Genomic DNA, 71,234 nt, shown 5'->3' on the forward strand with positions numbered 1-71,234 from the left:
TAAATTTTCCATGAGGAAAAGTGCCTGGATTTTCTATGGTCATATGGACCACGCAGTACTTTCCCCATTGGGAAAATTTGAAACAATATGCTCGAGGTGTCGACATTCCTTAGGGTCTAATCTGTCATTTAGTATTCGACAAAAATTTCAAATTGGACAAAATTATTCCCCAGTACAAACTAAGAATATCTAGAACTGCTTTCAAATATCAATCGACAGTTAAACTGTCCATTAATGCTCAAATGTGTGAGCTCTTTTAAGTTTAGTGCCTAGTGCATCGAGACTGTTCCATTTGTATGACTAATCCAAATTAAGCAATGTAGGGGCCTAAACCTATTTGAATGTGGACTCCACTAAATTGCTTGATTCCCACCGGCGAAGAACATGGGATCGCATCCAGGTGCCCCATATCACGTGATAGGCGTTGTGGGTTTCTCTTCGAGAAATTTCCTTTTCTTTCGATGCGCTTTCTGCAAAAGCAACATTCTCCTTAAATAAAACCTTATTGATTACTGTATTTCGATTGCCAGATGTTGACAATCGAAGTCATTATAACATGTCAAATTCAAAATGGAATGTTCCCAGATCCGCGTACCAAGGGCATAATAGTAAATTGGTCACATCAGGACAGGGGAAATTTATTATAGCACAAAAGACTATGGAAAAACCATGATCCTTAGGGTCATCACCCTCCATTGAGACGATGGGCAGTGATGGAAGAGATTGAGATCCACTATTAACATAATTTCTTGTTTTAAAATGCCCCCTATCTCTTTTGCACCGTCCATGGTTGTAATAAACAGTGATGACCCCAAGGACCATGGTTTTGTAGAGTACTCGAGCTTACAGTGCACTCAAATAGAAAACCGAACTTCTGAGGGGCATAATGGTCATTATAATAGATAGAACGGTCGTTGATCGGCCTTAAAGGATACGTTTGACATTTTATAAAAGTCAAGACAATATCGGGATTTTGAATATCTTCTGGGGGCAATATAGTAATTTATCTTTTATCGGTGTTTTCAGTCCCCTTGAAATTGGTGGCATTGCGCCTGTTTTCTCATTATTTTTCTTTTCATCTGAAGCACCAAACGAGTCTAGAGAGAGAGAGGGAGAGAGTTCAAACCCTCACCGCTTTGGCTCCTCCATTGCTTCAACCAAGAAGATTTGTGGAGAAAAAAATCCCTTGGAGAAGTTCGTGAGCTTCTCCATTTTCCGGCGTTTTCCTGGTTTTTCCGGCAGTTTTCTGGCGAGATTTGGTGGAGAGGTAACCAAGATTGGCCTCAAAGGAGCTTCTGCTTAGTATTTGTTGGAGGTAGTTTCTGGTTCTCTTATTTTTTGGTGCATTTATCTCTGATCGGTGAATAATTTACTTTTTTTGAACCGAAACCCTAGACATTATAGCAGGTGTCACTTTTATACCGTTTATATTTGTTCTTGGGTGCGATTTGGTGGAGAAATTACTGATAAAGGTTCCATAATAGGTTCTGGTAGGGGTGCTAGAACTAGGCTTTGGATAGGTTCTCGTTTGGTGTACTTTTCTTTGATCAAAGAAATTTTTTTCTACCGGATGCGATGAAAAATAAATGCAAAATGATGGATTTTGGGACAGATTTTGATAGATACATAGATTGTTGTATTGAAACGCTGGAACTTATTTTGAGGGATAACTTCATTTTTCTGACCAATTTTTAGCTGTATTTTTCACGTATAAACAGACATAAGCCGGATAGTTTCTTTATTAGGAAAAAAGTATTTAGCAGAAAACTTGTCTTCTAATTCTTCTGTTGCATTTATCCCGAAAGTTTTGGTGCAGGAAAGACTGATAAAGCCTCTTGCATGTCCTAAGAGGAACTTTGGAATATTTACATTGAAGTTTGTTCCGAAATCCGGCGAAATTGATCAGAGGGAACTGTGACAATCAGTGACCGTAAGGAAGTGAACAAAGCAGGTATAAATTTCATTGATTTGGCAAAAGCCCAGATTTAGACAGTGATTTATTGTTCTTTCCCTGATAAAGAATTAGTCTTGTGATCTTTTGGTAGAAGAATAACAAGTCTGATTATAAATGGTGGGAGAGAAGGGGCTGGTTTTGTGTGAGAGGGGTGGGGTTATGGAGATTTGTTTTAATGGGTGAAGGATGCCAGAACTGCGCAGTGGAGTGCGCAAGGGCCGAGCGCCTGTACATGTTGATCTGAACGTTAGGACCAGGAGAAAAAGGACTGTGAAAAATAGGCAGGAAAACAACAACAACAACAACGACAACAACAACAGTAATCAGAGAAATAATAAACAGGGAGTAGCTGTGAGGAAGAGAAATTTGCAGAGTGGTGAGAAGGACTTGGTACTGGAGACTGGTGTTGCTGAGGCTTTAGAGGGAAAGGGAGAAGAAGATCTTGGGCTTTCGAAGGAGCAAAAAGAGGAAGCGAAGATGGATGACTATGATAGTGGGGCAAAGAGTGCTGGCAAGGCTCCTGCTGGCGAAGAGGAGGGAAGCACTGCACCACTTCCTGAGAAGGTCAGTTTCCCCTCTCTCTCACTCTTTGTACCGCATTGTTGGTTTTGATTACTTTTGTACTTGTGCAGTAAACCAGCAGGTTTTCGGCTTTCTGTCAATGATTTTAATTGACTCTATCATACACACATTGATTTTTTATATTTATTTTCCTTATATAATGTTCTCATCCTCTCTTAAGATTTTTAGTATGGTAAAGAGTGGTCGAGGAAATGAAAAAGTAGTAATGCAATCCCAATTTGGCTTTTGTTAATATTCATGTGTTGACTTGGTCTTGTCTTTGTTCATGAGTCTCAGAAGATAGATTCGTATTTGTTTGTCACATGCAGAGAAATGATGTATATTGGGATCCTTATGAATGTGCATTCGGTCAGTGGTTTCAAATTGTGAATTTTCTTTTATGATCTAATTCTTGGTTCATGCATGTAACCACTACACTTTCTGAACAATCGTTTTATCCACTACACTTGCATAATGTTAATGTGTAGTGAATAGGATACCTCTGTCTATCCAATACAATATGCATGATTTTGGCTGACTTTAAACTGTTATTCTCATGCCAATCTCCCTATTGGTGGTTGTCCTCCCATCAGCTTTGGTAATTTCATCAAAATGTCATTCTGATGGCTACCTTTTATTTGATGGATAAGCTGGAACTTATGCCTAATGGCACAATGCTGCAGCACTTTCACAATAGCCATCAAGCTGCAACCAGTTGCCCTTTCTGTTGTATTTAGTTTCAAATGAACATTCTTTGGGTCTTAAATAGGGATTTTCTTGTGTGCTTTATTTGTTGAAGCTTCGTGGGTGGCATGATGCTTTGTTCATCTGCATGTCTTCAATTTCTGACTATCAAATGGACCTGAATATATTCTGTATTTTCTGTGAATAGGTTCAAGTTGGAGGTTCCCCAGTCTATAGAATTGAAAGGAAGCTGGGAAAGGGTGGATTTGGTCAAGTGTATGTCGGGCGTCGGGTATCTGGCTCAAGTACGAGTGATCGGACAACTGGTCCTGGTGCCATTGAGGTATAAGGATTATAGAAACTCATTCACACAAATGATGTGCATGTTTTCTATTTGAATGATGAAATTGAATTTTCTGTTTCTTTTTTATAGTGTTGGTGTCATGTTTTACGGGCAATCTGGGTTTAATTTTTCACTTTACTTTCCTGTTACTTATCAAATACTTTTGCATATTCAGGTTGCTTTGAAGTTTGAGCATAGGAGCAGTAAAGGATGTAATTATGGACCTCCATATGAGTGGCAAGTGTACAAGTATGTTCTCTCCATGTTGGTCTTTTTATGCATAATTACTTTGTTTAGATACTCTAGTATGGCTGCCTCACTCCATATAATTTTTTTTTTCTACAGCACCCTAGGTGGAAGTCATGGTGTTCCACGCGTACACTTCAAGGGGCGTCAGGGTGACTATTATGTCATGGTATTCTTCCATTGGCCTGGAACTCCTCCATTGTTTGAAATTGAACATTAAATCATATGATTGATGTTATGACAAAATAGTTATGATTGATGTTGTGACAAAATAGTTTTTTAACTTGCTACTTTGTAACTCGGGTTTATTTTATGGGGTTGTTTGATTGTCATCCAAAATCATTACCAGGTCATGGATATGCTGGGTCCAAGTCTATGGGACGTATGGAATAATAATGGCCAGGCGTAAGTTTCTCAGTTTGGACATGCTTTGTTTCTCAGTTTTCCTGTTCTATCATGGATTAATCTATACATATTTACTTTTCAGGATGTCCACAGAGATGGTTGCGTGCATTGCTATTGAAGCAATTTCCATCTTGGAAAAGATGCATTCACGAGGGTTGGTTCTCATCTCTGAGCTTGAATTTCATTTTTTTTTTTCAATAATTGTACTCTTAGCCTTCTTATTATTGTTTCTAGAGATTTTGTTTAGCTAGCCTTATAAAATATAGATTTTACTCGTGTGCCAAATTAAATGAACTGCAATGGCTTGCAGATATGTCCATGGGGATGTGAAGCCTGAAAACTTTTTGCTTGGGCCACCGGGGACCATTGAAGAGAAGAAGCTATTTCTAGTTGATCTGGGACTGGGTAAGTTATATTGTAGTATCTTGTGTAATGAATCCCATTTGTTTGGTGTACTTGATCTGATGTGAAAGTGTTTTTTGCATCCAAAGAGGATCTAATTTGGTGTATCTTGTAAATGGCGCATCAGCTACTAGATGGCGTGATAGTTCAACTGGTCAGCATGTTGAATATGATCAAAGGCCCGATGTTTTCAGGTAGCAACTTTTGTTTTCTCTAGGTACAAAGTTTTGTGGTTCTGTTGTATGAATTTATAGCTTTTCAAGAAGTTGGCTTAATACTTAAATTCCTTTATTGTTCAGGGGCACAGTACGTTATGCTAGCGTGCATGCCCACCTCGGAAGAACTGGAAGCAGGCGAGATGATTTGGAGTCTCTTGCTTATACTCTCATCTTCCTTTTACGTGGCCGTCTTCCTTGGCAAGGATATCAGGTGGAATATCAAAACCTTCCTGAAGATTCATGATGTTTCATTTAGGATTGATTCATGAGGGCTTTCGTTCCTGTGTATTAAGTACTTCCTCTCTCTTATAGGGAGACAACAAAGGCTTTCTGGTATGCAAGAAAAAAATGGCTACATCTCCAGAGGCACTGTGCTGCTTTTGTCCCCAACCATTTAAACAGTTCCTTGAGTATGTGGTGAATTTGAAATTTGACGAGGAACCTAACTATGCCAAGTACATCTCACTATTTGATGGGATTATTGGCCCAAACCCAGCTGTCAGGCCAATCAACACAGATGGCGCCCAAAAGGTATCCTCGATCCCACTCTCTGATGTTACCAGGCTACTGGCCAAATGCTTTTGTTTCATGGGCTTGGTGCAGAGTCCCATCTAATGCCTATTTACATAATTGTAAAGCTTGTCTATCAGGTTGGGCAAAAGAGAGGCCGGTTGACAATGGAGGAAGAAGAAGATGAGCAACCTAAGAAAAAGGTCAGAATGGGTATGCCCGCTACCCAATGGATTAGTGTTTATAATGCTCGTCGACCCATGAAACAAAGGTATGCAATGAACGATTTTTAAGTCGTGATGGAGTTCGTCGCATATGAAAGGCACTTACAGTCCTCATCAGAGGTTGATGAGTGTTACTATCCTCTTGTGTAGGTACCACTACAATGTTGCCGATGGAAGGCTTGCACAACACATTGAGAAAGGAAATGAAGATGGTTTATTTATTAGTAGTGTAGCATCTTGTACCAATCTCTGGGCCCTTATCATGGATGCTGGTACTGGGTTCACTGCTCAGGCCTATGAACTTTCAAACTGTTTCCTTCATAAGGTTAGTACTTCAAATATTTCTTTGATGATATGCTTTTGATTTGAGCAATTGACTTTGTGGCTGATATCTCTGTTTGTGGATCTGTTACAGGAGTGGATTATGGAACAGTGGGAGAAGAACTATTATATTAGTGCTATAGCTGGAGCAAACAATGGAAGTTCATTGGTAGTGATGTCTAAAGGTTATATTCGTGACTCCACTCATTTGTTAAATCTCTGTTGAAATTTAAATAATGGAGGGACTGACCTTTTTATTTTGTGCATCGTTACTTTAGGTACTCAATATGCTCAACAGTCGTACAAGGTCAGCGATACATTTCCATTCAAGTGGATCAACAAAAAGTGGAGGGAGGGCTTCTTTGTCACCTCTATGGCAACGGCAGGAAGTAGATGGGGTGTTGTCATGTCCCGGAATGCGGGCTTCACAGACCAGGTATAGTTTTGGTTTTACATTGTAAATTTGAACTGAACTTGGGGTATATAAGCTGAGATATTTTACAATATACTAACCAACATTCTTTTTGGGTGAATTTGTAGGTTGTTGAGCTTGACTTTCTTTACCCCAGTGAAGGCATCCACAGGCGGTGGGATAGCGGCTATCGTATTACTGCAACTGCAGCTACATGGGATCAGGCTGCTTTTGTTTTAAGTGTACCCAGAAAGAAGCCAGCAGATGAAACACAGGAAACTCTTCGAACATCTGCATTTCCTAGCACACATGTCAAGGTGATTGCTTTGTAATCTAATGTATACTTATTATTTTATGTCCTGAAGATGGAATTAACAATCAATTAGTATGTTGATAATGTGTTATTTTGGGAAAAAGCAACGAATGTATAATTCATTTTACTTTGTTTATCTTTTGCAATTGATATCTTACAGGTTCTAATTACTTGTTTTTTCAGGAGAAGTGGGCCAAAAACCTTTACATTGCATCAGTTTGCTATGGCCGAACAGTTTCGTGAGCCACTTAAGTTGCTCCTTAACGTAAGTGGTGTACTGCTGAATGGAGGCGTGCAGCCAATGTGGATCATAGTTGTCTGCTATATTTGTGCGCCTATAGTACTTGAACATTTTGAAAGATGCCTATCGCTTTCATCAAAGATAACAGTCTGAGGAAATTTTGATGTGCAAGTGTTTCATGGTTAATCTCTTCCAATCTTGTATGATTCATCATGCAGTTTTAAGTGTATGATGATGTTCTTGCACTTAGTGTCCCTCTTTAATATGAGTATGGTCAACACCCTTATTGTTAAGTGTGTATAGTGTTGAATAAATCTTTACAATACTGCAAACATTCTATATTTTCTCTGCTTTTTGGTGGTCCACTATTGAAGACCTCAAGATATATAGGACCTAAGCACATCTTTGACATTTATCTGGAGATCCCGCTGTTCATTGTATTGGTGACTATTGGCTCCCTCAACTGCATGTTTGAATTCCTAAGCAACTCGATTCTTGGCTATGTGATCAGATTATCTTGCAGCAGTTTACTGTTCTGATCAATTTCTCCTCAGGCCCAAAGCTGTTAGCTAGCTAAAGGTCTTTTTTTATCAAGTAATATTTGGTGATTACTCTCTGTGAAAGAGAGAAAATGGAAGCATTATTTTACTTTCTAGTGGTTCTATTAGATGAATATGTGCTTGTACTTGCCGGAGTGGCTCTTTTTCTTCTGTTGCTGCTGTACTGGTTTTGGACGCTTGGTGATACCTAATCCTAAGTCACTTCAACCAATTCTTTTGGATGTTTCTTTTTGTTGCTAGAGAATTTTCTGCATCTTGGTAAAACCTTTGTGACCAGTGTTTCAAAACTTGGCTGAGTCAACTTGGACTCTTCTGGGTAACTCAGCCTCTATGCCCTGCCGAGGCAAGTTTCTGAAACAAACTCGGGTTTGTTAAAGTTAATAATAAATGACTTAAAATGTATGCATCATCATTATCATCATCAACATCATCAAAGCCTTTTCCTAACTATTTTGGACACGAATCCTGGTTCGCCATTATGCTCTATCAAGGGCCATACCCTCTATATGAGGCTTTGAGTCCCCATATATAAAAATATGGTTCTATTCATTTTTAAGTTTTTTGATGATTTGTGATATTTATTCATTGTAATGCTCTACTTTCATATATATGTTTTTTTGGATTTCTGAATTGTTTTAAGTAATATAAATCAATATTTTAATTATTTTGAAAAACTTTTGAAATTTTTTTGGCGGTGGTTGGACCCCTTATGGCTGATGTAGGACTAGGCAGAGTCCACTCAAACTCGCTTGAGTTGCTCTGCTTGGTAGGGGCCAAGTCCTTGGCATGAACTGAGCTTTTTAAGATTGTTGTGGATGCATTTGAACATATTCATCGATTTTTTAACATTGTTGTGGATACATGTGAACATATTAATAAAAAAAAGTCCAACACATTTGTACTTGGAATCTATTTGGATTCCATATTTTTTAGGCAACCATTCTCTTTTTTTATTATTATTATTATTATAAAAAAATAGAGAACTGGTGATTGGTGTTGGACTTCATTCTCATTATCATCATCATCATCATTCGAGCTTTATCCCAATTACTTGGGGTCTGCTACATGACTCCTGTTTCGCCATTCTACTCTATCAAGGGCCATACACTAAGTCAAATCATAATTCACAATATCTCTTTTCACTACTATCGTCTATGTGTGCTCTTTTAGAGCCTTCCTACGTCTTCCATCCATGTGTGGTCCTTTAGATCCTTCCCAAGTCTTCCATCCATGTGTGCTCTCTTAGAGCCTTCCTAAGTCTACCTAAGTCGCCCCCCTAATTGGTGCTGTATTAGTTCTACGCTTCACATGGCAAGCTTGCCTAAGTCTACTTTTTCTTTATCTTATCATCTATTAGAGCCAGCCTAAGTTCCCTCATATGTATTCATTTTGAATTATATCCTTTCTTGTCTTGTCACTCATGCATCTCAATATTTCCATCTTAGCTACACTCGTCCTATGACTATGTTGTTTCTTGACCGCCCAACATTTCACCCCATAAAGCATGGATGGTCTTACAGGTGTCCTATAAAACTTCCCTTTTAGTTTCATTGGTATGGCGGTGATCATATAAAACTTCGGCTACACATCTCCACTTTGCCCACCCAGCTCTAATTCCATATGTGACGTCCTCAATCTCTCAATTTTCCTAGATTATAGAACCAAGTTTCATTGGTGTTGGACCTCATTATTTTTTTATATCATGAGGATATGGTTCATTTATCTCATATGGACACACTCACAGCCATGGTAATGGGTCTTGTTTGCCATTGAATTTGGGAACAACCCATACTTCAGCGTGTTACTCTCTTGGCCGTGTCCAACTGAGTCGATCAAGTGTCCTCGATGGTTTTTGGCACTTTCAAAAAATGAGTGGACATTATTAAAAATATTGGATGTAGCTGGTATGAAATTTTTTCTGCTATCATTTGTATTTCAAAATTATAGGGACTCATAATTTTTGAAAAATTGTTTCATGCAGGCTGGATCGTGTTTCTACAATATGCGGTCCAGAGGTATAAAGCATCCATCTTAAAGATGGATGCAAATAGGTGGTCCATTTGAAAACAAGTGTAACTACCAGTCCAAATGTTTTCTTAATATAATTATTATTTCTAGTTTCAAATTATTTTTTTATTTCATATTCATGATCTCGATGTTAAAGATTATACATTCTCTAAAAATTAGGATCAAATTGTATTTAAAAAATATATTTATTGCCAAGCCCACATTTCTACAATATGCGGGCTGGCCGCATAGAAATCGTGTCCATAAATTTTTGGGCTACAATTTTCTTTTCTTATTTTTACTTTGTTATTATAAAATGGAATACTAGTGACTGGTGTTGGACTTCAGTATTTTTTGTTTTCATGAAAATTTGGTTCCACATTATTCCACACCAAGACGAACATATTGATTTAAAAAGCGGACCACCTATACACAAAAAATGAGTGCCTTTTTATACCAAGACACACACAGCCATGGTAATGACTTTTTTTTATTATTTATTAGTGGATTTTTAAAGTTTCTAAATTGTTACCTATAATAAAAAAATAATTTGTTAAATAATTGAGTGTGTTTCACCAACGGGGGTTGACTTGATGAGGCAATCTGATTTGTGGTTAGCTTTAATAGATGTGGTAAAACACAGCATTAGAAAAGCTGTCACACATCATGCCTAGTTGGTCCATTGAGGCGGAGTGGGTGCCTAAGCGCTCCGCCTGGGCTGATGCCGCCCTCCTAGGCAGCCTGCACCAAGGCGGCTGATGTGGCCCTCCTAGGTATCCTGTCCCTTGGCAGGCGCGTTGTACCTTGAGGTGCCCTTTTTCGTACTGTGTTTTTGTGTATCTGTATGGCACTTTGAAAACCGGGGCGTTGCCATCAGGGGGCTGCATCCTACCTTGGTGGCGCTTCATTTTTTCAACAATGGTGATACATATGTCATGGCTTCTTTCTCGTTATGGGTTTTACTATTTATAGAAAAACAAATGTGTACTATATATAGAAAAACAGGTGGAAATGTGTGTTTTTAGCATGCATGCAGTAAAGTTACTGGATACTTCTGAGTGGCCAAAGATTTGCTGACTTGCCATGATCAGGTACATTGCACTTAAGAGTTTCATATATTCACTCACATGTAACTTGTTATATTCATTTTTTAGCAGTTCTTATGAAGACATTGTTTTTTAGAAAAACAAATGGGTACTATATATAGAAAACAGGTTGAAATGTGTGTTTTTTAGCATGCATGCAATAAAGTCACTGGATACTTCCGAGTGGCCAAAGATTTGCAGCCTTGCCATGATCAGGTACATTGCACTCAAGAGTTTTATATATTCACTCACATGTAACTTGTTATATTCATTTTTTAGCAGTTCTTATGAAGACATTATTTTTTAGTTTCTGTTCTGGATAACTCGAGTTTTATTTTTATGTGACTTATGTGTTGGAATTCTGAAACGTGCCATGTTATAGAAGCTGGAATGACCAAATGATAGCCTGACAAGATAAGTTCAGTTTTCTGGTTGGTTTCCTCACAGGTTGCAGAAAGATGAAGATTTGATGATTTTCCTGATTCAGCCGGTATTTCTAATTGCATCCTCTTCCCTTTTGCTAGATTTGATTTTGAGGATTGATTTGTGGTAAACAAACCATAGGGGTGGTCTTTTTCTGATGCATATGAAGCAGGAATCAGTTCATATTTGGTAATAAATTATGCTTTTACACTTCTCTTGTTGGTTTTGTTGTTGATGTGGATTTTGGCAATCGATTTTATTCTTCTCTGGAAATGATTCAATGAATAATAATTCAGAGAGTGCTTTTTTCTCTGTATTAGGATTTGGTTTGCCAAATGATTTCCTTGTTTCTTGGCTGGAGTAGATTTAATTCTTTGTTTCTTGAAATATTTCCTATGATTCTAGACCTTTCCCATATTCTCGATTGATTTCTTGTTGTGCCTTGGTTTGTGCAAACTGCTTGTTGATTGTCCTCTTTTCCTTGATTCTTGTGAGTAGGGTTTGTTTTCCATGTTCTTGGTTGATTCTTTTCTTGCTACTTGTTTTATGTCAACTGCTATTTGATCCTTTTGATGTGCTGTGAGCAGATTTCAGATGTGGTCAGTGGTCCTATTAGCAAATTTGTTTTTACACAATTGTAAGTAATTGTTAGGCTGTTCATTGTGCATGAACTTTCTGAATGTAATTGTTCTTATTTAAATTTAGTGGAGGATAGACATCCGTTTTTTAAATAAGGGTTGTTTCTTTTCATTAGGTCCTTCACGATTTGTCTTGCTATTGATTCTGTCATTTTCATGATTTGGTCATCCATATTCAACTTGGATAAGGGAGTAAAGCTCAAATTGGTTGGTCATCTGGTACATTTGAACACTTTGATTTATCCGAACCTTTTTTCCTGTATGGGCGACTAATGGTCATAGCGAGAACTTACTGGGGATATGTTAGAAGTGATCAGAAAAATTGATCGTGATAGATGGAATATGCTGGAAGTTGTAAATGATTTCGACTTGTTCTTTATGTTCAATAACAAGGACCTGGAAAATCCTTGGGATCTGGAAAACCTGGCTACAAGAAAACCAGCCCTTTCTTCGATAACCTGTCTGGATTCCATGGGATTGTGGTATCCCTTGTTTGATTGAACCTGGGATTATGGGTACCCAGTTTGTGGCCATCTGCTTGGAAAATCTGTGCATAGCTCGTGGCCATCTGTGAAGAAATCCCAAAGGAACTTGTGAACAAGCCAAAATTTTCTCCAATTGATGCAAACGAACAGCAATCCTCTTTGCTATTGTTACGAACCCCGAAAGAGAAATTGGTAGCAAAGAAAGTTAGGAATGAAGAGATTGTACCCAAGTCATCAGCAGTAAGACTGGCTATTCGAAAAGTCCTCTGCCTCGTACACATCAATCACCCGATCAAATGTGGCATGGCCCAGATTTATTAGCTGTAGCTTGAGCCCATGTCTTAGAATGAGCTTGAGACCGAGCCATGAAGTCAGGATCATTGATCGACCTTCTCACCTCAGATATTTCGAGTTTGCAATAGTCACTGGCGTAGGCACTGTGTTTGGGGATATTATCTGTTAATATTGTGCAAGTGTTGCTTAATATCGGGCTTGGTTCTTTCAGGAATTTATGTGTTCTCAAAGTTCTGTAGCATGGATAGGGTAGTTCTTTATTAACTTTTAGAGATCAGTTTAGTTTTCTATGACTGCAGTGGAAAAGTCAGATGGTCCTCCGTCCTTGAGAGAGAGCGAGATGTTTGGTGTTTCAATCCATGGCTGCCTAAGGAAGTAGAAAGCTTTTGCAGGGCAGAGGGTGCCAATGTCTGTTGTGTGGGCGAGCGGGGAGGGGGTGAAGTAGGAATGGTGCGTCATTGCTGCTTTAGGTGGAAACGTAAATTGTGGAACCAGGAATTCCCATTGTTAAATGTGGTATTTCGGCAATTCTGGGGGAGCCCAAGCCAGGATTGGACTATCCCCTTATTGGATCTGCTCTGCGTTTAAACATATGGGGATGTAAAGCCTTGTTAACTTGTTTGAGGGGGGGAAAAACATGTGGGATGGAAGCTTTTGATATTGGGTGATTGATGGCCTTATTATGGACTCATTTGGATATTTTTATTAGTTTTCTGGTTTGCTTCCCACCCCTTCCCCCTTTCAAGATTTTTTTTCAACCTTTATATGAATTTTGGCTTTGATATGACTCTCCCCTCACCCAAACACAAAAAAAGAGAGTGATTTTCTGCCATTTTTTATAAGATTTGTAGCTTTGCAGGAGTTATTTTACACAACTCAGATCACAAATTCACTTACCTGAAAGTGCAAGGTCACATTTACCCTAGAGGCTCTGTATTGAGAGGGCCCTTTATGGTAGAATTTGTCTACATGTTTGGATAAGGTTGGTGTTGGATTATAGGGGTGCCTACCTTTTAGCTATTGATTAATGCATGATTTGTGTTGTCTGTAGCATTGCCCCTAACATTTTTGGCACAGGGTTTTTGAGGAGGAGCTGCAACTTGGTCTCCAGGCAAGGAGCTTATATCGATAATATCAACGACCTTAGTGTGGTGCTCGCTGCAAATATACTGTTATTTCCATGCCCTTGTGCAGTGCATAGCATGGACCTCTCAGTATTGGCCAAGTGATCTCGCTCTCTCTATCTGTGGCCCTCTTAAGTACTCTCTCTCTCTTCTCTCTTCCCCCATGGCCTGTCTTAGGTTATTAGCAGTATGGCTCTCTCTCTCTCCACCATGTCCTTTCAGTATTGGCGGTATGAAGGCCCTCAGCCCACCCAGAAATGCTCTCTCTCCACCATGTCCTTTCAGTATTGGCGGTATGAAGGCCCTCAGCCCACCCAGAAATTCGTGATATGATGCTCTCCCTGCCCCACAAGAAAAAGAAGACAACGCACCCACCCATTGGTCCTCAGCATTTGATCTCTCTCTCTCACCCGTTCCTGGGCACGTTTAAGAAATGAATGGGATTCACTTTCACAAGTCTCTCTCTCACTCACTCACTCCCGGGCATTTTTTAAGGAATGAATGGGATGCACTGACTGAGGTCTCTCTCTCTCTCCTGGGCATTTTTATGGGGGTACTTGTGTTGGTGTTTACTGCTTTAATAGGGATCTTGGGATGGGTAAGTGAATCCATAGGCTCTTGGGTAGGGAAATTGTTTATAAAGATGTTGGCAGGAAAGATTGGAACTTAGTGGATGTGGGGATTGAATGTGGCCAGTCTTGAGTTGTTCCCAAGTAAAAGGAGAGGGAAGGTCTAGACTGCTCAATGTGGGCATTACAAATCCTGCCTCATGGTTGCATTGAACTTGGTAACCGGTTAGGCATGGGAAAAAGGAATTGGGATAGGTTAGTCTGTTGGCTTCTTTATACGATTGACACCCCTTTCGCTCGAAACCACATGTTTACAAGTGACTTGAGACTTAAAACCCCTGGCCTCTCTTACTTAGCCGCACATGTTTACAACTAACATGGAGCTAAAGGGCCTTGAAAGCTAGGTTAGTTTATTTGAGTTCTTAGGATAAAGAATTTAGGTTCACCCTGTTTTCTCATCCAAATGTATATTACAACCTGCCTCAGTTTGTGTTTCGTGTACACGAGCCAAGGGTTTAGTGGCCTCTCTTATTGCATTTGCATATTTGGATGTTGGAGGGGCCTTTCCTAGACTTCTTCAGTCTAAGAGTGATGCCAAATATGGTTGTTTTTATGCACTCTTAAGCTCTGTTTCTTTAAAGTTGCGAGCCGGTGTGGCAGCCCGTAGACCCGTGTGGTAATCTCATGGGCTGTGGGAAGAACTATATTTTGTGATATTCCTTTTCTATAAAACTAGGAAGTTATTTCATGAGGAAAAGATTGGTTTATATGCAAATAGGTGTATATGCAATTGCTTTAACTTGGGTACCAAACCATTCAATCACCTTTACCTGTTAATGAAATAGATGTCTATCAAATAGATGTAGTTCGAATGGGTTACAAAGTTTGAGAATTTTTTTTAAAAATTTTGGTGAGGTTGAATAATAATATATCCCTAATTCCTTGACTTTATATCATGGCCATGACCTGTGCCATGTACCAAATGTAAGTGAACATGCTATGAACTTTCTCAACAAAGAACAAATAAATTGATGCATGAGATAGTCTTATAAAAGACGGTTGGTTTCAACATATATGGCAAAGTGCTTTTAGTGACACAGAATGGGCCTTTGTTCTACTTGGTTTAGGTGGAGTCACAATGTGGTATTATAGCTTTCATTTCTACCGGTTAACATGTTTAATCAACAATGATAGAAATTTACAAACAAGAGGAAGTCGAGTTCAAAAGAGGGTTTACTAACAAGAGGAAGTCGAGTTCAAAAGAGGGTGCGGTTTGTATTGGGCTTAGGCTCCAAACAATCAAATTAGAATTTGAGTGCATCTTCAAATAGTGTTGAGAAATATGGTTTCAATATTGAAAAGTTTTGTGATAGATTTAAATTATATTTTGTCTTTAGTTATAAAATTTAAAGCTTCAAAAATAGTGTAGGTCGAGTAGATTTAAGAAAATCTTGAAAATTGACAGCTAAAAAATTAGTTACAAGATGTATTATTTTCTAAACTTGAAATCCATTTTTTCTTGGTATCCGTGTATTTTGATGTGGAGATGATCAATTTGATGATGTTTGGGTATCATGACTAGTGAAAGTTTTGAAGTAGGCTCTAATTTGATTGTTTAGAGCTTAGGCTCTATATAAAATTTTCCCTTAAAAAAAAAGGTGGTAGTGGTTTAATCAAATAACGAAACAACAGCTAATGCTTTGAAATTGATCTCATAAAAGAGGACATTGGGAATAGCATGATGTTGCATTATAATGGATATAACATGAACTCTTATTTGCTTGTGTCAGCTGACTCACTATTTTTCTGTGCCTGCTCGAAAATCCAATTTAAAGATCCAATTAAAGATGGGACTTTGGATCCAAAATTTAGGGTTTGCGAATCGCAACTACGATGACGAAAACTAATTTTATGGAAGACTATGTTTTGGAAATTTTTTCCACCTTGGCTTCTAGTGGAGGCACTATTTTTTAACGTCCATTTCAGAGACCTACGATTGATGCATAAGGAGAATTACAATAATAGGTGATTTGATTCACCAAAACTGCGTTATTAAATAAGCATCTAAAACTAGCGTTACAATAAGTACAAGTTCTTTATTTTAGCATGCCCAACATGATGGAAACACCTAACATACCATTTTGTTATAATTTTATATGCCTTCATAAATGCCATTATATCAAACCAATGATTTAAAAATCGGCGAGTCGAATCGGATTCGTCCGGTTTGACTCGGGTATTTGCACAGCCCGTGTCGGTTTCAGCATAAAATCGGGTACCACCCAGTTATAGAGCAGAACCGTCAGTTTTTACCCGGTTCTGTCCGATTCCCTCCGATTCTAGCAGTTCCTTTTCGGTTCTAGCTTCAAAAGCACTTTCACAGGTGTGTATGCGTCACACGTACGACGCGCACAACTCTCACACGTGTGTATGTGTGACACGAGCGGTATACACTCCCACACGTGCCACACACACTCCCACATGTGCCATATTTTAGCTTCAAAAGCACCTTCACACTTGTGTACGCATCACACACGCACCACTCCCACACATGCGTATGTGTGATACGAGCGGTATACACTCTCACATGTGCCATACACATTCCCACACATACCACACACATTCCCACACGTGCTACATGCACGCGTGCATCGGTTCTAGCCGGTTCAGGTCTCAAAAAACACTTTCACATGTGTGTGGTCTCACCCGGTTCTGTCTGGTTCCCTCCCTGTTTTAGCGGTTCCCTTTCAGTTCTAGCCTCAAAAGCACCTTCACCCGTGTGTACGCTTCACACGTGTGTACGCTTCACTCGTACGACACACACCACTCACACACGTGTGTATGTGTGACACTAGCGGTACACACTCCCACACGTGCCACACACCACTCCCACATGTGTGTACGTGTGACATGAGCGGTACACACTCCCACATGTGCATGCACGTGTGTATTGGTTCTAGCCAGTTCAAGCCTCAAAAAACACGTATGTGCGTGTCACACGTACGACACACACCACTCCCACATGTGCCACATGTGCGACACGCACATGCACGTGTGCATATGCACGGATGCCCTAGTGTTTTCACACTTGTGTTTATCTTCCAATTACATAGTTATCTATATAACATATTTGAATACTCATCTTTCGATGTAGGATAATTCCCAAATATCATTAAATGAAAACATAATGTAAATATATGCTATTAATAGGTAATTTTAAACACATATGCTAAGGAGGTATGATGATTATCACTAATGTTATTTGGAGTTAATTTTTGTTCCCCCTTGGGCATATAATAAATTAAAGCGTTATTTTCAAAATTTGTACGCATTTTATTAATTTTTACATTGATAACCAAATCTTTTATTTTATTTATTAATTTTTAGATTATAAATCTTGAAATGTATTATTTTTCTTACAGTTGTCAATAATACATTTTAAATTAAATAATATTATAAACTATTTCTAATTTGTTATTATTTATCTAATAAAATAATTATAAAATTTAAACTAATAATTATAATTTCAGTATATAATATTATAATTAGTTAGGTTGTAATAATTTTGGATTATAGTTAGTTAGGCTATAATAATTTGGGTTTTGTTAGCGGATTAGGGTTTTTTGCCAAAACGAGATTTTAATAGCCATTCTTTCATTGATTTAGTCTACTCTTTATTATAGTCCATGTATAATTATATATTTTATCCATGATAAGTCTATGATTTTTCTTTTATGTGATGCAAATTTAATACTTAAGTTTATACAGAGATGCCCGATTCAGGTCATCGATCCGCTTTCTAAACCATTGCATCAAACGATAATGCTTAACATCAGTTTTATGGCATTAATTTAAGGGTGCGGTGCCAACCATCAACAGAAGAAAGGCACAAAAATCTTTCTAAAAGGTGCATATTGCATAAAAAAATCCCTAAAAGTAACTTAAAAGATTTATTTTACTTCTAATTCTTAAATTTGAAGTTTAAAAAATGATATAAATCAAGCAAATCTATAAACACTAAGTTTTGTAATTGACAATCCAGGTAGTGTGAGACAATGTGTATTACTTTAAGAAATCCGCTTTTTAGTGTCCATACATCTCAAAATTAACATGATCAATTGAAGGGTTTTTTAACATTGAATAACCAGTTTAGGTGGAATTTTTTTAGCGGTACCTTGCTTCTATAGGATAAAGTTGACACATTATATACACTTTTCCCTTGAATGAGTGGGGTAAGAGTATGCTCGTCTAAGACTTTGTAATCTATGATTGACTCATGATATTATTATTTCTTCGAGGCAGTCGGTCTCCATAAAAACAAAGTGCATTTAAGAGAGATTTTGGACCTAAATTTTAACCTACTTTCGTTATATAAATCTTGGACCTAAAATTTCGTTGGTCAACGACCACAATAATGAAATTGAACATTATCGATTCAAATCTTAGAAATAAATTATTTCAAATTATATATTTAAAATGTTCATCACTACTTAATTTGCTTAAAAACAATTGTTTCATGCATGTTGGACCGCATTTGTACAATATGCGGTCTAGAGGTATATGGTATCCATCTCAAAGATGGATGCAAATAGGTGGTACATCCAAAAGCAATTGTAACTAACGATCGAAATATTTTTTTAATATAATTATTATTTCTAGTTTTCAAATTTTATTTATTTTTTTCATATTCATGATCTTCATGTTAAAAATTATATATTTTCTAAAAATCAAGATCAAATTATATTTAAAATATATATTTATTGCCAAGCCCACATTTGTACATGTGCGGGCCTGGCCGCATGCTAACCGTATCCTTTGCTTAATTCTTCACGTATGAAATCTGCGCTGTTTTGCCACAAAGTCATGGATCTAAAGTGAAAATGCATTTAAAGTGGAAGTGACATAGGATGTGTGATATGATTCTCTGTCTATCTCTAAGAGGACATTTTTAGAAGGGTGCCGCTTTGAATATGGCCTCATTTAAACGTTACCCATGTGTAACTTATGCTATATGATATGTATGCTATATATGGATATATATTTTTACTTTGATAGTTGATATTTATTTTTTATTTGATGTTTGATTTTCCAAGATATCACTAGAATATGGTAATTCAGACTTCATTGCCCATTTTAAAAGATGGAAAATGTATACGATGACGTCATTTATTTTTTATACATAGAGGTCATAATTATCGTTGACTATTAGACTTCAAATCGAGTGGTTGAGGATGTGTCATTGTTTAGGTACAATGTTCAAATCAAAATTTCTCAAATATTGCGACACACTTTCATCTATTGGATTTCACATACAATGGCGAAAAGTGATTGTGACCTCCTTATACTAAAGATGGATAGTATCACAGTATACAATCCTTAAAAGATGCAATTATTAGTTACATCACATCTTAGTCTTCACACTCAAAACAGATATTATAGCAAAAGCCATACATTAGGCTCAATTTTGAAAGAGGTCTTAGGAATATAGCAATTCAGACTTCATTTTCCACTCTAAAATATGTAGTAAAATCTTCCCTACCATGGCATAAATATGTAGTTAAATCTTCCCTACCATGGCAAAAGGTTGTGATACATGGAAGGCCCCCCTTTGAGGGGTGTTAAAGCGAAACTTTGACAGGAGCAGCTAATATCCTTATATAGTAGGCAGATTCCAGGGATCATATCCTCTACCCACAAGAATAGGTAGAGTCCAGGGTTCGTATCCTTATGAACCTCCACACTATGCTGCTCAAATGAGGCAGAATGTGAATCGCCGATGCAAGAATTAAAGTTAATACTAGAGATGACTAGATTGCTAAAGGTTGAAGGTCATCATCGTCAAAGCTTTTTTCCAACTAATTGGTACTAATTGTCGAAAGTAACTTAAAACAAAGTCGTCCATTGGATTGAATGAGAGTATTGGGACGGATGCTTCAACATAACGTCCACCTTCCATTCCCATTGTCCACACATAAAAAAAAAAGAAAAAAAGAAATATTATTAAGTCTCCTTCAACCACCCTTTTGGCTGCCTATTGTTGTCAAGAAATTTGAGAACGTGAACATTCAGCCATAACATTTTTTTGGTAGTCTTAAATTTTTGTTAAGAAATATTGAGAAAGAGGTAAGGTCAGATCACTAGAGAAGCTGACTATTTGAATTTTTAGTTGGACCATCACAGAAACTTTGGTAGATCAATGATTGCTCCATAATGCAGATATGGTTAATGGCATTTCATTTTGCTCTCTTAAATTCGTCACGCATAAATCAAATGTAGGGACTCAAGCACCTCAAATTTTCTTTCAAAAGATATGTATACATTCACAGATAACGATAAATAAACAAAGGGACTTTCCTTTTGTACCCCTGTCCATTTTTTTCCATTTAAGAACAGGTAATGAAAATTAGCATACTAGACATGTGGCATTTTGAATAGGGGATATATGCCATATAATACCATTTACTTATGGTACAAGGAGATCATAATGGGCACCAAGAGGTGTGTCACAAAGTTCAAAAAAATTTATTTAGATCTTTCGCATGATTAATAGCCCATCACAGCCATCCAATCTCACATGTAACGATCAATAGTGATAGTGATATTCTTGTACCAAAAATAAATGGTTTTAGTTATATACTTTTCTTTTTAATATTCTCACACATTACCAAATAGCAATTAAAATAGTAGCTGATAAGTACGTGATGCATTAGAAGTTGTAAATAAACTTCATATTGGATTGTGAATTTGCTCACACATACCAAATAGCAATTAAAAGAGTAGCTGATAAGTACTTGATGCAATAAGAATACTTCATAGTAGATAGTGAATTTGTAATGTCCATCTAGAAATTTTGGAAAAGAAAAAGAATGTCTTCCAAATTTTAGATCTAAGCATCTCATCAAACTAAACTGCTAGCATATGTTAAATAGGTTAAAAAACACATTTTAGGATATATTTTTCATTTTTTTTATTTTTTTTTATTTTGTGATTGTTCATCAAAATGAAAAGAGTGTATATTTAAAAAATAAGGTCAAACAAATGGCCTTAATATGATCTTAAATATTGTTTCATTATATTATTATAAAGAAAAAGTATATAATGAGACCGTTACCTTTGATACAGAGTGGTTACAATTAATCTTGACTATTGGACGACTACATTTATTTTATTGACTAAACTCAAAGTTTAAAAGAAATTTTATCAAACTTTGTGATACACCCAAACAAATTTCACATCGGATGGTTGTAAGTAATTGTGACCTCCTTAAAACAAAAGTAAATAGTAACAATCCGTATTATAAAATTGTTACATTAAATCACTCCCTTAAATAAAGGGAAAATGAAGAATACACACTTGCACGGTGAACTAGAGGGGAAAGAATACTATGTTATTCACATAACCATGGATTGGGATATAGCCATCCAATCCATGGATGCATAGTTAATAGAGCAGCGCCACCAGAACATGATATGAACTAAGTGGTAGGCCCCACCCCCGCCATCACCATCCATCCCTTAATTGGGATAGATAAACAATTATGGGCATAGATTTTCTATGTTCATGTGGATCATAATATACTTCCCAGTAGAAAGTCAAATAATCTGATTGGGGTGCCAAAGGGACGATCAGATCCAATTTGTCAATGGAAAAAATCAAATTGAAGTATATGAACCAAACACAAAAAGTCAAGAATGGTATTTACTATTTTGCAAAAAGCCGGAGCCACACATTCATAAAATTAAAGTTACATTAGGACAAGGTGGATCAAACAAACATCATGATAAAAAGCTAATTTGCTCTATGAGGAAATTCATCTGACATTGTTCGCCAATAAAAAATACATCAAAAATATGTTAAGAAATGAAACAAGGATTGCATACTACCAGAGCAAAAAAAAGCCTCAAGAAGCAGCAATGGCTACAAAGCTCAAGATGGACGCCGGCATACCCTTCTTAGACGAACTCTTTCCTGGGATTAGAAAACAAAGCTTCCATATAAGAGAGAAATATTTGCATTGATAGCCATTATGTAAGGGCTGTCTCAATGATCTTCTTCATATGAAAAATAGGCTGGAACAAGTTGTGCAGGTTAGTAAAAAATTCAGAATTAAAAAACAGTGCCCGAACCAGTCAAAGTTATACAAGTGACTACTTTATCCCACATATTCTATGCATTATACTAGATACTGACATTTATCTGGCATTTTTCAATACCACTTGGGAGACAAAATGGTATTGAGATAAAATGACTGGTCATGACACTGTTTGGAAATTACAAGTTTCTTGAGCATCTGCACTATGCAGTTGTTCCAATTGCGCCCCGATAAGAAAAAAATATAATGTTTCCCAAAAAGATTAGATTATGTAGAACTCAAATCTACCTCAGCCTGATCATGATCATAGCGAACCAAGAAGGTACACCTACAACCCCTTAGGTCATGTCGCCTCCTCTGGACTTCGATGACATGGGCATCAAAGTAGGTGGCTAGGTTCTCACCTTCCTATGAAAATTATCAAGTAAAATTTAATCAGATGTACACTATTATACAAACAACAATTGACTTGATATACAGCGCCTTGATAAGGTGAAAGTAGATATTAGATATGTATGTGTGAGTATGCATGTGCACGTGTGAGATTCACATGTTCCTTGGCACAAAAACGTAATCAGAGAGATTGTTCTGATCTAAAAATTCAGATCATCTTTACTCATCTCAATTGAAGAAAAAAATGCTTTGGAAGAAAACAAAAATCTCGAAATCAATTCTTCCTTGAAGATTGACTCTTAAACATCCATTTGAGGGACTATCAAACTAGGCTTATAAGAGCTCAACAATCAACTTTTTCCCAAAAAATTGTTCAAAAGGTGAATCCAAGATGCAATGAAAATTTTCAAATCAAAAGAATCCCCTGGGAACAAGACCACGTGTACAGGGTGGTAGTGTAGCGAGAGCATCCTAGCAATATGAGAGAGAGAGAGAGAGAGAGAGAGAGAGAGAGACATAGAGAGAGATGAATTACCCGGAAACAGAGGACAAGATCTCCAGGCATAACCTTCCCACATTCAGAAGACTCTAAAGGAATAGATCTCCGACGAACAGCTCTTTTCACATTAACCCACTCATCCTCCTCCGCACCAAATCCCGTAAACCTGACACGTACTTCCTGAAACAAAACTATTTATTCACCAAAAGATATGGTATTTTCTTCTGGGAAAGATGATGATGTGATTTGCTAAATGAAGAGAATGAGAGAAATTTGGTGTTCATCATTTTGGTATTTTTCCTTTTCTTGTCCTTAATTTGGTCGGAACATCCAAACTCTTAGGTGAGGGCCAGAGCCCTCCCAATTTTTGTGAAATATATAAGGATGGCCTAAGGGTGATAGTCGGATAAGGTTGACCCGCTTAACCCGGTCCTCATCTGGACCCGCCAAGTGGACCAGGCAGGTCAGAATCGGATCCATCCCTGTGTGTGCCTATGCATGTGAGTGTTCGTGTGTGTGTGCATTTGTGCATATGCATGTGTGTATTCATTTTATATTTCGAACCCTACCAAACGTGACCCGGCAGTTCTGGTCGGCATAGGATCAGTCCAACCCAGACCCACCCATTTACAGGTCTAATGATGCCATTATTTATTTATTTATGATAAATTTTCATGACAATATAGTGTGCTGGAAATTGCTAAAAAGAATTTCCATTGTTTTTGAGGTTAAAATATGATGGGTCTTCAAAACTTCATCCTAGAGCAAATCATCATCTACTATTGACAATAATCTCTATCCTAAAAGGATTACCATGATAGGTGCAAATGTCTTACAAACTATGCAATTTCTCAGATAGATTAGTGACCAAGACTCATTCTCTTTCAATATTAGTAGCCAAATCAAAAAAACAAAAATAGCCTAAAGCAATTTTACTTAATGTCCTAGAGGTCTGTCTGCTATACATGTTAGCCAGTGTCAGACACGTGTATCTAGGGACAGCTTCTCCATCATTGTAATCTTGTTACTAGTCTCTTATAATCCTAAGGAGGATTTAAGTCATTTTTCTTGGTCATTAACAAAAAATGGTTCCACCCTTGGCACATATTGCTTTTGGTAGAATGGGAAACATATGATTATTCTCCCATTTTCATATTACAATGAATTGTTCAGGAATCTCTGCAGTTGCCCGGAACTTATATAGGAGGCAAATGTGTTATATAAAATTTTTTGCTCGTCTATGCTAATGATCAGTCATCATTACAACTAACAGAGATCTAGTTTATCTCCCCTCTCCCCGATTTATATGGAAAATCTATAAGCGTTGGCCTTTTAGAACGCCTTAAGAACTGACTGCTGAAATTTGTGACATACTCGGCAAGTTTGGACAGCACCCCTAGTTCCCAACACTACTACAAAACTAGGGAAAAACCAGTTTTTTTTCCTCCCTCACTATTATCAAACACCCATTGTTTGGAGGCAATTTCTACACAAGTGGGATTCAAATATTTAATTGACACAAACGAGTTGCAGTAGGGCTCTTGCACAAGTGAAGGAAGAAAATACTAAAATTCCTGTTTAGTGGTCTATCCAATAGGGCCTTAGATGGCACCACTATACAAAACATAGCATATATGGGCATATCTACTCTATGATGCATGTATCCATTTGCGAGGATGCTATTGCATTACTCATGGCTAAAATAACTATCATCCATGACTATGCAAAGAAAGAGCCCTTCAATTGACCAATGAGCGGGGTGGCTCGGTCCAGTCTGGTCAGCCTAGTCGTGACAAAATAGGGCCTGGGCCATAGCGCTGGCAATGAGCCTATAGTAAGCATCAACGTTGGCTTTGCTTGATGGTGGCCCTAACCATTCACTATCAATATGTCAAAGTTTCCAATCTTGATGTTGGTGGTACTGCTTTAAAACTTTAAAAAAAGGCAACATAGACCTAGACAGTGATGTTTCTAAAAGAACTTCAGAAAAAGGTACTCTTAAAAAACACTTTAAAAAGGTACTTCTTGGGATTTGATATGCAGACTTATTGAAGTAGGAAAAGCCACACTATCGCTAAGGACCTTAAGTTTCTTATGTTCAAAAAAGTGATGACACTTTAATAAGTTTCAACACTTCAAAAACTTTTAAGAAAATGCCCAATACGTATGGTCACCGTGTCAGACCTGTGTCTATGCTTGTTGACATGTGTCTAAGTGTCGATACGAGTCAACGCGTGACACCAGCTCGTATATCAAGTATCTAGGTAAACACTGATTGTGATGCCATTAATGAAAATCCAAGGTATCGTTGATATGAAAGTCTTTAAACTGGTGAATATCAAAACCAGGTAAAGGCTTGGCTTTATGATCTTTCATCATGTATGAGCCTTGACACATAAAGGAAACCAAACATTGTTGAGAGAAGAAAATGATATGGAGAGGCACCATATTTTGTGACCAAGTACTCAAAAGATGGACAAGTTAGAAAATTTCTTGTCCTACCAGGGACTGCACCATTTAGCCCTTGGTATAAGGACAGTAAGGAGCGCAGCCACTTACCCATTTAGATTATATAGGGAAAGGGTAAGGAGCAAAGCCGCAATGCTGATCAACGGGATGCTAAGGTGTGAAGCTGTGCTTCTTCCTTATCCACCCCTTCTTTACCTTCCCCTTCCTTCTATATAGTAAGAGAAAGCGTCAGAACTGAAGATTTGTAAAAGATAAATGAACCTCAAAATTTACATGTGGACAAATAAAGGTAGCTTGAGGAGGGGAGGAGAAAGGCAAATGAACAGGCATAGATCACATAATCTAGAATTAGTAGAGGGTTAAGCACGTATTGGACATGACAATTTTAGCATAAACTAGCCATCCTTGCCTGGTCCTACCATCAAAATGCAGTGAAGTAACAACAAGCAATGGCTTCTAAAGACAGTCAATTCAAATTGATCATGAATTATACAATTTGGAAAAGAAAAAGCATTGACCTAACTCATTATGACAGTCACAGTGGGTGCTACTTACAGGTTCACCAGAATGAAGAATTCTGTGCGTCAGGAATAACGCAACGTCATACCTGCAAAAAGGTATGATAAATTAGTAAATAAATTATTCCAACACAAAAGACAAAGTAGAGCTTATTGGCATTTCTTTAAAGGTAACATTATGACAAATATAGAATGTAACCCATGCTTCAGGTATTGAATGTAACCAGTCAAGCAACAGTTACAAACAAGAAGTATACACGAGAGCTGCTCATGTAAATAACCATTTCATTGCTTCAGTTCCTTATAAATGTAACTCCCCATTGTACTCAAGGTGTAACAATGAATGTTTTGTTAAGATCCCAGGATACGTATGATGCTTACAGATTGTTTAAGTTATAACCATATACTTCTAATTATATTTATATCCAGAATATTATTGCAAATTCGCAGTAGTCCCTGATAAAAAAATAGTAACTGCAACACACCAACACATGCCTTCTGTAAAGATGAATAACTTTTCTAGAATATCGGAGTTACAGAATGACACATTGACTAAATGCTAAGTCAATCGCATGTCCAACCATAAATACTTGCATAGTGTCAACCATGAAGTGTTATATGACTAATAGAAACTACTAATATAAAAAGTGTGCTCAATCACATTGTCGGTGTTTATGTTATCACTAACCATGCCCCATCTTTTGCTGATCTAGCCTCAAACTCCAACTCAGATAGATCTGAAACCTTGTCAACTGTTCCAAGATAAACATCAGTCATATATCATCTTTGTCTTCGAAAAGGATTCCATGAAATTTCTCAATTATGCAATAAATGATAAATCCGACAAATCTCTCAGTTATGCAATAAATGATGAGTTGAAGGAGTATGCCGATTTATACAGTGAACTTAAATATTTTGATTGCAATATGAGAAACCAGTTGTTGGTTCTGTGCATTCATAAGAAACAAAAGGTCTGAATGAAATAGAACAGAATTCCTCCGATAATCATCCCTCTGAATAGAATATAGATAATTGAGGAAGTAGAATCAGCATACTATATGAGGTGTATGCTAGAAAACAGATATCTAGGCCATCGACCATTTGTTCTCAAGAAAAAGAGCGGAGATTAACCATTGTACTGCTAATGCGTCTGTCATGTACTTAACTATGTAAAACAGTTCAGTTCCATTGTCCATCTCTTGAGAAGCCATGGTGGATGTATCACCTGCGTGTTGTACAATATACATATTTTCCCATAGTTAGGGGTGATAATGAGGTCATGTCGACCTACTGCCCCAGCCGGTTGAGCCCCCTATTTCTGTGTCTAGACCTGCCAGGTAGTGCCGGCGTGTCAGGTCCCCATTAGGGTCAACCTGACCCAACCTTGTGTGTGTGTGTGTGTGTGTGTCGGATGGACCCAATGACAGTTGACTAAGACCCTATCCTATCTGGGTCTACCATGGACCCCACCCCGAGCCATTTACAGCCCTACCCATAATGTAGATGGCTGACGGAACATATATCAGAGGATGAGTACAAATCATGTTATAAAACCTTTAAAACTGTTCATCGTGATTAATAAGTAAAGTGGTATCATGTTTCTTAATGTTTTGATGTCATATGCTAGTCTTCATCCAAAGGAAATTTATAGACCAAGTCACCAAGCCATACCACTGATAGGCGCAACCGCAGAGCTCTCATGCATATTCTTTACAGGGCTGTCATCAAGAACAATCACTTCATTGGATGGGTCAGGCAATGAAGTATCTCTGTCTTTGGGAGTTTGTCTCTTGCTTTGAAACCAACATTTAACCTAAACATCATTTCAAAGAAAAACAAAAGTTTAACATTTAACCTAAACCATAACATGGGTCAAAACAAAGATTTTGCAAAGAGTGCAAGATGAACTAGAAAAGTGCATGCTCACAAACCTGCTCCCAATGAATGGGATTCTTTCCAACACAACCTGAAGCAAGGCTGAAAGAGCAGTTCAATTAAGTAACAGAAAAAAACTGATGATTGTTAAGGACCTATAAATATCACAATCATGAAAAGGAATTCAAGTTGCACTCAAGGTTTGATCATGCTTCTTTAAGGACTCAGTGAAGTTTTCAGGTAAAAGGAGCCATGCTCACTTAAATTTCTCCGTAATTGACTGATAAAATTTGGGATCGAAAGATTCATGTTGGGATTCCTGAATCAACTTTTCCATTTGCTCAACCTATCAACAAGGTTAAAAAACAAAATACATCAATTTTGGTTCTTTTAATCCGTAAAGTCATGACCATTGCTAGATAATAGAGATATCCCAATTCCCATGCAGAGGAGAGGAAAATAATCATTTGCTCATTATTAACAATTTCTTTTTCTGATCAGCACCTATAATTTTATTATAGAGAAAGGCATTATAAAAAGATTAATAACAAGTTTCTCACTCTTAAGCAGTGATCATTAAGTATGTCACTTTCTAGACCTTTATTGATTATGTACTACTTTAGAGACTAAATTTATTACTCATGAACTTCATATGTTACTTTTTTTTTCTTGTTGAAGGGCAGGTGGGCGTTAGTTATAAGATCCAGGAACATAAACAAGATCTTAATGTTATTGTGTGCCACCAGCATACTGATGTTGTACGTAACAAACAAACAACATCTTAAGGAGACCAAACAATGAGATTGGGGCTACAAAACACCACCACTATAACACAATAAAATAGTAATTTATATCCACATGTTCCTAACAAAGGCAGCATTTTATATGGATTTTCAAATAACTATTAAAACACTCTTTAAGAGCTATTAGTACACATTTATCTCCTTATCTTTGCCCCTGTGAGGGCCAAAATAACCAATAGAAGCTTTTGATTTGGAGCTTAGTTGAAACTTTAAGGAGCCTTTCAAAGTATTATCCACAATCAAACGTTTCTATTTAAAGATGAAAATATTAAGTATGACTTCAGAAACCCCAAAAAGGGCATGCAGCCATAACAAGATGCATCAGGAGTTCAATGGATTTGACATGAAGATTCCCGAGCAAAGATTGTATCCATGCAAATGAATGTGATATATTATATTTAAGTTTAACCCCCAATCATATAATGGTGAAAACCTAATGTCTTGAACCACTTTTCAGTCTTTTTTCTTGTATTTTTTCCGATTAAGCTAAAAGGTTTGTTAGGAGATCAAAATAGTCTTTTATTGGGAAAATAGCTGCTGATTACATTTGCTATTATGTGCTATCCGAACTCCTTATATTGAAACATAATGCTTGAGTAGGGACCATAAGTGTGGTATTTCGCTCAATTAGTGATCCCAATATGCCAATTATATGCACCACATTCCTTTCCAAATCAAAGGAGTAGATCATATTCAATTATACACTCATCAAAAAAAAAAAAAAAAGCTAGGTCAACCCAAATAATTGCAACATCACCAGTGAAATTTGAGCTCCTAACCCAAACCAGTTTTTGCTTCAGAAGGTTGACCCTAATATGCTTTTTCTATGCATGAGAATATGTCCCAAAGCGTAGCTATTGAAAAAGGGAAAACCCCATTTTTCTCAAAGACAGGAAAAAGGGAAATCCCACACTTATGCTCCACTTCCTAAGCATTATGTTCTAACACGGGGAATTCAAATAGCAGATGATGGCAAGTATAATCAACAAGAAATTACCCAACAAAATATCATTATGATCTCCTAAACCCACAACCTAGATGATCCCCCATCATCTCTAAAGCATTTTTCCTTGACAGAATCTCTAAGATTTGAAAAATCAAAAACTCTTTTCCCAAACCAAGTTGGAACATCTTCTTTCTCTCATACTGTTTTTAACAGGTCACAAATGTCCATTAAGAAATGGCTCTATAGAAGAAACCACAGTTAGCTTGATCTGCCTCCAATCGTGTAATAATTCAAAATCCATCATCCTCATCATCATCCAAGCCTTATTCCAATTATTTGAGGTCGATTACATGAATTTCGTTCCTCCATTCTTCTATAGCGAGGGCCATACCCTTAGTAAGACCAAAAGTTGCAATATAATTTCTCACTGCTTCTATCCATCTCCTTTTGAGCCTTCCCCTTACCCTTTTAGAGTCTTCTGCTTGAACCAAATTGCACCTCCGGACTGGTGTTGTATTCGGTCTATACTGCATATGGCCAGCCCACCTAAGTCTACTTCCCCTCATCTTAATGCCTATTGAAGCCACACCTAAGTTCCTTTGTATGCATTCATTCTGAATTCTACACTCATCCTATGGATACGTTGTTTCTTGACCGCCCAACATTTCATCCCATAAAACATGGTTGTTCTTACACCTGTCATATAGAACTTCCCTTCGGTCTCAATGGTATGCAGCGATCACATAAAACAATAATCATTAAAACTTAAAGACATCTTTAATTTTTCTAATATACACCCATTTGAAAAAGTTTCAAATTAACCATAAGAATAATTTTATTTTTGTTAATTGCATTGAAGTCTTTGGTTTTCCCAAGTGAGTTAGTGCTCTCAAAATAATTGAAGTAACAAAAAATAGTTTATTGTAGCAGCCTGTATCAGTTCAAAATAAATGAATAAAACAAACAATTATTATGTATAATCCAAACATATAACCATACACATGACTTATTTCATCCTTTCTTAGGTGTCAAACGAAGATTTCCACTGCATACCTGAATTACACAACTAATGCAAGGAAAAAAATAATAAACCAGATTTTAAAAATAAAACTAAAGGTTTGAGATGTTATAGCTTCTCTCTGGGTCTGCAAGGGAGTCCACCCTAAGATCTTTTCACAAGACCAAGTCTAAAAAAAGACTAGAAATAGATAGGGATTAGCATGGTTGGAATATGTTAGACTTGTTTTTAAGAGACAAGGGAGATATCGAGTTTAGTTTGTTATTTTTATTTATTAATCCTTATAAGTTTGTATTTAAAAGGAATATGTCCCTTATTTGTAAAGAGAGGCTATTGGAGAATAAAGAAAGAGTTTTGATCTTGTGAAAAGATCTTGGGGTGGACTCCCTTGCGGATCCTAAGAGAGGATATAATTTCTCCAGCCCCTTTATTTTTATTTTTCTAGTTTACTTTTAATTTTGTGCATCAGTTGGTATTGGAGCAAAGAAGATCCAGCCATTGCAATGCTGCCGAAACCTAATTATGATATGGATGATCACATGGGACAAATTTTAGAAAATCTAACCAATGTCATGGAAGATGTTTGAAGCAAAGTTCATAAAATGAATTAGCAGTTGCAGCAATTGGAAAACACCATTATTTGAGAAGAGGGCGCTCGCAACCATGAAGATCCAACACCAAGTTCTACTATAGAGATGAATCTAGTCCCACGACTGACTCGAGGTGCCGATTCTGAATGTAACAACCAAATTGTGATACAGGTAACAAAATCTGAGGAACATCCACATGATCTCGTTATTAAGGTCAATCTTTCCGAATTTTATGAGGAACTTGAAAAATAATCAAGATTAAGCTCGCTCAGTGTTCTACTTCAAGATGCGAACAAAATATTTGATAAATTGGTTTATTGAAGACAAAGTACCGAGAAGAATGGTGGGACTACATCACCAATTATTCGATTGGTCTCTGAAGGATGTAAGCTTGAGGTCGAGCTTCTCCCAACCCTGAGATAATGATGCAAATAAAAAAATTTATTTTTTTATATTTTTTTAGCAGTTAGAAAATATGTTATCTAGATTTTTAATTTTTTTTAGGGTCATTCTTGTTTTTTTAAGTCGTAGAGATTTAAGGGGTAGAATTGAAAGTTTTGTTTTTTTTAAAAAAAGATAGATTTGGATAGGGATTAACATGGTTGGTTTGGTTTGGTTAAGATATGTTAGACTTGTTTTTAAGAGATAATGAGAGATATAGATTACTTTTTTTTTATATTATTCTTTTTAGTTTGTATTTAAAAGGAAGATGTCCCTTCTTTGTAAATATAATGATTGGAGAATAAAAAAAGAGTTTGATTTTGTGAAAAGAACTTGGGGTGGACTCCCTTGCAGCCCCAGAAAGAGGGTATAGTCTCTCAAAAATGAAAATAAAAGGGCTTGCGAGATTATATCATCTCTCAGGATTTGCAAAGGTGTCCAGCCCAAGTTCTTTTCATAAGATCAAACTCTTTCTTTATTCTCCAATAACCTCTCTCTACAGAGAAGAGACCTATTTCCTTTAAATACAAATTTATAAGGAATAGTAAATAAAAATAAAACAAAAATCACAAGCTAAACTCTATCTCTCCCGTATCTCTTAAAAACAAGTCTACCATATCCCAACCAACCATGCTAATCCCTATCCGTATCCATCCTTTTTAAAAAAGACTAAACTTCCAATTCTATCCCTTAAATCTTTACAACTAAGCTAAGGCAAGAATAACCCTAAACAAAAACTAAAAAACCAAAAAATATATTTTTTAAGTAGCAAAAAGATATAAATAAAATAAAATTAAAAGTCACTTGTTTAGTTGCATCATTCTTCTCTTCCGGGGTTAGGAGAAGCTCGGCCTCGAGCTTACATCCTTGAGAGGCCAATAGAATAATTGGTGATGTACTCCCAACATACGCCTCGGTACATTTTCTTCAATAAACCAATTCATCAAATACTTTATGCTCATCTTGAAATAAACACTGGGATCTCGAGCTCAATTATGATTTCTTTTTCAAATTCCTCATAAAACTTGAGAAGACCAAGCTGGATACCAAGATCATGTGGATATTCCACAAATCGTGGTTCTTGCATCACAAAGTGATCGTCACATTCATAATTGGCACTGCTAGTCAGTAGTGGCACTCGATTCATCTCTACAGTGAAATCTGAAGTTAGATTTTCATGGTTGCGAGCACCCTCTTCTCGAATATTAGTATTCTCCAACCGTTGCAATCACTGATTCATCCCACGAACGTCGCTTTGAATATCTTCCATCACTTTGGTTAGATTTTCTAAAATTTGTTCCATGCAATTATACATATCAGAAGTAGGTTTTGTTGGCATTGCAATGGTTGGATCTTCTCTGCTTTGACACCAACTGATGCAAAAAATAAAAAATAAACTAGAAAAGAAAAATGAAAATAAAAAGGCTTGAGAGATTATACCCTCTCAGGGTCTGCAAGGGAGTCCACCCAAGATCTCTTTTAACAAGATCAAACACTTTCTTTATTATCCAATAACCTCTCTTTATAAAGAAGGAACCTCTTCCCTTTAAATACAAACTTATAAAAAATAATAAATAAAAAGAAAATAAAGATAACAGACTAAACTCTATCTATCCCTTTATCTCTTAAAAGGGTGTGGTTTTTATAAGGTTGCAACCTTAAACAATCCAATTAAGGCGCACCTCCAAATTTCATCATAACATGTAATTTTGGTGTAAAAAATTCTTAGGATTATCTTAAAATCTATTTTCATATCTAATTATAAAATTGTAAACTCTAAAAATGGTTAAAGTCAAGTAGACCTATAAACATATGAAAATCTTGAAAATGGATGATCTGGACCATGTGTTGCAAGATGCACTATTTCTGGGACTCAAAATCATTTTTGTTTCATATTCATATATATCGATGTCGAGATGATCAATTAAAGGGTTTTTCAACATTAAAACAACTTTTTCCGATGGATTTTTGTAGTGCATATGTAATTGTACATTTTAAGGTAGCAATCTTATATAAACTTTTCCCTCTTAAAAACAAGTCTAACATATCCCAACCAACCCAACCATGCTAATCCCTATCCCTATCCATCTTTTTTATAAAAAAAAAACTAAACTTCCAATTAACCCCCTAAATCTCTATAACTAAAAAAAGACAAGAATAACCCTAAAGAAAACAAAAAAATCCAAATAATATATTTTCTAAGGGCTAGAAAAATATAAAAATAAAAAAATTTAAAAACACATGTTTATTCGCATCAACCTTTAAATATATATTTTCCCTTTCCTCAAACTCATGTTCTTTCTACAGTGTGTAGTTGTGTCTAGAATTCTATGTGTGACCAAATATATCCTATGTTGGTCTGCTCCATGTCCCTAATTTTGCAAGTCATAAAAATTTGGAGAACTTATAATTTCAAATTAATTAGAAGAATACTTCTGCTTTCGTCAATTGCGTTGAGGCCTTTGCATTCTCATAGTGAGTCAGCCCTCAAAAGAATTGAAGTAAAAAAAAAGGGAAAAAAACAAGTTATATTGTATTTGCCAGTACCAGTTCATAATAAATAAATAAAACAACAAAACATTTATTCCATATAACTCACACTTATGGCCGCAACCCAGGACTTATTTCTTTCTTATGTGCAAAATGAAGGTTCCCACTGCTCTGCTTGGATCACACAACCTTTAAATGGAATTTTTCCATTTTCTCAAATCCATGCTCTTTTTGTAGCGTGCAGTTGTGTCTTGAATTCTATGCATAACCAATATTATACTATGTTGATCTTGAGCCTACCCCCTAGCCCTAATTTTGTTGGCCCTAAAAACTTGGGGAACTTATAGAGCAATGTTCTAAAAGGAAGAACGCCTAGCACCTAGGCGGTTCAGAGGGCCTGGGCCCTGTGACTATGCAGCTACCTAGGCGTTAAGGAACCCGCTGAGGCGGGCGCCCAGGCCTGCGCTCCTGCCAAAAGGGCGACGATGGGCATTTTTTGGTCTTTTTTAAATAGAAAAAGGGATAATAGTGTTTAAGTTGATTTGAAGCCTAAACCCCACTAGAGTATATTTTTGAGAGAAAAAACCCCAAAAAACTAATTTCGTGATTTACATAAGATCAAAGGGTTTCTCAAAGTTATGAGAAATCGATCTAAACATCATTCATTGAGATTAGATTTAGTTGTGGATGTTTTATAAGTCTATTAGAGGGAGTTTTAGAAGATTTTGACCTTTAAAACATCTTAGAGGTAGAAGTTTGGAGATCGAGCAATCAAAGTTAGTGAAAAAATTTATTTTTTAGGTTGCTCGTATTATTTTGAGATATCTTCTTTGGGATCTATTTGAAGTCGTGATCCGAGTTGGAAATATGGCTATAACCCGAATCTTTTGGATACAAATTAGATACAAATGGGGGAATAAACCAGTTTAAGAAACATCGTATTAGTATCCAGTCGTATTATGACTGGATTTAATAAGTGTGTAGATGAGTTAGTCCCAAATCTGAATATCTACGATATTATATGAGTTGATGAGCTGATAAGTTACAAGTGCTGATTAAAGTCTTTCAGGAGTCCAATAGCAATTAGGCAAAGGACCAAAATTGATCCCGGTAATAATATTCTTAAATCCCTCATGTTCAGTATTTATTTCATGTTGTAGTTTGTTTTCCATAATCTATGATTTTATTATTATATATCTTAATATTTCATATATAATTAATAATTGTAATTCAAAATCAATTTGCAGCTAATTGGTGGAGCTAACATGGGTGTAATGCTCCAAATTTACAAAAGTTGGCCATTTGGATCTTAAGCCTAACCTCTACCTCATCCGGGTATAAAGGGAATTGGAGTACTTTTGAGATGGTAATTTAGCTTATTTTATTAGTTTACAAATTAGAATTTACTAATTTGTATTAGTAAATTAGTACTTAATTAGTTATTAGTTACTTAGCCTTAGTCAATTTACTTATGTCAATTGTAAATTTGTAGTTTTGTAGTATTACTATTATATATTTAAGTATTTATATTAATTAGTTTCATTTTATTTTGTTAGATTCATACAAAGATAAGGAATAAGCTTGAGTCAAAGGGGCTCATTGACCTAGTCTACGACAGGTTTGCTAAGAGAGATAAGAGAGACCCCCCTCAGATAAAAAAGATGAATAATGCTATGGAGTGCTCGGTTGATGATGATTAGGTCGACGACATGAAAAATTGAATGGGATATGGTCATGGAGGCCTTAGGGACATTTGTCGACCCTCCTCGGGCCACTAGATCTTATTCCTAGAGGACGAGGGTAGACGAAGAGGAGGAAACAGAAGCAAATTCAAAAGAGACAGAGGAAGACGACCATTATGTCAAGGAGGGAGATGATTCCGATAATGATGGCTTCGACTCCAATGCATATGATGCAGATGCAGCTGACCCTAATTTTTCTGATGATGAGTGATAACTGATGATTTCTATCATTTTTGTTTTCCTCCTCTTGGTTGTGTATTGTGATTCACTAGTTTGGTAACTTTGGTTTGTAAATTTGAAGTTTTAACTATGTGTGGAGTGTGGTCTATGGATAGTTGGATGTGGACTTATGGAGTATGGAGGAGCATTTTATGTGCCCTAAGTCCCTAACTTTTATGTGTTATACTGTTATTTCTTAATTTCTTTCATTTTCTTGATAATGAATTGATGTGCTATCTTGGATTATGGACTAAAATATGCTTCATCAATATGTAATTTTTTAATTATTTACACAAAATCTGACCCTTAAAACAACTTTTCTTTTTACTTGGCCACCCAGGTTATGGCCGTTCGCCTAGGCACTAGGCGGCAACGATCCTCGGCCGCCAGTGTTTTTTGGAAACACAGTTATAGAGGATATTTTGGGCATATGGATAAGTTTATTTAGGGCTAAGCTAGGGTTTGACATATTGTACAAGTCATTGTGTGTTTTTGGCTCAATAGATAGTGGCACACTCCGTGGGAGCTGCTATAGTGAAACCACTCATCATCTTCGCCCATGGAAGAAGTCGTATCCATGACAAACTATGTGAATCTTGGTGATCTCTTTTCTTTTTCTTTTTTTAAATCTGTTATGCTTTGTGTTTTGATATTGTTCATGGTTGATATTTCTCCCAGTTTTCCAACTTGTCAGACCTGTTTGGTTAGGGTTTCTCAAAACATATTGATGTTTCAGTTGTATCCTTTCTTGTTCCAGTTGCATTCTAAAACAACAAACCAAGAATTGCATCCATTTTATACCCATCAACGTTTAGTTTCTTGTATAGACAACTCAAAAACAGAACAGGCAAATTAACACACGGAAAAACCCAAATAAAATTCTAAGTTTTCAGAATTATACAGTATAAAGAAACCAGAATTCCCTGAAAGAAAAATATACATTCGACAATCTACATAGCGTAATAACAAACCGGAACTACCATGAAAAATTCAACAAAAAAATATCTAAAAACTCCAAGAAATAAGTTTTTCTATGAAAATCAGAGAAATAGATGTACAATCCATGAATTTGCCTAATAACCAAACTTTCCATACAAAAAATAAAAGCACACGCAAAAATATGCTTAAATAATAGACTGAAGAGAAATATGCAATACCTCGTGTGGCGTAAAACGTGAATCCCTGGTTCTTGCAGGACGAGACTTTCCCATAAGAAAGAAGAACACTGATCGTCGAGGGTTATTGCGTTAGGGTAGGTGTTTTTTGATAGAGAGAGATGGGATAGAAATTGTAAAGAGAGAAACTATGCGAAGGGAGAGGGAGAGATATTATGGGAGAGAAGAAGCTTATGCGCAGGGGAGAGAGGGTGGACGCACAGAGAGTGAGGCGTTGGGAGATTGAGAATAAAAGAAATGCGGAGAGAGAATTTTGAGAGCCTTTTGGCGTAAGAAGAGATTTTCATTTTATAAGCAATAGAATATAGAAGACATACATGGAGAGAAATTCTAGGCATAAAGAGATCTTTACGGAAATTTACAGAGCGATGATATGGGCCTTGGCGATAGTATTACCAAGCCACGTGGTCGACTCTAACTTTATTATCACTAAAAGGTTGGGGCTCAAATTCGCACTAACATGGAGGTAGGGGTTCAAATATCCTCATGGTCTTATCATTTTTTTTTTTGGAAAAGACGATTGGTTCGAGGTGGCAGCACCGCACAGGACTTAAGTGATGGTGCTAGCACCCTACATCCTAGCTACTACCTTGTGGTTGACTATTAGAGCCACGGTGGTACCACCTAACATCCTAATTATCATGTTGGGGTTTTCATCCCTACCATTGACACCATCCTTAATACCTTAAAAAACAAGCTAACTCCTAATCTACTTGAAAAAATGGGCGGAACATGTCTTCCCCCAAAGAGAGAGATGAAGAGAAAAATATTTTGATGCGAAATAAATTTTTGTCGTTACCTGATAATGTTGTTACTACCATTGGTCTGGGTTCGGTGATTAAAAAAATGTCGGGTCGACGTAGAATCATCTAATTTAAGTCGAGAATCGGTCACCTTGTTTTGGTTTTACAAATATATAAGAAAAAAATCGAGTCTAAAAGGAAACTGGTAGTTCTGCACGATAGAACAAGTATCTATTGTAAAACGACAGCGATCTGAATGACCTATTTATCGATTGGATCGATTTTTTGTCGGTTCACTATTTTTTCTCCAACTCATTGTTTTTTTTTTCATATAGTAAAATAGTGATTCAGATTGTCGATTCATCGATGCAGGTTGATTTTTTAGGTGCCTGATCCAAATCATCGATCCACTTTTGAGTTACCATATTGGGGTTTGCATTCCCACCACTAACGCCGCCCTGGTGATATATTAAAAAAACTAACTCCTAATCTACTTGAAAAAAAAGGTAGGATATGTATTCCCCTGAAAAAAAGAGAGTGATGAAGAGAGAATATTTTGATGCGAAATAATTTTTTGTATATATATATAAATATTAATTTATTTTTTATATTTAAAAATAGCAACGTACATTTTATATCTTCCAATCATGTCTCATTTTTAATAACATATCAAGCATAACTTAATTTATATACATCAAATTAAACTCGAATTTCGTATGTTGAGTTTAACATACAGTATGTTCCGGCCGGAACATACTATAAGCACTCTTAACCTATCGCTTTTGTACCGACTGCTCCATTGGTGGATTAATTCTTAATATAATCTTTCCAAATCGTCAGCGTTGATTTCAATTTTCAAATAGAGAGAGAAGCAACTTAAAAACAAGTGCCACATCAGCAGCTCCACGAAGGCGGGATGGGGTGCGAAATTTCAACACGTTAAAGTAGACGTCCCGTTGTAAACGGAACGGAGCAAATTAAAAAGCCCAAAAAACACAATGAGACAAAAATAGGCAGTCACTTTTGATAGAAAAGACAAAAATATCCTCACTTTTATACCTTGATAAGATGTTTTCTTAAATATTCGGAAACTAAAAGGTTTAGTGCTCCCGGGGCAGCATATAGTACATTCAAACCCCCCCAACCCCTATCTCCCTAGTGGCCCCCCAAAACACCCCTACCCCATCCAAAAACAAAAAAATCAGGAAAATAAACAATGACATCATTTATTTTTTATACAAGGTGATTGCAATTAATCTTCACATAAATTAGAATTTATGACTGCATTTATTCAATTAATCAAGCTCAAACTTCAAAATGGTTGTAAGTAAATGTGTCCTCTTTGTATCAAATGTTAATGGTATCGTTGTATACAATTCAAAAAAAGTATAAAATAAATAAATAATGATATCGTAAAATTAAATATTGTTTGACATTTTGATTATTAAATTCAAATCTTTAGAAACTCAAAATCCAAATTTATAGGAGATGAAGTTTTACACATTTTGTCCTTTTGCTACTATTCCCACTCAATATCATTTGTTTTTTTGTAGATATTTTGAAATAAGATAAAAATTATTGATAAAGTGATAAATTGTTAAACTCTAAAGTCGGAGCAGCTCATGTTTGACGTTTGAAGGTTGGAGTTTACTGGTACAACTGCGGCTTGAGTGGCATAGGACAGGGGACTCCATCTAAAATAGGGTTTTGGCCGTTGTTGTGTTATGTATAACTCTTACTCTTCTCCCTTCCATAAAGATTTGATATCCCGCTTGAATGATAGAAAGATTTAACATCTTGTTTAGCCGTTGCTCGCAGTCGGATCTGATGCCGAGAGCTGCCTCCAATTCCCATTCTCAAAGCTAAGGAAGGCCTAAGAGGAAGGATAGAAGCAGAGCTCATGGGGAAAAAAGGAAGGTATGCTTGACGGCGAAATCCACAACGTGTGAAGTATCTGACTAAATAAGCAATTGATGAAGCTTAGTTGATAGGAACAAAGGGACATAGTGTGTGAAGCATCTATAGAACGAGCAGCAACCGATTGAGAGAGATGAAGGGAGAATCGCAGAACCAAGCACACGGGGAAGATGGCTGAAAGATCAGATTCGCGGAACCGTTGGGCCCAAGTGATAGAAGAGTCAGCTTGTCTAGAGCCAGGATCCATAAAATTTCCCTTTTTTTCATTTATTCACCTAACATACTCCCAGTGAAAAAAATAAAGTGTAAATGTGGAAATATAGAGTTAGACGCTATTGAGGCTCAAAAGATCAATGTTCACAGTTAGCCCGAGAGAGAGCGGGAGCGAGAGAGAGTAAATTGCTTGAGATGAGCATAACAATTTTATCATGGGATTTTTTTCAATATACCTACAATATATGCATTATTTAAAATTCTATCTATTTGCAACTATCTAACTCATAATAATGCTTTTTATGGGTAAAAATACCTCACCTTATATGAGCATTTTGATAAAATTTCTTTTATTTATTCATAAATACATTATCATTCTTCCCAAATGTTAGTTTGTGTATTGGAGGGAGTGAGACACTAGTAAAATATTGCAATACGTACAATGAATACTTTAATAAAAAAATATATAAAGAGACCATTTATTTTTTGTTCAAGGAGGCATGTGTACTATAGAAAAGATTACCACCTTCCAAAAAAAACTATAAAAACCAGAGTATTTTTAGGATTTCAAATTCAGGTATTAACCTAATAACCAACTTATAAAGCAAAGTGTATACCCATTTTATAGATGCCTAAAAATAACATGCCAATATTGTTTAACTTTGGATAGTCAAATCTAGTTTTTAGATCCTACAATCAAATTTTAGCCTTTTTCCGAAGGTTTTGTCAATGATTATAAATGGATAGTGAAAAGTGAAAAGATTTGCAGCTCCTCTGGTAGCATTTAGGGCATTTGCTCCCTCAAAACTCATGTTATGGATATATATTTTTTTTTCGAGAACTTAGAGATGTAACCTCTAGAACATAATAGCTAATTTCATAAAAAAGGAAAAAAAAATCCAAATAATGTATAAAAATCTCTATGTGCCTTAAAAAAATGAACATCCCAATATTGGATAAGAATAGCTAATTTCATAAAAAATGAAAAAAAAATCCAAATAATATATAAAAATATCTATGTGCCTTGAAAAAATGAACATCCCAATATTGGATAAGAATTGTTTACTTATTTGAGGGAAAGATTTAGGTGTTATAAAACTAAAAATCTTAATTTAAAATAATAATAAAACTCATAATCCAATTTTTTCCCATGAAAATAATCACCTGGTGATACTTTTAGATATCTTCCAAATAGGTATGATGCTCAAAAGAGTAAATATATACTATGCTCTTGCAACAACATAATATGCACTTTTAAAAAGTGAAAATAAGTTAACTGTTGGGAAAAATAATTCCAAATGGATAATTATCGGTGTAAAACTTTACCGAATTTTTAACCTAGGTTATAGAATAAATGTAGTCTCCGTGCCACCGCGGGTGTATACTACAGTTGGAAGGGAAAGAAGCACAAAGCGCAAAGGGGCGAACCGTCAATTAAACAAGAGTTTGGGATAACACAATAATTCCCACCAACAAAAGCCGTTGCCGTTTGGGCGCAGCCTGGTAGTTGATGCATCAAAAGGGCTGAGAAGAGAGAGAAAGAGGAGAGAGAAAGAGGAGAGGAAGAGAGAGAGAGAGGCGTCGAGGATCCGGAATCAGGTTAAAATATAAGTCTCAGAGAACGCCATTTAAGCTTCCTTCGCCACGAAGATCGATGGATGCCATTGCTGCTCCGAAGAGTATTTATAGCCATCCAAACCCTACGCTTCTGCGAAACCGCATTTATATTCTTCTTCGACTTTCTCTCTCTAAACCTTGACTGGGTTATTGCCTGCAGCTTGTACGTGTTTCTCTCTCTAAAGCTTTCAAATTTCTTTGATCTTATTGTGTCCATTTTGACTCTGCAATAGTTCCCTTTGATGTGTAATGGATTAGTGGTTCAGAAAATTGATGGTTTAGTTATCTCTTTCTCTCTCTAACTCTATGGGTACTGAGTTTCTTCTACACCCATTGAATTCTCCATTCCTTGTTTATTTATCTTCATTTATGCACAACAAACCATCCTTTTTGGGTTTCTCTCTCTCTCTCTCTCTCTCTCTCTCTCTACTTCACCTATCCTAGTAATTTTTATTTCTAAAAATGTAATCTTTATTAGATTAATGTTTTTATTTCTCTCTCTAGCTCACACTTGCATGTTATTTGTGATCCCATTTCCTTTGTCGTGGAATCCATCTTACATTAAGCTGCTGTTGAGCTTCTTTTGAACCGTGGTATGTTTTTTGTTGCAGAGTGATTAGGGAGAAATATTCTTTTTGCTTAAGAGTTAAAACTAATTGGAGTCAATTTATCAGAATGTTTCTCTAATTTTAGATCCAGGTTTGGATTATAGGACTCCGTGGATAAAACTAGACTGGTAATTTCGATCTAATGGCGAAATTCTTTTATGATATTGAATCCTAGGCATTAGAAGAGGACACGGTTCTCCAATTTGGATTGGAGGTCAGATTGAAACCAAGGACCGTTATCGGGTTTATTGGATTTTATCTGAACAAGTCAAATATTGGCTAAGATAACTGGTAAGGTATTCTTGTAAGTTCTGTAATTTTGATTCTCACTCAGATTCAAACCAAGAGTGGTAATTGGGTATAGGGATTCTAACTCAATAAATTGGATTGGACTATTGGAGATATAGAAACTCAACAAGTATTCTGATTAGTTTGTGGAATTATCGAAAAAGGTAGCGAATGATTGAATTTGTTGTTCCATTGTTTGTATAATGTCTCCATTTGAGAAAATATTAGAATTCTGCTCTCTGAGGAGACTCTTAGTATTTTATGGGGTCACAGATTGGTTCCATTTTAGTTGTGGCTTTTCTTGCACTAGTTTGAAGGTGGGAGTCTAAATAATGTCTGTAGTGGATGATAAGTTGGGCATTTTTAGAGAGAAATCAGAGTTCAATGTCATTAACTCGACTGTTAATGGCATTGGCCATGAAGATATGTTGAATGGTGGCACCATGGTTGAAGAGAGCACCCCAAAATTAGGTAATATTCTTGTTCAAGGAGAATATATTGTGAATAATGTTGCTCTTTCCCTAGCTTTGTCCTTTCTATTTTATTTGTGACACTTAGTTCTGAGGTCTAAAATTGTCAGAGATTGGAATTGTTTTGGTGGGGCCATGCTGATGATCACTGCTTGGCCTAAACTTCAACTTTAGAGGTCCCAACTTGTCAAAATCATAAAAAAAGTTCCCTATAATTTAAAGTTCAAAAATAGAAAAATGGCTGAATGTGTCAAATTTCATCTGACTTTCAGATTTAAACATAGCTCTGAGGAAAAAAGGCATACAGATTTAAACCCTCTAACATTACAAGAAAAAATCTTAAACTATTGTCTCAGAATGTAGAGCCCTTAAAACTACCCCTTTTAGTTTGTGGCTAGGACCCGTTTTTTTTAATTCTTGTCCTTTTACTTTTCAACAATTGCAAAGTTATCAAGGTTTTCAGATTTTGGTCAGTTATTTTCTGGGGAAACTGGACAAAAGTAAAATTCCATTCAAATTCATGTTAATTTTGATCCTTGTGTTGGTTTATCGACATTTGAGGTTGATTTTGCGAAACAGTACTGTTATAATTCTTATTGGCTTGTGGATAGTGAGATAATATTATGTTGTAGAATTGGCAAGCATTACACTGTATCTAAATGTTAACATGTATCCATTTTATTTGTAGCTAAGCAGCGAGCTGAAGTGGTGGAGTGGTTAAATGCCTTGTTTGACCACTTGATTTTGCCATCTGAAACTTCTGAAGAGGATCTGAGAGCTTGTTTGATTGATGGGACCATCTTATGTGGCATTCTGAACAAACTGAGTCCTAGTTCTATAACAAAGGTAGAGTTTCTTTTGCTTCATCCCCTTTAAGTATATTTGCAAACAGTTCACCATAGACATGTACAGATTTTTATATTTAGCTAGACTTTTGTGGGGCGAGCTTACCGATTCATTAAAGGTTAAGAGCATTCTAAAAACAACAGGAAAATGGATCTATGATTTTTATCTTTAAAGCCATGTTTTGACAAATTCAATGTAGGACACATATCAATGCTTAGCTCGTGTAAAATATCTGGTGGTACCTTATGATTTCTCTTGCAAAGGCATTTTGTTGTTGTTGTTATTGTTTTTTTTCTGTTATTTTTAGGCAGGATTTGAATATAAATACACATGAACAACAAACATAAGCAAACAAGAGTAAAATAAAATTTGGTTAAAGATGATGTAAAGATAGCATCTCCTCTTGATTTTCAATCACATAGCTGAAACATGTCCTAAAGATGACCATTCGATGCCCCTGGATCCATGACTAGTCATCTGATCACATTCAAGGAATTTAACTTCACTTGAAGAGGCTGTGACAGGAGTGCCAAGTACTATGAATATCTTGAGCGTACTAAGGATGATTTAGCCTATGCCCATAGAGAATCACAGACACTAGGAGGCTTAAACAAAATGTAAGTATTAGAATCTAAACAAAACTTGAGAATCCTTACAACTATCGTGATTCCTCAAACAAACCATCCATTCATAATGGGACCAATGTTTCCTTCAGCAAGGTACAAATGATGTGGTGGAGTTTGCATTCATTATGGATTATTTCAATCCCCAGGTTCTCTGGATTGCTTTGTAACTATAGGGTCCATATGCTGTGAGCATAAGACAATCAATTAGTCTATGAACAACTGACTTTTCTATGATTCTGCTGCACTTCATAATCCAGATTCTGCAGAATATTGTTTGGGGGCTTCAGTTCCAGAGAATGCCACCTCTAGATAAGAAAGGATGCAAAGTTCAACTGACCACAAGAGCATTTGTTGACTTGGACATAACCCAACTGGCTTCAAAGGAGTCCAACATATGGGTCTAATTTGCTTTGGAGAAAATGCTAATGAATCAGAAGATTACTGTCCATATCTGCACGGTTCCTAGACTCTATAAATTTTTTGCTGATTTTCATGAGCCGTTGTTGCAATTTTGTCCACTCTTGAGTAGTTGAGTAGCTTGTCAGTCCATTTAACCACTTAAAAGCTGGATGGGAAACCTGGGTTGAGGATAAGTATCCTCATTACAAGATATCGCATGTTAGAAGATGTGAATGAGAAGAAGCTCCATTATCTGGGGACCATGTTAGGCTGTCCTTCACCACTCTTGTGACTTAAGAGGCATGATATGTATTCCCCTTTTGATTGAACTACTTAATCTACTACGTTTTACACCTATTTGAAGAAATGAATCCCAATTATCTCATTCCCCACCCCTCTAGGTCAAATGGTCAGAAACATGTGAATTGGAGCCTAGTATGATCCAGGCTAGGGAAGCTAACCCCCAAAGCACATACTGATCCAAGTGCTGTCCCTGTTTAGGGATTTGAACCACTTATTTGCTTCCTCCTTAACAATGTAGTGTGCTTTCTCACATCCTTAATGCTCAAACTGTACTTATCAAAACCATCCTCTCTGGCAAACATGTATTTTGAAAGGCATCTGATCGCCCCTTAAATTTCTAATTCCAAGTCCACAGGTCACGTTGGCTTCATTTGCCATTCAAGTTCCCCATCCTCCTTCCTTTTGTTGTTTACATATGTCTAACTAAGTGATACTTGTGCTTGCTATCATGCCCGAAGAACTTCCCCTCAATGCATCTTGATTTAGCAATGGCACTTGCCACTTTGGAAGAATTGGGCTAGATTTGGTATAGGTTCTTTCAAAATAACAGCAGAAGTCGGTCCACTTGAAATCTGATTTTTTTTATATTCGTCTTTACAGGAAAATTTTGAAAAAATTAGATGTGGACTTAAATTCAATTGGAAAGCTTCCAAAAGGTTGATAATTTTGAGTATCCTAATTCTGCAGTTGACTTTTATACGGATAGTGTTTACTAAAATTTTTCAGACGAATAACATAGGAAATACCTCACTTATCATTTGTCTTGCTAATTTATTTTTGTGTATGTCATGAGTGTTGATATCTGTTAATTTGTACCCCTTATTTCTGAATTATATTGGTGATCTACTGTATTGTTTTTTGACAAGATTTTATCACAGGTAAACTCTCGCTCAGGTTCATTTGGGGCTGACGAATCTGGCCTTTCTGCTTATGAGCGCTCTGAAAACATCAAGAGTTTTTTATCTGCTGTTGATGTGCTGGGGCTACCAAAGTTTGAACCTTCCCACTTGGAGCAGGCATGAATACTCTCCCAGAGACTGAGTATTTGTTGGAGCGACACTGATATTGGGTTCTTTTACATTCATTTATATACATATATTGTTATGCAGGGACCTATCACCACAGTGGTTGATTGCTTATTGACCCTTAAGGATCACTTTACCCATGAAGGTGGTGACAAAATCTCCCTATTTACATCAATTCATGATTCAACGACATTGATTTATAAATTTATTACTGGTAAATATGTCTAACGTTTTTCCTTTTCATTGTAAGATGTCTAATTGTTTATGTTAATTAATTTAGGGAAGTGTGAGGATCTGTCTCAGAAAGGATGGGTGCTTCCAGAAGCAGAAACTTGTGTGGTAGGGGATGCCAGGCAAGGAGACCAGTCGCAAAGGCGTAATTATTCATCGTTGAGAAATGATAGACGCAGGTCTTATTCCGATTTGCAATTTGAGAATATTTTACGCAGTCCTGTGATGTCGGGTATGTTTTCTTTCCTAGCTGTATTTGTAAAAAGTAAAAATTACTGTTGCAGTCATGTTCATAGGCAAGTGAATATGGAGATTGATGCTGGTTAATTTAGGTGAATTGAGTTCTGCTTTGATTATTGAACTTGTGTTCATCAGATGCTTTGCAAAGATCTTTCTATGTACTATTAGTTTAGTACCTGCTGTGTGTACTGCGAAAAGAAATGAAGATGAGGGTTAGTGTTTGTGCAAGAGTCCACTATGCCTAGGATCTAGAGGAGAATGGCTCAGGCTTCGCTTAAGAGCGCAGTTATAGGTGTTTTTGCATTAGCTGTGCCTTCCCATTGTGGTTGTACGATCAAGATGGATAGATAAGGGAGCCCCTGTCCAGATAGAATGTAGAAGGGCTCTTCTTAGTGGCATTTTGATGTTCATGCCAATGAGAAATGGATTGGGAAAACCGTACTCCGGTGGCTGCCAACGCAATGTCACGTGAACTGCACTTGCTGCATTACAGTTGTTTTGGTTTTCTGACTCCCTTTGTAAGAAAATTTTCGCAGAGTATCACCTTTACCAAAATCAATTATCACTCTTAACATTTTCATGTTACTCTTTAATGTAGTTAAACATTGAGGGTCTAGGTTTATATTTTTATAGGGAGAGAGATACAAAATGAAATCCAAAAAAAATATATAAAATATAAAAGGGTCGTGGAGGCACCAGATGATCTCGCTTTCTTCCAAAGTGTTGAAAGCCATGGCTCAGAGATGTTTATGAGATGCAATAGGTCCTAGCGAGCACACTCCCAAGAGACAACCAGCCCGACCAAAATCTGTCATAGGATCTCTGAGTTGCACTCTCATAGGCTGTCTAAATCACTACTCTCCTCTAATTTTGGTAGTCAAATTGGTAGGAAATTTGTTGAGCTTCAGTTCAGCTTCAATTTGACTATCATTAAAAACCATTTTAATATCTCGAAAATGGCTGCAACAAATTTTTCGTAGTAAAACTGTATCCCTGGTGAATATATGCCAAAGAATAGTGTCACGAACAGTCTCTTTAAGTAAAGAAGAAGCTTCATATTTACATATAAAGTATCTAATAAAATATTCATAACATATAAAAAGGTAATATATTTCGGGTTTCACATATAGGAGGGAGCAAAAACCTTCTTAAAAACATTTATAGATAAAAGTATAATAGAAAGTGCCATAAGTCACTCTTAAAGGTGACATGTGGCACAAATAAAAAAGGGGGAAAGTCCCTTAAAAAATAGCATATCGCATGTCACCCTCTAGTGACACATTGCATGCAATAAGAGGGACGCCAAAATGGCCTTCCTAAGTTTGTGACAGCGAACTCAACAAGTTCGCTCACGCCAAATTCCAAAACTGGCACCCCTATTTTTATTTTATTTTATTTTTTAATTTTAAAGCATGGCCCCAGAAAAGGATCATAGTCCAAAACTGAAATAAAATAATTATAAAAAATAGGTGAAGCGTGAAGCTACAAATGCAGCAAAGCGCGCCTCAAGTGGTCTGGTGCTCTCACCCACCTATTTCAAACAAATTACAAACCCTGAAGTTGTTCTGAAACACAAATTTCACAAATATATAACATCTGCACTTTCTCAGATGAAGCATTAGTTTCCTAAACAATATTCTAAAATATATCACTTAGTACAAATTCAAAGGGGAGACATATTGCATGCAATGAGGAGGCCAGAATAGCATCTCTAAGTTTGTGCTGGCGAACTCAACAAGTTTGCTCGCGGCAAACTCCAAACTGAGCATCCTTGTTTTCTTTTATTCAATTTTTTAATTTTAAAGCACGGTTCTGAAAAGGATCATAGTCCAACAGTGAAATAAAATAATTATAAAAAATAGATGAAGCACCGAAATGGCAAAGTGCGTGCCTCTGCTGGTCTGGTGCTCTTGCCCTCCGGTCTCAAACAAATTACAAATACCTGAAGTTTTTCTGAAACACAAACTTCACACATACTTAACATGTGCACTTTCTCAGATGAAGCTTTAGTTCCCTAAAAGATATTCTAATATACATCATTAGTTACAAACTTAAAGGGAATCCTTTTCTGGAAATTACATGAAGCAACATGCAAGATTCTTTTTGAGCTTGCTCATTCAAGACAAGTTGCTTGCTCTTCCACCAAAATCATTTCTTTGTTTTTTCCCTTATATCCATCAGATTTCTTGGCATGATATATCATATTTATTTCTGACTCTCTTTGGTCTTACTTATTCAAGACAATATGCTCTCTGCAATAATATCTGTCTTTTTCTTTAAAAAATCAACTGACTCGGCACGGTTTATTAGTTCCATTTTTTGCTTGTTATCTGCATCTAAAGTAATTTTTTGACTTCTTTTTATTTTTATTTTTTATTATGTAGAGCCAACTTCTGCTTGGTTACATCATGTTGGACAGAAATTCCATGAGGTTTTTCAGCTGAACCAAAGCCATTCAGATCTTTCCTCTGCAAGGAGTTTGGGAATGATGAACTTGAACAGTTTAGATGTAACTACAGCTGGCTTTTATTAGGACTTGCTTGTTTACATTAGTGGCATTGTAGTGGGTCTAGGAGTTTTGGTTATTTGATTGCCTGTAATGTTTCTTCATATTTGCTTGCAGAATGCACCTACTCAATCTCTGTTAAGTCTTGTCAGTGCCATTTTGGGAGAAAAGCAGAATGGTGAAATACCTCCGGTAGGTTGGGTTCCAGGCAAATTACATTTTATTTATAGATCATTTATTAAGTAATATGCAAATAATGTAGAGATGAATGAATGAATGGGCAAATAATTGTTTCTACTAAACTATTGTTGGATGGATTTTCTCGGGTGCTGCCTTGCGTGGTCCCCACCCCCAGGGTCCAGCCCGGGGCTGTGCCCACCCAACTAAAAAACAGAAAAAGTGTTGTTGTACGGATTTTCTCATATTCTAGTGTTATTTCTTGATGATGCAAAAAGATGTCCACTTTAGAGTTTTATATGCGGATATTCAACATCACATCCTCGGTGAGTATTTTATAATCTCTTTATTGTTTCTTGCATTCCTCTGGTTTGTTTTCATCAGCGCGTCGAGATTTTACTGAGGAAAGTTATGCAAGAAATTGAGCGAAGGCTTTCAACTCAAGGGGAGCATATTAAAAAGGTAAGATTTATATATGAGATCTCATATGGCTACTGAAACTTGGTTTTCACTACATTCACAACTGTTGCAGCTTAAAAATTCCTTAAGAGAAGTTCTTTCACGTGAAGAAAGGCTGGTTTCAAGAGCCAGTGTGTTGGAGACTCTTGCATCTGGCTCAAATGAAGAAATTCAGGTAGATTTCTCAGTCATGGTTGAAGCTTGACATAGTTTATGTGAAGCAAATTTTTTTTTTCTAATTCTTCTGCAACTGATTTGAACTTATTTTTATGGACATTGCAGATTGTAACTGATCAACTTCAGAAAATAAAGGTCATTTACTTTTTCTCTTCAAGTGCTTAGTTTTTATTTCTAAATTAGTTTCCACTTTTTGTCTCCACCCTTTCCAGGTACATGTTCATATTCTTTTCTAAGGAGTGCCCCATGGTACTTGTTAGTTGTTGTTCAACTAGAGGCAATTATGGTTGTCGTTGTTGTTACTTGCTGTTAATAACAACAAAAACAACCATTGATTCAAAAAGCGGTCTGCCGAGTGCGTAGGCGGATTGGGGGGGTTTGGGTGTATCGCCCAGGACTGGGCTGACCAACTAGGTGGGTTGTCCCCAGGCACCCACCTAGGCACCCTAGGCGGCTACCTAGTACTTTACCTAGGCGGGTGCCCAGGGGACTGCGCTATCCTAGGCACAAAAACACCCATTGGGAGGGGTAGTTTTGTGATATTGTTTTGTTTGGATTATAAAAAATGCATGAATATGCATTTTTAATACAAAATTTAGACCTAAAATAGGATTATGTACTCCCCTTGCTCCGTTTTGAACCTAGGCCGCCTAGGCGCTGGGCAGCCTAGCCACCCCCAGCCTCCTAGGTGTGTCTCGGCATTTTTTGGAACACTGAGATCAATAACAACAACAATAACAATAACATTAACACTACTATTAGCATTATTATTTTACTATAATTTCTCATAAAGGTCAATGCTGTCTCTTTGTCAAAATGCTATTTATTTTCATTTTTTGGCCATCCATCTCATTATTTGTCAATTTTTGGCATTCTCTAGGAGCTCTAGCAAACATAGAGCCCTATATTATATTGGAAATGCAAGGTGCTTATCGACAAATTTCTGCTGTACTAGTAGAAGTCTCAAAGTCAACTAGATAATATTTTTCTGATTTACCTTTTTTTTTTAATGTAACAACTTTGGATCTGGTGAGAAGGGAACCCTTAGACGTCACATTCTGGCACCTGCCAACCTGACCATCTCTACCTAAAGCCCGTTATCCTTTGTAATAATGCCTTATTGTAATTTGATTCACAAATACGTGCTTTAAATAACATGTTTCTTCCAAGAAATGAGCGATGGATATCATTAAATATTACTTGAGATTGTTCTGTACTACTTTTTTAGTTCATTGTATCACGAAATGCAACCTTGTGATGCTCTTTCCTTGTCAACGTATGAAGGCAGTTAGTCTATAAAGTTGTATATTTGCACATGTGTTGCATTTCAGTAACTTCTATATTGATGTCTGTTTGATTTTTTTTTTCTTTCTTCACATTGTTCAGAGAGGTTCCAGTCAAGTATAGGACGAATGCCCTATTAGCACTTTGATAAACATCTTGTGTAGTTTTTGCCAAGTTTAATGAGGTTCTTTAAGTGATGCTGTGATGGTAATTCTTTGCCATCTTGAGCTCTCTTCCTTTCTGTGCTCTCTTCAAGGTCGCTTGTCATTCTTCTCAAGTTTCTTTCCTTGAAGGGAAATCTTTCTTCTATTCTTTCTTGCTGGAACTCCATCTTCCACTTGATCTTTCTCTATTTCTTTAAAATGTTGCTGTCCCATTCTCCCTACCATCACTGGCATGTGTTTCCATAACGAGTATGTATTGGAGTGTTTAAAACTTGGGGCAAAAAATCCAGTACTTATGTGACACATCCATAGTGGTCTACTACTTATGTTTTAATTAAATATTTAATTTTAAACCTTGGAACATAGCAAAGTTTGGCTAAAGTCATAGCGCACACTTTATGTTACTACTTATGTTGTAATTAAATATTTAGTTCTTCAACCTTGAAACAGTTGCAAAGCTTGGGTCAATAGTAGTGCACACTTTATATTCAAGGGTTCTTGGTTTGAAGCCAACGGGTGGCACTTTTTTTTATTACCACTCCTTTCTATTGTTTTATTACATATAGACAAGTTTTCATTGGAATGATTACAGAGACAGATGGCCTTCATGTTAGGGTGCAATTGTGGACGTGCAAGAACGTCTGTTCATACTATTAGTTAACCTAGTAGTATATAATTAGAATAATTGTCATATATGTGTTACTAGAGATAAACATACTATATGGTAGAGCAGAAGTTACTATGCAAGACATTTTAAGTTCGAATAGCATGGGGCTATTGGCAGCTTTTAATATAAAAGAGAGTCATGAGCCCTATTTCTTATTAAAAAGGGCATGCGTGTTGTATCCAAATCAGACACTTTTTACAGAAGTGTCAGTTGGGTACTGCATTGGTTATTTATCTCCGACACGTATGGACAAGTGCAGAGGATTGTTTAGAAGTGTCGATACGTATCACCAAGAGAAAAACAGGAGTGTGTAGGGAATATTGCCTACTGTAACCTTTCTCACAGGCTTATGTTTCATACAAAATCCCATCAATGTCTGGAGTCTGGACAAGGAGAAATTCATAGTTTCTTCTAGACACCTAAGCAGCAATGCAGAAATTGGGAAATTGGATGGCTTGGTGCTTTATGTGGTTCATTGCCAGTACCTTTTATCTAGAAACTACAACGCAGATGCCTGAATTGAGGAAACACATCTTCACCTGAATGATGATTCCTGGTATTTAGACAATGACCGGGTAACAATCTATTGTTGTCGCTTCTCACTTTGTGATTCCCTTCATGTATCCTTGCATTATCTGCTTATCCATGATGTAAATGGCATTCCTTGAATTTTTTGGACTTCCATATTGAAGTGGTACTGATAAATATATTTGAAAACGGATGCACAGTTGATAATCTATGGCTTGATATTAATTGTTACAAGAAATACGCTCAATAATGGTTGGAGAAGAGCTCAACTATTCATGATACATAAGGAAAAATTTAATGACAGCATGGTGACTTGGAAGCACTGCTACCTGGGTTTAATTTCATTCCATTTTGCTTGGGTTGCTTGTTGCAGGCAGAGAAAGTGAAAATTGAGGAGGAGAGGAAACTTGGGGAGAAGGATTTGCTAAGACTGATGAAGGAGAAGGATGGCGTTGAATCTGCTATTTCAACATTAAAGCAAGAACTTAAAGCAACAAGAAAGAAATATGAGGAGCAGTGTACCCAACTGGAAACACAAGGTAGGGAAGCTCAAGTGAAGTTGCAAGAGCGGCTAAAAGAAGTTGAGGAGCAGTTGACTGAGTCAAGGAAGAGGGTTGAAGAACTTGAGGCATTTTCTGAGTCAAAAATTCAGCGCTGGAACAAAAAGGAGATATCCTATGAGAAATTTTTAGCCTGTCAGCTTCAGGCTCTGCAGGTTGGCCTACTACTTTTTATGCTATTATGATGTTGCCACTACCGTTCAAATGAGATGTTTCACCTTGAAATGGTTTTCAGGAAATGAAGTTGTCTTCTAAGTCAGCCAAGCAAGAAATCTTAATTGCAAAAAAGAGCTGGAGGGAAGAATTCATCAACTTGGGTATGGGAAAATAATGGAATTACTATTCCCTTTTTCAATATTTGTGTTTGGACAATGACACAATGTTCATTTGTATTATATGCAATTTGCACAGGGGGTAAGCTCAAGGGATTGGCAAGTGCCGCAGAAAAATATCATGTGGTTCTTGAAGAAAATCGAAAGCTTTATAATGAGGTTCAAGACTTAAAAGGTACAGTTGTTTTTGTTAATTTTTTTCGAACTGCTTAATTTTCCAATTCATTCTTTGCGTTTTGCTCATTTCAGTATTGAATATGCTGAATAGGAAACATAAGAGTTTATTGTCGGGTAAGGCCTTTCCTTCCTGGCCAGGTTGAAAAGCAGACAACCGTAGAATACATTGGTGAAAATGGAGAATTGCTTATTGTGAATCGTAGCAAACAAGGAAGAGATGGCCAAAGGATGTTTAAATTTAACAAGGTCTTTGGTCCCACAGCTACTCAAGGTCTGCATCCCTCCAATATCTGCCTTTTCTTCTGTATTTGACCTTTTTTGTTTTTTAATTTTATTGTGTCCAGTGAATGATTTCAAATGAGTGTGTTGCATTATTGACATTTTAGTGAGAATATATTAATGCAAACCATAGTTTTGTTATATGAGTAATGCTATGATCAAGCAGGGAAATTGCTGCATCTTTCTATTTTTAACTTTTTATTTTTTAATTCTGAATAGTTCCTTCATATTATATTTGTCTGATAACAAATTTTCAAGACTTAATGTACGGAACAAAGTTGTGATGCTCTGTATGCGAACTACTGCTATTAGAGAAAGACTATTCTGAGGCTCAAATACTTCAGGTCACTTAGTTTTCACTTGTGTAAACTATTTAGGCTGAAAACTTTCAAATATTTTCATTACTGAAATTGAGAAACAGTTTTCTACTAGTTACTGTTCTGGTGAGATCTACTTGTTTTCATGTATTGATATATGTGCTTCTAGTGCTCTAGTTTAAGCTCTGTACTTATTACACCTTGTTTGGTCTTCCAGAGGAGATATTTTTAGACACTCGACCATTAGTACGGTCTGTTTTAGATGGATATAATGTATGCATCTTTGCATATGGTCAGACTGGCTCTGGGAAGACCTTTACAATGGTACTTAGTCTTGAATCCCTTATTTTATCTGTAAATAATGTTATGCATTTAATTTGCTATTGATTTATTTGCCAGTTTTATGTCCTTACGAAATCTCCACCCAAATCATCTTTGCTTTCCTATCAGACTGGGCCAGATATGTCTTCGGAAGAGCACTGGGGAGTTAATTATCGAGCTCTGAATGATCTTTTCCACATTTCACGGAGTAGGAAAGACACTTATGGGTATGAAGTTGGTGCTCAAATGGTTGAGATATATAATGAGCAAGTCCGTGATCTACTCATTAATGATGGTTCACAGAAAAGATATCCTTCTGCTGGGCATTCCTTTTAGTTTGTTTAATTGGCTTTGTTTATTTTTTAATCAATATCTAATGCACTAACTTGGTCATTGCTAAGTACGAGTCAACTCGCCAAGTTGAACAGTCAACTCGCCAAGTTGAACAGTCAACTCTGAAAATTTTGGGGGCTTTAAATTTTCCTTGGAATGATAACTCTCAAAGATAAAGGGTCTGTTTTGGGAATTGGATCCAACTTCTCACATAAAGCATATCACAGTGCTACCACTTGAGAAAAACTATGTATTTGTCAAAGTAACATAGAAAGTTGCACGACCAAATATTCAGATACATCTGGAGTTTTTACTTTTTTAGAACTCGGTCAGCTGGAGAGTTGACTTGCCTCAGGTGCGTTTTTTCGACTTGAAACGAGTTTTCATTCACAGATCTAATGCAATGGTCATTCCTTGCTACTTCCTATCTTCATACTTGACCATTCACCAATGTTTATTCTCATATATAACCATAAATATAAATTGAATATCTTATCCAAGCTGGAGTATTTTCCTTTTGACTTAACAAGCAGAAACAATAAGAGGAGAAAATATTGGGATAGTGCCTGGACTTGTAACTTCTTTAAAGACCATTTTACTCCATGATTATTGCACCCATGTGAGAAAGGAAAAATGACTGGAAATAAAAGATTTTAAAAAATTTGACAAATACCATCTTATATTTCAAGTTTCTAGCCCACATGCTTGCATGACATGCAATGTGTTCTGATATTTTTCCCCAAAAATCCCTTCTCTTAGTTAAATTAGCTACTTGTACGTGGTGAATATTGTTAACTTTGACTTGCATACACTTGGGATTTGGACGACTTCTCAACCCAATGGACTGGCTGTCCCTGATGCCAGCATGCATACTGTCGAATCAACTGCTGATGTTATAGAACTGATGCAAATAGGTCTGATGAACCGAGCAATAGGTGCCACTGCTCTTAATGAAAGAAGCAGCCGATCTCATAGGTTATTTTATGTGGATTCAATTTTTGTTTTCTTTGATTGATTGTGTAGTTCAAACATATGGGAGAAAGAGTTGTATATGATTTTCTCCCATTTATTTATTTATTTTTGAGAGAGAGAGAGAGAGAGTTTTGTATGCAGCACGATTTCTAACGTTTTGATCTCAACAGTGTCCTGACTGTGCATGTTCGAGGATTGGACTTGAAGACAGGAGCTGCTTTGCGTGGGTCTCTTCATCTAGTGGACCTTGCCGGAAGTGAGAGAGTGGATCGTTCTGAAGCTACTGGAGACAGATTGAAAGAAGCCCAACATATTAATAAATCGCTTTCAGCACTTGGAGATGTAATCTCAGCTTTAGCACAAAAGAGCTCTCATGTACCTTACCGGAACAGTAAACTCACTCAAATTCTTCAAAGCTCTCTAGGTTAGTACTGCCTAAAGAATAATATTCTTTTTGGTATTTTGTTTTGGAATATTAAATTATCTTTATGTGAAGTTATTCATATTGCAATTTTGCTCCTTTAATGGTGCTTGAAATTTGCTCTTCTTTTTTCTTTCTTTATGTTTTTCAAAGTTTTCTTTTTCAAATTTTCTTTAAATTCACAAGATGTGTGTGTGTGTGTTTTCTTTTCTTTTCTTTTTTTTTTCTTTTTTTTTTTCATTTTTTCCTTTTTGCATTTGCAGGTGGTCAGGCTAAGACGCTGATGTTTGTACAGCTAAACCCAGATGTTGAGTCATATTCTGAGACGATAAGCACTTTAAAGTTTGCTGAAAGAGTTTCTGGGGTTGAGCTTGGAGCTGCGAAGAGCAGTAAAGAGAGCAAGGATATTAGAGATTTGATGGAACAGGTGATTTATTTTTATTTTATAGTCCCTCTAGTTATTCTCGTAGCTTCAGCTGTGTTGCTTTCTTTGAAAAGTCTGAAAGAAAATAATGCCAACTGTTATAAAATCTATGAATAAACAAAGAATTATAGAAAAACTTGAAACCATTTGCTTGGAAGTTTATTGCAATTCTTGGTTGAGTAGAGTAGTCATTGGACTTCAAGTGATACGCTTGAAAACATGGCATACGTGCGAGTAATTGAACCATGACATACTTGTGATAATCTAGAACATAACAAATAACCATGAAGCATTTTCTCTTCTTGGTTGGTACGGTCCTGTAGCTAAAGTATTTCTTTTTGTTGGGTAATTCAGCAGTAGCAATGGAACTTGGGATGTAGTGTTGCAATGGTCAACCATCTAGCAATCAAGCCCAAGATTGATTCCTATTTTTAAGATAGTAAGATATGTCTAGCAATCAAGCCCCAGATTGATTCCTACTTTTAAGATAGTAAGATATGTAATATCTGTATGTTTATTAACCACTCAATAATATCAAATTATTAAAAATGAGAAAAGAGATTGATCTTTGCTGGGAATTGTTTCGTAAACCATATAGATGGTTTATGGAAATTTGGGTTAGTTCTGTGTAAAACACTACATGTAAACACAAGTACCACACATTAACCCTTTGTTCTTGGAAAATTTTATTCTATTGTGTTAGTGTGTCCTGCTCATACTCTCTCTCTTTCTCATCCTATCACCTACGGAGAAAGTAATCAGAGTATTATTCGTGAGTTTGATTTCTCTGTTACACTAGATAGAGAGCGTAATCAGAGTTTTCTCTGTAAGTTTAATGAAACTTTCTATGTATTTTCTTTGTAGTAATCTTTGCGTATCTGAAATCTTCTCAGTAAGATGAGTAGTTAGTGACATGCCATTGTAAGACATCACTAATCTTAAGATCCTTAAAATATGTGGATTTATTTCAATAGTTGAGTATAATATCTCTTCTATCATTAACATTATCAAAAGAAATCTCTCTCTTCTATCATATACAGTTTTTCTCTTCCCATAATTATCCTCTATCTAGGGGATATGTCTACAAACCCATGAAACCCAACATTGACCATCCCTTAATTCTCACCTGTCAGGTAGTATCTCTCAAGGAAGTGCTTGCAAGGAAAGATGCAGAGATCGAACGGTTGCAAACACTCCGTGATCTCAAATTCCAACCTCTTGATCCCTACCTCACCGGTGATAAGCGAAGCATGAGTACTGGGAAGCTCACACTGTCTCCTGGCAGGCCTTCAATAGGGGCTGGGCTTCACAAAAATCGCAAAGCAGGCAGTGGAAGACCAGTTGGGCCTCTTGATTCTGTTAAAGCAGCCTCTGATATCGACAATTGCTCAGAATATAGTGATAGGAACTCTGAGGCTGGTTCTCAACAGTCTCTTGAAGATTTTAAACATCTAAAGGATTTTGATGGGCAAGCCAAGTATGATACTGGAGGAGAGCGTGAGCAAAGTGTTCGAACAGGGGATGTTGATCTTTTAGGGTTTGGTGAGGCTGATTCAGAGGAGAGGTTGAGTGATATATCGGACGGTGGCCTCTCCATGGGAACTGAAACCGATGGCTCAATTTCAAGCGTAGTTGAATTCACTCTTTTCCCTGATGCCAGTAAACCAGTGGATAACTCTGAAAAGAGGTGAGTCGTTTTGTGCTCAATAGTGGCTGTTGATTTTATTTGATTTGTTGGTTATTTAGTTTAATTGATGAGAAAGTATTCTACGATCCTAAGGTCTACCTATTGAATCATTTGGGTTTTGGGTCGTTAATGTCCATTGAAATGGTGGGTAGTGATGGAAAGCATGGGACATACCATTGGGTAGGGCTGAGAATTTACTCAGTTTGGATCCGAAACCTGAATTTCGGATCCTATTTGGATCTGGGTATGGATCCAAGATTTGGATCCGATGGGTTGGATCTGGATCTGAAATTTGGATCTGAACAGCAGGTGGATCTGATCGGGATACGACCTAGTTTTTAATATATTAGATATTATTTTGTATATACATATATGATATATAGTATTTTTTTTTGTTATATATATTTTATAGATAAAATAATATATAATGTTTTTTGAATCCGATCGGGTCCAGATCTGGATCCGAATCCTTTGTATACTTTTTGGATATTGATCCAAATCCAAATATCCTGGATTCGATTGGACTCTCGGACCTGATCCGACTCATTCTCAGCGCTACGGCCCTACCATTGGGTCACGCCTTGTTTCGGTAGGCACATTTCTCTTTTTCTCTTGTCATCACCATTTCTTATTTAAATAAATGGTGAAGACTTGAGCATTATGATTTTCTGTGAACCGTAGGATTGTGGCAGGCTTAGTTAAATTGGTGGTCGTGGCCACACACCCTTGGATCATGTCTATCTTGCCCAAGCAAATGTGCCTTGGTCGCCAGTGCCGACCGATAATTTTTTCTGGATTTTTTTAATTATAAATTATTGTTATCTTTTAGTATTACATTTTTCATATTTAATTTACTTACGCTATAAATTCGTTGTAGGTTGAAAGTTCCCTCACGAGTTCCCCGTCCGCCAATGAAACCGGGACAAACAGCATCTGCCCGAGTACCATCCAAGCTGTCGACCAAGAATGCCTCAAGTATGTATGAACAATATGTGATTTTTTTGCTTGCATTTTTCCTTTTCACCTTTCTACTTTATTGGTTTTATCCTTGATTTTTTGATTTATATATGTTATAGAATATGTTATATAAGTAATATAAATATGAAACATCAAACATCTAATATGCACTAATACAGTATATATATAATACTATGGCTACATATATATAAATATGTATGAATTAGATTATTTCAAATAAAAAATATCTATTTCTATTTTAATATTTATATTTTATCAAAATTCAAATCAAATAATCAAATTAAAGTATAAATATAAGAATAATAATACAGAATATTGTTTCTTTAATTGAATATTATTTCAGTATTGTTTTGTTTAACTGTTATTGTGTTTATTATTCATTTCTATTTCTTAGATTCTATTGTATCGTTGTTGTAATATACAGTTTGAATATTTATTTCATTACTTACATGATCAGGTTCGAGAAGAGCTTCAACTGATCAGGCACACTCATCATCTTCAAAGTCTTCAAAACGATGGCAATAAGAAAGGCATCCGCTTTTTTGTAAACATGTTAAGATTAGGCAATGATTTCAGCTGTGTGATTAACCTGTTGATGGACCTTAGCACTGACATTTAGCAGCTGTAATATCGTAGTCCACGGTGCATGGTAGTTTTCTTTAGTGCCATGTAATCCATTGGCCTATTGTGTAACATATGCTAAGGCATTTATTTTAGTAACAATTAAGTTTTCTGATTATGCTTATTATGCTATTCTTATGAGTGATGAATTCACAAAAAGAAATGGATTTGAAATTTCTTTTGGTGATTTATTGCATGTTTTGCATGGAGTGAAGTTTGTTGGCATCTGCAAGATTTTGGGTGTAAATCAATCCTGCCTTTTGGTGCAAATCAATCTTGGATGGGACTAAATTTTGTTAATATCAAAGACAGACATTGGATTTTCCATTATTTTCCAAACGGAGTTAATTTACACCGGAAAAATACAGTGGTGCTCAATAAACTTCACACCAAGCATGTGTTTCCTTATCTCATACGTCGAATATATTGAATTCTCTCATAAAGAAACATGATCCATTTATACCAAAAACCAGATTGATAAAATATTGGAGAAATTTTTTCACAATTTGTGAAGGTTCGGTTGATGCATGAGTATCATCCCATCAGTATAATAATGCGATTGTGAATAATCCTTGATTAGATCGAGTCAACCACTAATTATCTTGATTGAGAAAAGATACTCAAGGACCCTGAGGAATGAGGTGAAAACTATCTGGACCCATTAGAGCCTAAAGAGGCAACTATTATAATCAAAGAGGAATAAAGTAACAAAAAAAATTGATCATCTCTGGTGATTGAAACGGCAAGGTCTTGACGTACAGGCGATTCATCTAGTTATATGAGTCAACCCTCCAAATTTTATCTTATTGGTCTATTTTGGATCCAAACATTTTAGGAGTTGACAATCTATACGAAGATAATTTTAAAATAAAAATGAACATTTTTTGACAGATTTTTATCCACTGTTGAGGTTTTTATGGGATCACCATCTTTTTACATCGTCTTTAAGATGGATGTTAGATGCGCCAGTTATGCACATGTAGAAATGTGACCCAAATGTACACTACTTTTCTTTATTCAAATGGAAAAACTTTATGTATAGTTGACGCCTTAAATTATAGAATTAAGGTGCTCCTACAAACCACATTGGAAATGGCTGTTTTGACATTGGAAAACTATCTAAGTGATCATCATGACATCTAGATGTACGATATTAAAAAAAAGAAGAAGAAAAATGGATTGCGAGTCTCAAAAATAGTATATTTTATAATATATTATCTAGATTGTTTTCAAGATTTTCATATGTTTATAGATCTACTTCATTTGAACCAGTTTTAAAGTTTGAACTTTTATAACTAGATATAAAATAGATTTCCGGGTTATCCTAAAAGTTTTCAATACCAAAATTACGTCCTCTCATGAAGGTTGGAGGTGCGATTGTTTAAAGTTGAAACCTTATACAAACCACACTCTATTTAAATATGAATATGATATTCCATATTTTGCAAACCACACCCCTGTAAAGGACAAAACCACTGGCATGTGTTCCATTTGTACCATCATATCCCTTTTAAACCAACCTCCTATGAGCTAAACACTCTAGGAAGATGATTTTGTGAGCTGATCGGTCGCATAGCATACTCTGGATGGGCTAGAGTGATGGACGAGAGTCAATCTGGACATTGAAATCTGCAGAAATATTTTACCTCTTTATAAATTTGTTTGTATAGGGTGTCAACCTTATACTATTGCAGTAAGGTGTGTCTCAAAACTATGTTGAAAATGCAGTTTCGGAGCCATAAAGCCTTGCGTTGATATAAATATCTATTGTGGCTCCCATAAAATTTAAAGTTTCAAAACTGGTGACGATCATGCATATCTCTAAACACTTGAAAATAGACGGTCTAGATAATATATTAGAAGATGCTTATTTTTTAGGACTATAAAGCTCTTTTTTTTTTATGATATGTGAATCTAAAAGTTGAGATGATCTACTTGAGGGTTTTCCAGCACAGGTGGGTTTTTTTAATGCACCGTACCAATTTTGAGATTTAATATAAACTTTTTCCTTTAAATAATCAACATATAGCAGAAAATTACGGAGGCAAAAAAGAATAAAAAATTACTACTGAGACCCATAACATGTGTGGCAGCATAAAAATGAAATGGATTACTAACCAAACTAAGCCCCTTATTTCTTGTGTTGAAAACAATTTGGTGACGTGTATTGGATGGATACAGGGATATCCAAAATCATTCCCATAAGCAAATCCCATGTTATATATGGGATTGATATTAAAATTGATATCGATAAGTTTTTTAAATTAATTAGAAAATTCATCGAAGTTTTCTATTTGCTATATATATATATATAATAAAAGAATAAGAAAAAAAAAAATTTGTCCACCCATTTTTACGCACTATATGGGAAATATGTCTTCCTCCCGAAAGAGACACAGGAGCATCCTACATAAAGAGGTAAGGCCTCTACATTGAGAAAAGTGAGCTTCTTAAATAGAGAAATGCTACAATAGTGCCTCATGTCAAAGTGAGAGATTGGTTTCTTGTATAGAAGTAGTTCTCATAGAGATATTGGATGAATCTCCATTTTAGTGAGAGACTAAATTGGTCTCAAGGCTTTTTTATTGGATAGTTGTTTAACTGTAGAATAGAGATAGGAGATTGACGGATGATGTCGATTAGGAGAGCTGATATAAAAAAGTTACTCGATTGGAATTTGTCTAGGGTTAGGAGGTAACTTTGCATCTCAAAATATGTGATGTAACTCTCATCACTACATTGAATTTTAATTTGCTATGACTGTAGACGTAACCCTTCTTATTGAGGCTGAGTCATCAAACCTATACATTCAATAAATTGGCAGGCTCACGAAAATCATTTTTCACACACATATATATAATTGTGTGGTATGATTTTCTTTGGTATTTTCCATCCTTCCAATGTCAGCCCCATTCCGTTATCACTCTTTTTCTCAACCTTGTTTGCAAGTATTCTAACCACAATTTGTGTACCATGAGTTTTGATTCTCGAGGGGATGTTATCATTTAGCACCTTAGATAGAGAGAGGAGAGAGAGATAAACATTTAAATGTACTCAAAAGTATCTCCTTTGTTTTGAGCTTTGGTAGAAGGATCACGTATTAAATTATGTATACTTTTTCTTATACATAGAAGAATCTATACATAAAAGTACAGAAAATTGTTTCATGTGGGTTGGACCGCATGACTACATATGCCGTTCAAAAATTGTAAAGCGTCCATGTTTTATCTTAAAAAAATGGAAACTAACTGTTCAAATGTTTTTTTATTAGAATTTACTATTTTTAGTTTTTAAAATTTATTTATTTTTTCATATTCATGATCTCTATGTTAGAGATTACATGTCTTTAAAAATCAAGTCAAAAAATCTATCTCAAAAATAAATTTATTAAGGGGCCCACATTTTTACATATGCAGGCTTGGCAGCATAGAAACCGGGTCCTAAAAGTACTGAAAAATCTGTACTCTTTCTTATACGATATATACTAGAGAGAGGCTTTTTCGCATGCAGTCAAATTGAGGGGGAGAGAGGGATACAATGCAACAATTCCCTGCAGTCAAATTGGAGAGAGAGAGAGAGAGAGAGGGGATTTTTGCATGATGTTGAAAAGAACCAACTTCACATGCTTGAGAGAACTCACAATACTAGCATGTTTCAGCACCTTGTCCTTGAACTACATAAAATGTCTTCGACTACTATAAATTGGAACCCACTCCAACAACAATCCCTCATCTTGTCTCTCTCCAAGACCACCCCTAAATTTTTTTCAGAGAGCAAGAGAGAGAGTTTCAAGTTCTAGAGAGAGAACATTAAGAGAGAGGGTGTGAAAGTGATAATCGGAGGAGATCGAACCATGGATTGTTTACCCAACTAAACTTTTACTGGCTCGATCTGCTCGGATGTCTTACATCATCACCTTCTCCAATTCCACCACTTCATGGCTTCAAGGAGAGAGAAAATTTAGAGGGTATGGGGGTGAGAATCGTAGGAGAGTGAACCTTTACCAGTGGAGTTAAGGCTCAAATACAAAGGCAATGGTTCAGTCTCCTCCGATGTCTTATTTCCATCGCTTCTCCATTCCACACTTTCATTCGAAGGCCCAAATTTTGGTAAAATTTCTGGAGGTTTCGTCATGATTTTGGGCATAGGTTTCTTAATGTAGATGATTGATAATTACTTAGTTCGATAGTTCTAGATGTATGGAAGATTTTGATATTCCAATGACTGAAATTATTTCCTTAGTTTGATTTAGATCACTTTTTTTTTTTTTTTAGAGTTTTATTTGACAGGTCATGGCTGAATATGTGTAGGTTATTATCATTGTTGTTGTTATTATTATCATTACTATCGTTATTATTATTAAATAGTGAGCATGTATGGCTGAATATGTGTTCTTGTTTTGATTTACAACGTATCGGCTCTATGGTAAATTTTATTGATAGGCCATGACTCAACTTGTTCCCGTAGTTTGATTTAGACCCACATTCTATAGATTTTAAGAGGAGGTTGCATCCCATAAATTTGATTATCCTCTCAAAAGCGAAATGTATGGAAATTTCTTGAAAAGTATAGCATCCACATCTTGGTATACAAGTACTGTTTCAATTTGACAGCCACAAATCAATTTTATTTTTTTATTTGTAATATTGTACAAAAATCATATTTACATGAAAAATTGGGGCGTACACGTACAAGCATCATCTTTATAGGACACACTTAAGAAAAATAGAAAATAATTAATCGAAATAAAAAATTATCTAAAATACCCCTGAATATGTTAGAGGTATTTTGGTCATTTTTTTTTTACTTTATTCTGTTAAATTTTCATTGGGTGTGCCCCATACAAATGCCCAATTTTTATGTGAATATAAATAATATAAAATAAAATTAAAAATTAAATTAATTTGTTGCTCTTAGATGGATCTGAGATTCAATCTGAACCAGGTACTAGTGCACCCTCTGTGGATGCTATACCATAATTGAAAGTATGAAAGAAAAACATTATCTTATAGAATGTATTCACAAGAATTGATGGTTTTGTTGTCCTCAAGCAAATTTCAGCTAAAACTTGGGGTCCCAATTTCACAACCTTTTTGGATTGGCCGCGACTTGCCCTGTTAAGCCGGTTGAACCGGCCGATTTACCAGTTATTTGGACTTGGTTCTTGACTGGTTTTTGAGGCCAATTAAAATTTTTCGAGCACTGGGATAAGTCATACATTTCTTAACCTCAAATCTATCTTAGACATGCTCATATAGAGAGAGAGAACAATGGCTGCCATTAATATCTTCCCAAGCCTTACACCACAACCACTTAAGAAAGCTAGAGAACAAACCAAACAAAACCCCCAAGCCTTACACCACAAGCATTTAAAAAAGCTAGAGAACAAACCAAACAAAACCAAGACAAAATCTCTAGATCACAGCCTACTGTATCAAACATTTGCATAAAACACAGCAGAACAAAAATACATATTTTGATAGAAATTTTTTTTAAAAAAACACCAACATTGTTCAAATTAAAGAAGAAATAAGAGGGTGTAACCTTCAAAGTGTGAAGCCCATTGTTGTAAACCTTTGTGGTGGACTGTGGACCCTAGAAATTGTGCTTGGAGAGGCATGAAGGGTGTTGTGAAAACATAGAGAGAGCCTATAGAGAAGAAAGGTCAGATTTCTACATGGTGGGAGGTATAGAGTGAGAGGGATGAGAGAGAAACCAATTATCAATATGGGCACCATCTTCCCTGATCCTATGAACCGAGAATAGCCAAAGGGAAGAGAAGGGAACTATAATAAACCTATCTCAAGTAATCTTCTCACTTTGTTTATTCACTTTTAGATAGAGGATGGAGGTCAGTTGAGAGAGAGAAAGAGAGAGACAGTGTTAGTTGTGGGTTGACTTGTAGGTGCAAGCAACAATCATCAAACCTGAAAAAATGAGAAATGTGACATCCATTTCTTATGCTAAAATGAGAGTGATTTATGTATGGACTTTAAAATTTTAGATAAAATACACAGGTGGAAATTATAAAGAAGGTTGGTCTAACTCATTTTTTTTTTTTTCAAAATTGCCTCTCGATCTAACTTAATTTTGAGTTTTTACTTTTTTTTTGTTCGTAAGGCAGGGCCTTAAGGCTTAGGGCACTATCTTACTAATAAAAAAACTAAAAAAGAAAAGAAAAATCAAATCGAATTTTGTGACGGAGTGGCAATTTTGAAAAAAAAAAAAAAACAGGTTGACCGGCTTTCTTGGTAATTTTTGCCTATAAGCAAAACATTTTATATTTTACCTAAAATTATAAGCAAAACATTTTATATTTTACCTAAAATTTTAAAGCTCGTAGGTAAATCACTTTGAAAATGAAGAATAAAGGAAAAATTATGGATAGCATTGGATTGTGCTTTCTAGCATATCACATTAATAACCTCAATGCTTTTTTTTACATGCAACCACCCCCAAGTATAATAGTTTACTTATTTTTAACCAAAATACCCTCTTTTTGTTTTTTTTTTCGAGTTTTCCACTCTCTCTCTTTAAGCAAGTGGGAGCCCAATATGTGCCGAACCGGCACAACTTTAATATAGAACTGGTCCGGCATTTCGTTTGTGCTAAAAGCCGGTTCGGCATAGATTGGGTTAAAGAACTCGTATGTGTGACAGCGGGCGATGGAAAGGTGACAAAAATGTACCTTCAAATATTATTCAGAAATGTGGTTTGAATATTAGAAATGTGGTTTGAATATTGAAAATCTTTGTGATAGCTTTAAAATTAGTATAGATCGAGCTGATCTATGAAAATCTTGAAAATTGACGGTCTAAAAATACGTTACAAGATGTACAATTTCCATGTATCTTGATGTCAAGATGATATATTTGATGATATTTGTGCATCAAAATAACCTCTTCTAGTGAAATTTTTGAAGTGGGTTCTAATTTGATTGTTTAGAACCGTGACTCTATATGAACATTATTTTTTGACTTTGTCGGTTTGGAAGAAAATATATATATATTTTTGGGGTTAAGGGTAGAAACTACTAGAAAGTATTAAAACACTTTAAATCGTAATCGTCCAACTAAACCATATCCTAACTATAATTAACCCCAAATTAATCAAACTATGTATCCCATGGTTTAACTTTTCTTTTATCGGAAAGGAGAATTGCTTGGTGAGTCCAAGCCCGTATTTGTTGCTTTGGGGGCTTGGAGATCTACACTATCCACCAATGAAAGTGTAGATCTAGAAAAAAACAAAATCAATAGTTCAAATATGCTCTCTAAAAAAATGTAATTCCTACTTTTTTTTAAAAAAAAATTACTTATTTTTACAGATTAATAATCTACAAGTTTATGATTATATATTCCCTTAAAATTAAGTTTAATTCTATTTCAAAAATATATTATTAATGGGGCCGTATTTCTACATGTGAGTCCGTGGACTCATAGAAACCGTGTCCAACCCTAAATCAGTAAATCCCCAAACGCCAAACCCTACCGCCTCTGAAACTGCCTCTCTCACTCTTTGAGCACTCGCCTTCTCTCTATTCGAAGTCCAGCCAGGCAGCGACCAACCCCCGAAACCCTAGTCCCACCACTCTCTCAGTCTCTCTGCTCTCGTTAAATCGAATAAGGAAGAAGGTAAGATACAACCCCCTCTCTCATCTGAAAGATTTCTCCTATCGATAAATCTCTCTCATCTGTTTTCCATTCGATTCTCTCTTCCATATTTTATTATTCTCTCATCTGATGTCCTCTCTCTCTCTCTCTCTCTATTTCTCTGTATTTTGGAAAACCGCTCTTTCAGAAACCCTCTAGTTCTCTATTTCTTTGTGTTTTCCCCATAAATTAATTGCATCTCCATTGAAGCAATTTTGTTAAATGGGTGTATTTCTTTTTATTTGCGGTCCCTTATTGTAACTGTTAAATCGATGAATGAATGGATGTAACTGTGTTAAATGGATGAATGGATGGATGCAATTTTTGTTAAATGGATGTAACTGTGTGCTTAACTCTTGTGTTTTATTAATCTTTTTTGTTACTTCAATTGTGTTTTTTCATTTTGGGTAATTCAGTGGATTTTATTAATCTTTTTTGTTACTTCAATTGTGTTTTTTTAATTTTTAGTTTTTTTGGGTAATTCAGTGGAGAAGACGGGCTCCTACCCGTTTTTTCAAGTAGATTAGGAGTTAGGTTTTTGAAGGTGTTAATGGGGTGGTGTTAGTAGTGGGAATGGAAATCACAAATTGGTGACTAGGGTGTGGCGTGCTACCTCCACGACTCCAGCCCCTTTCCCTTTTTTAAATTTTTTTTTCCATTTCAATTGTGCTAACTTGTTTCGTTGCCTCAAATATGAGCTTTCTAGTTCACCTGTTCTGTAACAATTGTAAATCTAACGAGTGTATACTGTTTAGAGTTCATGGCATTTGTTTCATTTGATTTGTAGGTACGGGTCCTGGTCCCAGGTCCAAAATCTAATCTCGGGCATGGGTACAGGTACGGGTACAATCATTTTGGAACCGGCCGGTCCAGGTCGGGGTCCAGGTCCAACAGGACCTGACCCATTGCCACCCCTACTGCTGATTACCCTGATGCTAAGCTACATTATAGTGATGGATCTTTGAAATTGAAATTGAATATCTTTTTTGAGTTTCCAATCATTCATACCATATTATACATATTGTTCCTTAGTTTATATTGTTTGTCATTCTTGTACTCATGTTAGTTTTGAGCAATCTAGATAGTGATATTTTTGTTAGGGTTTCTTCTCTAAAACTCTAATATTCAGACCCGAATATAGGAACTGAGCTAACTTTGGATCCCATTTTATTTTTCTGTTTTTACTGTCTTTTCATGTGAGAATCACTCTAATCATGATCCATATGGCTTCTGATTCACATTTTGCTGTACTGCATTTCTTTTTTCGTTTTTTATTTGACATGAGGATGCAATGGAACTGAGTTTGATAATGTGGGTTCCTAAGTTCAATTAAGTGGTAGATTGGTTTTTTGCAGTGTCTTCTATCAGACCTCATGGTCGGATTTCCCACCGATCATTTTGACCTTTTTGTTGGAAAATGGATATTTTTGTCCATTTGGTTATGCTTAAGTGGTTTTTTATAGAATAATTTTAATATGGGTTGTTGGTTATATATGAAGAATTCCATCTTTTGTATTTAATATGTTTGTCTCAGAAAATTTGGGTATTGAGGATTTTGACACCCAGGTTTAATATAATGGTTTTGGAGCTCAACTTGCTATGTAGGGATGGTTTGACATCTTGGTTTCTGATTTTGGTTTTGTATTTTGGGTTTAATATATTTTGAACTTTTCAACTTGAATCTTCGCTTTTTATTAACAAACTGGATGTGTGTTTTGCGGAGTTTTGGTTTGGTGAACTGGATTTGATTATTGATGAAGAATTTCATTCTCACAGAAGTTGGTTATTGGGGTTTCATGACTCAGGTTTAAATGTTGGTAAGTGGTGTATTATACAGGGATGGATGAAGAAGAGGTCAAGACTGGCGCCATTGTTCCAGCATCTGTGCTGAAGAAGAGGAAGAGGAGCGAGGAATGGGTGCTGGCAAAGAAGAAGGCCCTTCAAGCCAAGAAGAAGAAAAATGCCGATAACAGGAAAGTGATGTTTAAGAGGGCACAAGAATATGCGAAGGAGTATCAAGAGCAGGTGACTCAGTGCGTTCTATGTTTTCTGCATGATTTATGTATTTTTGTTTTTGGGGCTTTCAAATGATTGTTTGCCGTGTATTTATTCAATTGGTATTGTGATTTTCTTGCATGATTTCCAGGAGCTTGAACTGGTTAGATTAAAGCGAGAAGCCAAGTTGAAAGGTGGATTCTATGTGAGCCCTGAGGCTAAATTGCTGTTTATCATTCGTATTCGTGGGTATGTTCTCTATTCTAGTATGGAGACATTATAAGATCTGCAGTACCTATTTGAATATTTCTACAATGTTGTTGTATACTTCCAAAAATGGACTTTGTTTTGTTTTATTTGTGATGTAAATCTTCATTAGCGTTTGTGTAATGTAATATATGTTGCAAATCGCTATTTGGTGGAAGAAATTGACAAACATTTCGTAAAAAAAGATTTAAATTTTTTATTGTTAATGCTGATGTGCTTTTGATTTGTCAAAAGAGAGAAAAAAGCTGATGTGCTTTGGTATGTAAGCACGTTGTCATCATCAATACCTGACTATAGTGACGGCTTTCCAAGGATTTAGAATAGAACGCCTTAGGGATTATGCATTTTGTACTTTCCATGATTAATAACTGATGGCTATATCCCCGTTTCTTGCGAATTTCATTTGAGACATATGTATAGGTGACGATAGGTGTATTTGTTGATCAAATATTGCCCCTCATGTTGGTAAATGGTAGAAAGTAAAGTCACCTAGGTAGCTTTTTGAAAATCAGGAAATGATCCTTATGGTTTTTATGTAGGGCAAGTCAGGGTTTTATAGTTTTTTTCTCCTATAATTGTGAAAGTGTTGCACAAGGAAAAGATAGAGAAGAAGAAATGATTTTGGGTATTGCGAAAATATCCTTTTTTGGGGGTGGAATTCGTTGCAAGCTTGGGGAGGGGGCCAAATCTCCCACCCTTCTGTGTGAGCTCCCTATTATGCCTAGAGAGAGGGTAGATTCTCTCTCCTTTTACTTCTTTTGTTCTTTTCCTACATCATCAACAACTTGAGATTTCCTCCAATAAGACTTATCACAGAAATCAAGTATCTGCCAGCATACTAGTACTGATGTCCATTAATAATCTGATCCTGTCGTGCCCATATTCCATTGGAGCTAGACAAGTTCATTTTTCTAGGGGTCTATGTCTTTATTCTGTCTGGTAGGGTTTTAATTTTATTGTGCCAACAATTAGATCCATCCTCTCAACCTCCTTGATTTTCAAGTACAAACTATAATTATACGTGGTTCTCTTCCTGCTCCCAATATCTCACTACTTATTCTCTTTCCTACTTCTTAGAGCTTTGTTAATTTGGGATTATTATGGGCTATGTCTCTGCTGTT

The 71,234-nt window shown here is 36.1% G+C and overlaps 4 protein-coding genes and 1 long non-coding RNA gene across 43 annotated transcripts in view; 4 read left to right on the plus strand and 1 right to left on the minus strand.

Moving 5' to 3' along the window:
• The first annotated feature begins 1,062 nt into the window (after positions 1-1,062).
• On the plus strand, positions 1,063-7,166 carry LOC18443407 (Protein kinase family protein). Of its 24 annotated transcripts, none has more exons than XM_006853597.4 (18): positions 1,063-1,315; positions 1,806-1,951; positions 2,046-2,518; positions 3,408-3,542; positions 3,718-3,791; positions 3,888-3,957; positions 4,138-4,193; positions 4,276-4,347; positions 4,504-4,598; positions 4,723-4,789; positions 4,895-5,024; positions 5,126-5,344; positions 5,452-5,594; positions 5,698-5,872; positions 5,963-6,053; positions 6,147-6,304; positions 6,409-6,597; positions 6,777-7,166. In XM_006853597.4, exons 3-18 carry the CDS (start codon positions 2,141-2,143, stop codon positions 6,834-6,836), a joined length of 2,112 nt encoding a protein of 703 aa, XP_006853659.1. In that variant the 5' UTR covers positions 1,063-1,315; positions 1,806-1,951; positions 2,046-2,140; the 3' UTR covers positions 6,837-7,166. The 24 variants fall into 24 exon arrangements, with proteins under 24 accessions (XP_006853659.1, XP_011626734.1, XP_088723067.1 ...); XM_011628432.3 differs by having other exon boundaries at positions 5,464-5,594; XM_088866941.1 differs by having other exon boundaries at positions 2,049-2,518.
• Positions 7,167-8,033: 867 nt separating this feature from the next.
• On the plus strand, positions 8,034-13,113 carry LOC110008040 (uncharacterized). 2 transcript variants are annotated; one of them, XR_016055661.1, is made up of 3 exons: positions 8,034-11,098; positions 11,497-11,546; positions 11,664-13,113. It is a non-coding gene; the product is annotated as an uncharacterized LOC110008040 (long non-coding RNA). The 2 variants fall into 2 exon arrangements; XR_016055660.1 differs by lacking the exon at positions 8,034-11,098 and having other exon boundaries at positions 11,352-11,546.
• Positions 13,114-21,723: 8,610 nt separating this feature from the next.
• Positions 21,724-37,902, minus strand: LOC18443408 (protein SAWADEE HOMEODOMAIN HOMOLOG 2). 6 transcript variants are annotated; one of them, XM_006853598.4, is made up of 9 exons: positions 37,272-37,900; positions 28,126-28,211; positions 27,922-27,967; positions 27,662-27,803; positions 26,679-26,742; positions 26,028-26,079; positions 23,040-23,183; positions 22,400-22,519; positions 21,724-21,987 (listed from the first exon to the last, which is right to left on the minus strand). In XM_006853598.4, the coding sequence occupies exons 1-9, from the start codon at positions 37,323-37,325 to the stop codon at positions 21,946-21,948; spliced, it is 750 nt and encodes a 249-aa protein (XP_006853660.2). In that variant the 5' UTR covers positions 37,326-37,900; the 3' UTR covers positions 21,724-21,945. The 6 variants fall into 6 exon arrangements, 4 of the variants coding, with proteins under 4 accessions (XP_006853660.2, XP_088723091.1, XP_020528796.1 ...); XR_016055658.1 differs by lacking the exon at positions 26,679-26,742; XM_088866965.1 differs by lacking the exon at positions 22,400-22,519.
• A 3,641-nt stretch (positions 37,903-41,543) lies between these two features.
• Positions 41,544-60,323, plus strand: LOC18443410 (kinesin-like protein KIN-14J). Of its 7 annotated transcripts, none has more exons than XM_088866938.1 (22): positions 41,544-41,942; positions 43,834-43,991; positions 46,198-46,335; positions 46,429-46,489; positions 46,625-46,807; positions 49,200-49,324; positions 49,439-49,513; positions 49,883-49,960; positions 50,031-50,132; positions 50,240-50,269; positions 53,151-53,492; positions 53,573-53,654; positions 53,749-53,844; positions 53,938-54,117; positions 54,660-54,766; positions 54,893-55,071; positions 55,907-56,071; positions 56,239-56,492; positions 56,753-56,916; positions 58,047-58,600; positions 59,478-59,575; positions 60,036-60,323. In XM_088866938.1, the coding sequence occupies exons 5-22, from the start codon at positions 46,801-46,803 to the stop codon at positions 60,101-60,103; spliced, it is 2,706 nt and encodes a 901-aa protein (XP_088723064.1). In that variant the 5' UTR covers positions 41,544-41,942; positions 43,834-43,991; positions 46,198-46,335; positions 46,429-46,489; positions 46,625-46,800; the 3' UTR covers positions 60,104-60,323. The 7 variants fall into 7 exon arrangements, 3 of the variants coding, with proteins under 3 accessions (XP_088723064.1, XP_088723065.1, XP_088723063.1); XR_016055655.1 differs by having other exon boundaries at positions 41,936-42,089; positions 53,919-54,117; XM_088866937.1 differs by having other exon boundaries at positions 41,936-42,089.
• Positions 60,324-67,719: 7,396 nt separating this feature from the next.
• LOC18443412 (large ribosomal subunit protein uL30y) overlaps positions 67,720-71,234 on the plus strand; it is a 5,250-nt gene continuing 1,735 nt past the window's right edge. The window contains exons 1-4 of one of the 4 annotated variants that reach the window (XM_088866967.1): positions 67,720-67,833; positions 68,639-68,724; positions 69,689-69,876; positions 69,998-70,095. In XM_088866967.1, the coding sequence (XP_088723093.1) occupies positions 68,679-68,724; positions 69,689-69,876; positions 69,998-70,095 (332 nt within the window). In that variant the 5' untranslated portion in view covers positions 67,720-67,833; positions 68,639-68,678. Of the gene's footprint in view, positions 67,834-68,638; positions 68,725-69,673; positions 69,877-69,997; positions 70,096-71,234 lie in introns of all 4 variants that reach the window. The other 3 variants (XM_011628436.3, XM_020673108.2, XM_020673109.2) reach the window with 3 other exon arrangements.

This window comes from Amborella trichopoda, chromosome 5 (genome assembly GCF_054954075.1).
Source record: "Amborella trichopoda isolate Santa Cruz 75 chromosome 5, AtrichopodaSantaCruz75HAP2 v2.0, whole genome shotgun sequence".
NCBI lineage: Eukaryota > Viridiplantae > Streptophyta > Magnoliopsida > Amborellales > Amborellaceae > Amborella > Amborella trichopoda.

Bases quoted from the DNA above. Each gene is read 5' to 3' on its own strand.
- LOC18443410 (XM_088866937.1), top strand. The intron at 49,961-50,030 runs GTAAGATTTATA...CAACTGTTGCAG, and splicing joins AAGGGGAGCATATTAAAAAG to CTTAAAAATTCCTTAAGAGA. The intron at 55,072-55,906 runs ATATCCTTCTGC...TGACTTGCATAC, and splicing joins AATGATGGTTCACAGAAAAG to ACTTGGGATTTGGACGACTT.
- LOC18443407 (XM_006853597.4), top strand. From the start codon at position 2,141: ATGCCAGAACTGCGCAGTGGAGTGCGCAAGGGCCGAGCGCCTGTACAT. The intron at 3,543-3,717 runs GTATAAGGATTA...TTGCATATTCAG, and splicing joins CTGGTCCTGGTGCCATTGAG to GTTGCTTTGAAGTTTGAGCA. The intron at 5,345-5,451 runs GTATCCTCGATC...ATAATTGTAAAG, and splicing joins ACACAGATGGCGCCCAAAAG to CTTGTCTATCAGGTTGGGCA.
- LOC18443408 (XM_006853598.4), bottom strand. From the start codon at position 37,325: ATGGGAAAGTCTCGTCCTGCAAGAACCAGGGATTCACGTTTTACGCCA. The intron at 27,804-27,921 runs GTTTGTGAGCAT...AATGATGTTTAG, and splicing joins ATCCCATTCATTGGGAGCAG to GTTAAATGTTGGTTTCAAAG. The intron at 26,080-26,678 runs GTTAGTGATAAC...ACCTTTTTGCAG, and splicing joins TCAGCAAAAGATGGGGCATG to GTATGACGTTGCGTTATTCC.